At 32.8% G+C, this 51,304-nt stretch overlaps 3 protein-coding genes and 1 long non-coding RNA gene across 4 annotated transcripts; 3 read left to right on the forward strand and 1 right to left on the reverse strand.

The window, feature by feature from the left end:
* The first annotated feature begins 22,271 nt into the window (after window positions 1–22,271).
* LOC115706580 (F-box protein At5g07610-like) lies at window positions 22,272–24,102 on the forward strand. Its single transcript, XM_030634278.2, has one exon. It carries the CDS (start codon window positions 22,597–22,599, stop codon window positions 23,821–23,823), a length of 1,227 nt encoding a protein of 408 aa, XP_030490138.2. The 5' UTR covers window positions 22,272–22,596; the 3' UTR covers window positions 23,824–24,102.
* Window positions 24,103–27,537: 3,435 nt separating this feature from the next.
* On the forward strand, window positions 27,538–29,471 carry LOC115707605 (F-box protein At5g07610-like). Its single transcript, XM_061102352.1, has one exon. It carries the CDS (start codon window positions 27,563–27,565, stop codon window positions 28,733–28,735), a length of 1,173 nt encoding a protein of 390 aa, XP_060958335.1. The 5' UTR covers window positions 27,538–27,562; the 3' UTR covers window positions 28,736–29,471.
* A 95-nt stretch (window positions 29,472–29,566) lies between these two features.
* On the forward strand, window positions 29,567–33,367 carry LOC115706585 (acid phosphatase 1). Its single transcript, XM_030634284.2, has 3 exons — window positions 29,567–30,414; window positions 31,556–31,765; window positions 33,064–33,367. The coding sequence occupies exons 1-3, from the start codon at window positions 29,996–29,998 to the stop codon at window positions 33,239–33,241; spliced, it is 807 nt and encodes a 268-aa protein (XP_030490144.2). The 5' UTR covers window positions 29,567–29,995; the 3' UTR covers window positions 33,242–33,367.
* Window positions 33,368–40,648: 7,281 nt separating this feature from the next.
* On the reverse strand, window positions 40,649–41,863 carry LOC133030131 (uncharacterized). The gene is made up of 2 exons (XR_009684000.1): window positions 41,124–41,863; window positions 40,649–41,019 (listed from the first exon to the last, which is right to left on the reverse strand). It is a non-coding gene; the product is annotated as an uncharacterized LOC133030131 (long non-coding RNA).
* Window positions 41,864–51,304: the final 9,441 nt, after the last annotated feature.

Raw genomic sequence — 51,304 nt, forward strand, 5'->3', positions numbered from 1 at the left:
GTTTAGTATATTTTCCTAGTATTAAACTAGAATTAATAATTAAGTTTCCTCTTTACTTAGTCATTTATTTCTTGAATTTAATACATTTAATTAAATTGAAATTTTCAATATCTAAGTTGATTTTCATCATGATACTGTAATATTGTTATTTTCATGTTATTTAATTAAAATTGAAAATTATTTTAAGTTTGGAATCTTATTTCAAAATAACTTAAGTTTGAATAATTTTCAAAATATATTTTATTTTATTTTATTAATCATTTCCCAAAATTTTGAAATTGCATCACCTTGATGCAGAAATTTCGAATTTTATTTGAAAAATAGATTAAAGTTGAAAATTATTTATTTAATTTTGGATCAACTTAAATCAATAATTTTTTCATTTAATGATTAATTAAAATAAATGAACTAAAATATATTATAATTAGAAATTGAATTAATTAGTCCATGAAAGTCTAGATAGATATTATCTGTTTTGCTTGAAGTATTTTTCTAGTGTATTTAATTAAATGGAAAATTAATATTTAGGTTGATTTTTAATCATGATACTTAAATATTTGAAATTTTTCTTAGATATTTAATTAAATAGGAAAATTATATTTTTGTTGAAAATTAATTTTTATTAATTTTGGGCCAACATAAAATTAGAGTAATTTTCCAGGATTTATTTTTATTTTATTTTAAAGCATTTTCGAAAATGCAATATATATTTATAGAAAATTAAATTTGAAGTTGTAAATTAATTTTGAAACAACTTAAATTGAATAATTTTCTAAATATTTATGGAAATTATTACTAAGATGGAAATAATTCACGTTATTTTCATATCCATCTAAGTATAATTTATAAATATTAAATTAAAATTTATATTTGGAATTTTTCATTCTAAATTGGAAATTTTAATTAAATAAATATATATTTAAAATAAATAGATTAAAATAAATATTAGAAGAAAATACAACCCTTCATTAAATAATGAGCTTTATTATGATAAGGATATTCGATCTCCATTGTTGGTTTTACATAGCTATTGTTTTAGTGAGTAATCCTCCCTAATGGAGGAACGTTCATTAGCAAGTTAGCACCGTTTAATCTCGAAAGATAAGTAATCTTGTAAGTTTTTTATATAGTTTATGCTCACCCTGATGGTGGCGACTGTATAAGACTTGCAAGAATATGAAACAATGGTAGAAGTTCATAAGATAGAATTGCCTTGACTCTCGCCTAAACGGGACAACGCTGAATTCCAATCTTGATCGAATAAAAGGTTGCTAGAAGGTTTGACATTTTAGATGAGCTGACAACTCTATTCAATGGATGGTAGCTTTGACTCTCGCCTAAACGGGACACTGATATCATTTTGTTGAAAACCTTGGAAATTATTTAGGATTGTATGTTTTAGTATTTTCACTTGTCATTCCTACTTGCTATGTGCTTCATAATTTCTGAATTGTGTATGAATTTGTATTGAACCATGTTATTTTCTGTTATTAAATTGTAGTTTAATTTCGAATCTTCATTGTTGGTCTAACTTGGCTTGTTTTTCTAATGAGATAAATCCCTAATGGATTTTCACCATTAGACTAACATAATAGTGTTAGATCTCGAAAGATAAATATTGTATATGCAACATCTAGTTGTTCATCAATTGATGACACCTTAGACTAGTGTTTTACAATATGAAACAAGAAGATTGTATAAATAAGATTACTTTGACTCTCGCTAATCGGAGCATCGTTGGATTCTTATTTAAAACGAAATTATCCTAATTTCTCTTAGCTTATTCATTTCGAATCAGCTTAATGACATATCATTGGATGAATGGTCTATAAATCATATAAAGTCTTATTTTCTCTTAAGAAATTAGATGACGCATATGATTATATTCCCGGAATTCTATCCCAAAATGATATATATCCTCAATCTTAAATATCTCCTACTTGTATAGGCAAATCATAGAGTTAGATTAGTAGTGGTGGTCCAAGAAAGAATGACTAATTATACAGTTACACTTTCACAAGTGTTTCATAACCATTTTCTATCAATGGATTCAAACTATATGAGTTTAGTATTCTGTGACCAGAATCCACTAGCACTATTCTAAGAACTCTTTGATGTAACTAAACCTAAGTCATCAAAAGATACAACCACATTTTTTATAAATCTATGGCATTTGTATCTTGTTCATAGTGGTTTTGACAAGATCATTCTCTGCAAAGAGTTAATATGCCTATATTCACTGAAAGTAAGTTCATCTCATTCGCAGATGGATGTACATTCAGGGGTGGATATGAGTTATCGTTGTATTCTTAAAACGATCACTCTAGATTTTACCTTATGCAAAAGAAATTTGAAATGTTTGAAAAATTTCATGAATTTCTAGCAATGGTGAAGGTAAGTGGTTAAAGATCTTGCGAACTGATAGGGGTGGAGAAAAAGTTAGTAGATATGCAGTTCAAAGATCATTAATTTGATTTTGAATTATATCCAAACTTACCTCCGCAGAAATTCGAGTTGCATATTGATGATTAGTTACTAGTTGTTGCCTAAATCCTTATATGGTAATTTCAGAAGGGAAATTTCATTTTTAATGCTTAAAAAAATACATTTTAACAAAATTTAGACTCATAATTAATTTATACAATTTAATGCTATTGTTTTCAATTTCTACCTAAAATGCCCCCCTTTTCATTTTCCTTCTCTCTTTGTCTCTTTCTCTTCCTCACTCTCTTTCCCTCAAACTCAGGCAGACCACCAACCACCACCACTGAACCTCTTCTCCTCCACCACCGAACGTCCTCATCTACCCAAAACTTAATCCAACAACCCCCAAATCTCACCTACCCAAATCTTTTTCTCTTCCTCCTCCTCGACTTCTCTCAACCACCATCGCCATTCGCCACCGCCCACTTAACCTTCCCCTAATCAGAAGCTCATTAAATTCGTATTTGTTTGAGACATTAGATGGTGGTGGAGGGTATGATTTTGTGGCCAAAATGGAATTATCGATAGGTTATCGATACTTTGTCGATAGTTTATCAATGGTTTTGTCTGCGCACTGCTTTTTTTGTGTGCAAACAGAAATCATCGATAACCCATCGATAACCTATCGACAACTTATCGATAAATGTCATCGATATACTATCGATAACCTATCGATAAATGTCATCGATAAACTATCGATAACCTATCGATAAATGTAATAAAAAAATCCAATAAAAAAAATAAACACGAAGATGAAGACGGAGACAGAGGTTCGGGGCCTCTAGGTTTTTCGATGCTTGAGTGCTATGGAGGTCCGATCGGTCTTGGGCCTCTGGGTTTCGTCTGGGTTTTTGGATAGATGAAGAGGTTCGGTGGTGGAGGAAAGGAGGTTCGGTAGTGGTGGTTGGGTGGTCTTGGTGCCTGGGTCTGGTTGGTCTCGGTGGTGCGAGGAAGAAGAAGATAGAGTGAGGAAGAGAAAGAGACAGAGAGAGAGAAGGAAAATGAAAGGGAGGGTAGTTTGGGTAAAAATTGAAAATAATAGCATTTGATTGTATAAATTAATTAGGAGTCTAAACTTTGTTAGAGGGTATTTTTTTAAGCATTAAAAATGAAATTTCCCTTTCAGAATGATGTAATGATTGTATACTTAATGTAAATCATTACTAGATTCATGGATGACCTAATCGAAATCTTAAGAAAAGCTAGAATTGCTAACCTTGGTTTGCATGTTTGTTAGCTATTCTAACTGATTAGGGGTGCAGCTTCCCATAGTCATTAGATAAGAAAGTGTTTGTTTAAACAAATACCACTTTTTCTAAGAAAATGACTAAGTCTGAAAATAAAGTAGCAAATAAAGGAGATATTTCTTTCTTGATTCCAAAAGTGTTCTATCATCTTATTTTACAAGATGATCCCACTGCCTCTGTTGTCTTAATACAACTGAAGATGTCTATACCATTTAGTTTTCTTAGACATAGTTCACGGTGTTGGAAATTATTTTACCAGGATCTTAGATCTACTCACAAGTATGTTGATTAACACCCTAAATATGAACTTTCTAAAACGATGAAATAAACACATATAAAGTTAAAGAAACCTTACATTAGGTGCAGCGAAATTAAATGACTCCTTCCGTTCAAATATCTAGCCCTTGATTCCTTTCTGTAGCAGAGCATTATCAATATCTGAACCTGGATCTCTTTCTCTGAATCTTTGATGCTGAAACTCCTTTTGCTGAATGTCTTTCTTCACGATCTTCCTCACTATGATTGAGGTATCACTTGCTGTGTGTGGGAACTACTCATACACTAAGAATTTCGAAATTCAAGAGGGAAGAGAAAGAAGAAGTGGCAGCTAAAGATAGGGAGAGAGAAAGGCTCAGGTTTTTCTCTGAAGGAAAAATAGAAAATTTAAGTGTAAATTTCCTGAAGCCTTCACTATCTATTTATAGCATTCCACTAGAGTTAGGTTTGAATTATTTGGCATTAAAATAATGAAAATATCAGAGGGAAAACCCTACAAAAGTGGCTGGCCCTATACTAGTGGATTTGGGCCTCACTTTTTGCAATTTTGCAGTTTTACCTTTTCTGCATCTGATTTTCTCAAAAACGCCAATTTTCTAATTCAACCATTTGAATGCCAATTCTAACTATTTAATAAGTATAAATAATTATTAAATAATATTTTCATTTATCATATTTATTAATTGAACCATACAAAGTATCATAATTAACAAATATGCCCCTATAACTCTTTCTTTACAATTTCGCCCTTACTTAGTGAAAAATTCACAAATAGACATAGTCTAATTTGAGAATTATAATCGATTAATCAAAACCAATTATATGAGTCTTACAAGCAATATTATCTCAACTAGTGCGGGGACCATGGGTCTATATAACCGAGCTTCCAATAAGTAGATCAAGAATTTAGCACTAAAATTCACTAACTTATTAATTCTTCGTTGAATCCACGCATAGAACTTAGAATTGCACTCTCAGTATATAGAATGCTCTATATGTTCCACCATATAGACACATCATTAGTTATCCATTGTTATAATCCTAATGTGATCAATGATCCTCTATATGAATGATCTACACTGTAAAGGGATTAGATTACCGTTACACCCTACAATGTATTTTATCCTTAAAACACTTGACCCCGTATAAATGATATTTCAGCTTATGTGAAATGAGTACTCCATCATTTATGTTCGTTTGGTCAAGCTCGAAGGAGATCATCCTTTGCTTACTATTCGCCAGATAGAAGCTATAGATTCCATGTTTATGATAGCGCTCCCACTCAATTGCACTACCGTGTTCCCAAAATGTACGTATCACCCTGACCTAAAAGTAGGCTTAACTAACAAATCAAAGAACACGAATAGCCTCTCGAGATTGAGCCTAATCATATCAGGATTAAGATCATTTGATCTAGGATCAACTAGGCGATATTGACTTGAATAGATATTACGGTAAGTTTAATAAATCTAAGTCAAAGTTCAATATCGGTCCCTTCCGATGCATACTCCATGCATCCAACCTGAGCTTTACTTTAACCAATGCTCTGGAAAGAACATAGCACTTCTCCAAATGCAAGTAAACTCTGTTGTAGATTATCATATCAGTAAAACCCTATGTCTGATAAATCTAGGAAACTTTATTCACATAGTCATGTTTACTTTCCAATGTGTTGACGGCACAATAAACAGGATCAAGTATGTGAAAAGGGTTTCAGATGAATTCATACATTATGTACATATAATCATGAAATAAATCATGTGAACCATGCAACATTAAATGTTATTTCTGATCTATATTAATAAGTAAATCTGATTATATTGAAATGAGTTTTATTTAGGGCATAAAACCCAACAAACTCCCACTTGCACTAATATAAAACAAAAAGTGCGTTTCAAATAATCTCAACACCTTGATATACAAATCAAGTGTAGTAGTAGTAAACTCCTCGTAATAGGATCTGAAAGGTTGAATTAACCACAACCTTTTCTCCACCATTACTCTTCCTTAATCACAAAATCATTGATAATGTGAAATTCCTCTCTATATGTCTACTATCTTGGGATACTTGATTCTATATCTTTGGCAACTACTTTTGGTTAATCAGGAAATTAACACTAGTAGTTTAAGGCAATTTGGAATGGTGCCAAAGATGTATAGAACTTTCCTTAGACTGAATAAGTACCTTTCCTGCAACTTTAACATTCAGTCTCTCTCTGGTAGACCTAGAGACTTTAGATAGGTTTTTACACTTCTCCAAAATCACTATTCCACCCCCAGAGTAATCACCATCTTATCAGAAAGATTTTCTAGCACAAAGGCAAATTTTGAAATCTGATGTAGTGTAGTCTAAGAGTTTTAAACACACTCTTATAGACTAACATATAGTTCCTCTTCTTAATCTTAGGATTTACTTGATTATCTTCCAATGTTCTTCTCCTGGATTAATCTGATACCTACTCATTACTCCCACTCAACAGCAGGTGTCTGGTCTAAGGCATACAAAAGCATATCTAAGACCTCTCACTATTGATTTAAGAAATTCTTTCATGGCTTTATCTTTTCTGGAATAGTTGAAACTTTTCCTTAGATAAATAAAATCTATACCTAAGAAGTTGTGAAGCTTCTATAGATTTCCATTAGAAAGAAAATGCTTCAGCATCTTACTAAAGTAAGTTGCTTGCATTAGAGTAAGTAATTACCAGGTATACCACAAGCCATAGGTTTAGATAAACTCAAACCTATAATACTAGGAACAGGAAGTTTTGTTAAGTCCATAGAATAGACTTATTAACTAAAATTTCCTTTTATGTCCTTGTAATAGAAAACTTTATGTTACTCCATGTGAATGGATTAAACCATAGTTCTATTGGCTTTCTGCTTAGTTTCTTATCTTGACAATCCATTACTTGTTTAAACTCACAATGGATTTTAATCACTAGTGTCTTCCAAGTCATAAGAAGGTGAGTTCCTAGAAACCCTCCCACTACGACAAGGTACCGTGAATTATGTCGAGTAAAACTAAATGGTATTGATCTCTTCGGTTGTGACAAGACAACAGAGGCAGTGGGATCATCATATGTTATATAAGATGATAGAACACTTTTGGAATCAAGAAAAATATCTCCTTTATTTGCTACTTGTTTTTCAGACTTAGTCATTATCTTAGAAAATTAGTATTTGTTTGAACAAACACTTTCTTATCTATTGACAATGGGATGGTCCACCCCTAATCACTTAGAACAGCTAACAAACCATGGTTAACAGTTCTAGCTTTTCTTAAGATTTTGATTAGGTCATCCATGAATCTAGTAATGATTTACATTAAGTATACAATGATTACATCATTCTGAAATTGTATTACCATAGAAGGAATTAGGCAACGACTAGTAACTAATCATCAACATGCAACTCGAAATTTCTGGGGAGGTAAGTTTGGATATAATTCAAAAATCAATTTAATGATCTTTGAACTGCATATCTACTAACTATTTCTCCACCCCTATCAGTTCGCAAGATCTTTAACTACTTACCTTAATGGTTTTAACCATTGCTAAAAATTAATGAAATTTTTTTAAAAATTTCAAATTTCTTTGCATAAGGTATAATCTAGAGTGATCGTTTTAAGAATACAAAGAAAAACTCATATCCACCCCTGAATGTACATCCATCTGCGAATGAGATGAACTACTTTCAGTGGATATAGGCATATTAACTCTTTGCAGAGATTGATCTTGTCAAATCCACTATGAAGAAGATACAAATGCCATAGATTAAAAAAATGTGGTAGTGTCTCTTTGATGACTTAGGTTTATAAAAGAATTCTTAGAATAGTGCAAGTGGATCCTGGTCACAGAATACCTAACTCATATTCCATACAGTTGGAATCCATTAATAAAAGATGGATATTAAACACTTGAGAAAGTGTAACTGTATTGTATCTGGAATTAGAAATATAAGAAAATTTCTATTTGGAATCTAAAATTAAAGTCAAAGACTTAAAATTTATACCAAATATAATGAGTAATTCTATCTTGGACACCACTACTATTTAATTCTAAGTCTGATTTGCCCATACAAGTAGGAGATTTCTAAGATTGAGGATTTATATCAATTGGGAATAGAATTTCGGCATTATAATCATATGTGTCATTTAATTTCTTAAGAGAAAATATAGAATGACATGAAATGATTTATAGACCATTCATCCAATGATATGTTTTGAAGCTAATTCGAAATGAATAAGCTAAGAGGAATTAGGATAATTTCGTTTATAAATAAGAATCCAACGATGCTTCGATTAGCGAATGTCAAAGTAATCTTATTTATACAATCTTCTTCTTTCATATCGTAAAAATACTAGTCTAAGGTGTCATCAATTGATGAACAACTAGATGTTGCATATACAATATTAATCTTTCGAGATCTAACACTATTATGTATGTCTAATGGTGAAAATCCACTAGGGATTTATCTCATTAGATAAACAAGCCAAGTTAGACCAACAATGAAGATTCGAAATTAAACTAGAACTTAATAACAGAAAATAACATGGTTCAATATAAATTCATACACAATTCAGAAATTATAAGCATATAGCAAGTAGGAATGACAAGTGAAAATACTAAAACTTATAATCCTAATTAATTTCCAAGGTTTTCAACAAACTGATATCAGTGTCCCGTTTAGGCGAGAGTCAAAGCTACCATTCATTGAATAGAGTTGTCAGCTCGTCTAAAATGTTAAACATTCTAGCAACCTTTTATTCGATCAAGATTGGAATTCAGCGTTGTTCCGTTTAGGCGAGAGTCAAGGCAATTCTATCTTATGAGCTTCCACCATTGTTTCGCAATTTGCAAGTCAAGTATGGTCGCCACCATTAGGGTGATCCATACCATACAAAACACTTACAAACTACTTATCATGCGAGGTTAAACGGTGCGAAACTGCTAATGATCGTTCCTCCATTAGGGAGGATTACTCACTAAAACAAACGCGGTGTAAAACCCACAATGGAGATCGAATATCTTAATAATAAAGCTCATTATTTAAAGAGCGTTGTATTTTCTTTGATTCTCTTTATTTAATCTATTTATTTTAAATATATATTTATTAAAATTTCCAATTTAGAATGAAAAATTCTAAATATAAATTTTAATTTAGTATTTATAAATTTTACTTATATGGATATGAAAATAGTATGAATTATTTCCATCTTAGTAATAATTTCCAATAAATATTTAGAAAAATATTCAATTTAAGTTGTTACAAAATTAATTTAAATTGATTTACAACTCAAATTTAATTTTTTATAAATATATATTGCATTTCGAAAACTTAAAGTATTCAAGGACACAATTTTCGAAAATGCATGTTAAAATAAAAAATTAATCCTGGAAAAATTATTCTAATTTAATGTTGGCCCAAAATTAATTAATAAAATTAATTTACAACAAAAAATATAATTTTCCTATCTAATTAAATATATAAGAAAAATTTCAAATATTTAAGTATGATGATGAAAATCAACTTAAATATTAATTTTCTATTTAATTAAATACACTAGAAAAATACTTCAAGCAAAAATATCATCTATCTAGATTTTTCTTTGACTAATTAATTCAATTTCTAATAATATACTTTAATTCAATTTATTTTAAATTAATCAATAAATGAAAAAATCATTGATTTAAGTTGGTCCAAAATTAAAATAAATAATTTACAACTTTAATCTATTTTTCAAATAAAATTCGAAATTCCAGCATTTAAGAAATGCAATTTCGAAATTTGATTAATAAAATAAAGAAAAAAAATATATTTTGAAAATTATTTAAATTTAGTTGAAAAATTAAATTTCAACTAAAAATAATTTTCTATTTAATTAAGTGTCATGAAAAAGAAATATTTAAGTATCATGATGAAAATGAACTTAGATATTTAATTTTCAAATTAATTAAATGTATTAAATTCAAGAAATAAATAATTAAGTGTAGAGAAGGCTTAATTATTAATCTCTAGTTTAATACTAGGAAAAATATACTTAAAATAAATTGTACCAAAATTAATTATATAAATAATTAATTTCACAATGTATAATATTTTCCTATTTAATATTAGAAATAATAAGTAGTCTAGAAATAACTATCTAGAAAATATCTTATTTGACTAAGTATCTTTTCCACAAAATTTGAAAAAATATTTAATTTAAGTTGTATTAGAAAAATCTAGAACTTAAATATTTTTAAATTTAAATTTAATTAAATATCAAAAATTAAGTTGTAACCACTTAATTTAAAAATATTCCATTTTAAGTTAATATTCGAAAAGATATTAACTTAAAAAATATCTAAAGAATCTTAATAACCAATGCCTAAAATTCCTCAACTTAATTTTGAAATTTGAAATTCAAAAGATATTTAGATTTAAGTTGGTTAGTTGTAAATAACTAAATATCAACTTAAATATGAATATTTAATGAAAAATTTAAATTAAGCTCCAGAAAGAATCTAGATGGTTATAATTCTATATTTAATTAAATACAAGAAAATACATATAGTTTAGCTTAGAATAAAGAATTCTTTAAACTATAATTTTCTTAAATTAATTTCGAAATTAATTATGTTGCTAATCAATTTTATTAGGTTAAACTAGTTTAATTAACCTAGTACAGCTATTCAAATCAGGCAAATGGGTCTTCACAATTGGGGTGTATCATGTGAGGGGGTGCTGGGTTCAGTATGTCGTACCCACTACTATGGCTCCCAACTCTCACACAAGGCCCAAAAGAGAGGAATTTAACCTTAATAAGAACAACTGTTATTAATTGAATAGGCCCAAAAACTAAATGGGCCTAAATAAATTCTATCAAGAACTATGATAATTTATTTTAGTAACAACAACCTATATGCATCTATAATAAAATTGAAGAGAAGCGAACCAGAAAAGAGGAAGAAGAAGAGGTTCGAACCAGAGAAGATGAAGAAGAAGAGGTTCGAACAGAGCCAGAGAAGAGTTTCCTTGTTTGCACATGTTCTTGTTTGCACATGATTTTGAGTTTCCTTTTAACGAAAAAAAAAATAATGTCTTTGAGTTTCTTCTTTAATATAAAAATCTGAATCAAATTAATTTTTTTTTTTTTTGAGAATAAGGATTTCATTAAACAACACTACCGATTACAAGGAAATGGCAAGTCACGCTCAATTGCGTGACGAGCACAAGGGGGAGAAACCCCGATCCACATAGCACTAACTTTGTTTGTCAAAGCATAATTGGGTAATACATGAGCTACCACATTAGCTTCCCGAAATACAAACTGTAAACCACTAATAGAATGATGTTGAAGCAACCTTTGAATCTCCAGAATAAGACATTCCTCCTCTCGACAACCCATATCCTCACCATGAAGAAGACGAACCGCTTGCATACAGTCCGTTTGAACCTGAAACATTGGCAGCCGACGTTGTATACCCGCCCGCAAACCCTCCCGAATCGCCAAAAGTTTAGCCACCAACGGGGACCGTGCAAACCGCACAGCGGTGGCCGAAGCAAACCTGACCATTCCCACATCATCTCGCACCACCACACCCGAAGATGCCCCTTCATTTTGTAAAGAAAACCCAGCATCTACATTAACCACAAAGGACCCAACACCAGGCGGCTCCCATTGTTGGTGCTGCCGAGCCCCCCCACCAGTAGTCCTCCCATTAACCTACTGAAAATCTTTAATGTACTTCCCACACCACTCCACAATATCTCCCACCTTAGGAGGATAACCCCAATGAACATATTTATTCCTAACCGACCACAAGTGCCAGGAAACAACAAGGATAAACTCAAAAGTGGAAGGAGAACAAACCTTATGGAGCTATTGGAAAACTAACAACACATCACTTGATCTGAGCTTAACCACATGATCCCACAAACCACATTTCTTCCACACCTCCTTACTCCAAGAACAATCCCACAACACATGAGCCCCATCACTTGATCTGAGCTTAACACATGCACCACCTGAATGCCTCGTTTTGACAAAGCATAATTCGTTGGAAGCCATTTATGACACACCTTCCAAACAAAATGCTTGATTTTTGGCAGCACCTTCGCTTTCCATAAAGTTTGCCACCACCGTTCCCTCTCCTTATCATTGGATTGATGGGACACCTCCCGCATATCATGAGCCAACCGATACCCACTTCAAACCGTATATTCACCATTCTTCGTGTAATGCCACATCACTTTGTCTTCTACTCCCCACGAACCACTTGGAAAATTTAAAATCAAATTAGCATCCTCCTCATTAAAATGCGCCTTTATAAAGCCTTCATCCCACCTCCCATCTGCCAATTTCAAGTCCACCACATACAGCTGTTGCGAAAACTCTGGCTTATCATAAACACGGAAGGTAATCGGTCGAGGCAACCATGGATCATCCAAGACCCGAACCCCATTCCCATCCCCAATTTGCCAACGATATCCCTTCAGAAGAAGCTTTTTCCCCCACATCATACTACGCCACTTAAAAGAAGCATTATTACCACACTTAGCTTCCAACACATCTTTATCGGGATAATAACAAGCCTTCAGAACCCTACTACTAAGAAGTGCTGGGCACCGCAAACACCGCCAAACTTGTTTCGCCAAAAGAGCCTGATTAAACAAACCCAAGTCCCGAAATCCCAAACCACCTTCACTTTCGGCTTACACATATAACTCCACTTACACCAATGGACCTTCTTTTGCCGGGCTGAAGACCCCCACCAAAATCGCGCCGCCATACTATGCAAGCTCTTGATAGTACTCTTAGGCAACTGGAAACAACTCATAGTATATGTCGCCATTGCTTGAAGAATAGCTTTAATAAGAACCTCCTTACCAGCCACTGAAAACATAGAACCCTTCCAACCACGAACCTTTTGCCACACCCTATTCTTAATAACTTCAAACAGCTCCTTTTTGCTTCTCCCAACAAAAGACGGAAGTCCTAAGTACTTACCATAGTTATTAACCACTTTCACATCCAACAAAGCAGCTAACCGACTCCGAAGACTCCTATCCACCAACGCACCAAAACACATCTCAGACTTGCTAAAATTCACTACTTGACCTGACGCCGCCGTATACTTGTCCAATAAATCCTTAAACCGACCACATTCCATCAAAGAAGCATCAAAAAACACTATACTATCGTCCGCAAAGAACAAATGAGTAACCACGGTTGAAATTCCTCCGCACTCAACCCCGCAATATTCTGTAATAACTCCCACGAGAACTTCCTTTGTTGTTTATCCAGATGCCCATAAAAAACAAGTGAGAAACCACGGTTGAAACCCCTCCCCAGTTACCACCGAAGCAATATGCCCAGGTGAACTAGAGTCTACCCTTATATTGATATCATCCTTCCACATTAGAATTAATCCACCACTTAATCCCATCCGATCCACCACCCAAAAATTAGAAAACTGTAACACACTACAAACTCTTTCAGCTTGACTTCTACCCAGCTTACTCTCCATCAGAAAAATAATACTCAGGTTAAATTCCCGAACATGGGATTGCAACGCACGGAACGTCCAAGGATTCCCAATTCCCTGGACGTTCCAGCTTAGTAGATACATTAGGTTCGGCGGCCCTGCTCCGCAGGGCTCGCCGCTTCAGCATTGAAAACAAGAGAAGGTAAATCAATAGAAGAAGAAATACCAACCTCAACCATAGAACCTGTATCCAAGATCCCTTCACCCTTAGTTGAACCAAAAAAATTGCCACCCGCCACTGCCTGAAAATTGGCTTCACCCGCACCATTTTTCCCCCGATGCACCCCACGAGCCTTATTCTTAATGGAGAGCCGTCGCCGTTGATTACCACCACTACCCGAAGAGCTATGTGCCTTATCGACCTTACCTCGAGCAAAGCCATCTCCCGCTGCAACAACATCAACCTCGTGCACCACTTCCTTTCCTTTCGAAGATGAACGCAATCCCCCAAAGCCATCTAACTCGCGAGACTGTAAAGAACTCTCATATCCACCACACTTCCTCTTTTTTTGATCAAAGACTCCATCGAGAGTCTCACAATAGGCCTCACCTATATTCGAACACCCTTTCCTGGTTTTTTGATTGATATCCACTGAAGAAGAAGACCTTGGGCATGATTCACTTAAGTGAATATTATTAGAATGCCCACCATCAACCAATTGTGGCCCAACTCCTTTTACAAGTCCCACTCCCTCCCCTTCAATAGTTTTGCCCAACTTACATTCTCTCCAATTGGGCCTGTCCAGAGGCTCATTCCTTGCCACCTCATCACCCCCTTCAATCCCATTACCCCGATTAACACTACCCACGACTCCTTCAACATCGCTCAATGGAAAACTACCCATCCCCTGCTCCACCATCATCGGAGCTCCGCCATTAGCGCCACCCTCCACTGGCCTGAAAACATCAACTGGGCATTGCGTTTCAACTCCGTGGGCCGTTTCTACACTGTCCCTCCGATTTACATCGACATTGGTCTCAACAGCACCGTCCTCCACAACATTTCTGAGATCGAAAGCTCTAAAACCATTGGCCATAGAATCCTCTTCTTTAAGACAAGAACCATACTTAGGAACTAACCTTCCATCCACATCTGATTCCATGACCGTCTCCTGAGCACAATCAACTTGTTCATGGCCCCAAATGCCACACTTAAAACAGAGTAACGGTAGTTTTTCAAATTTAATTTGGACCCAAGCTTTGCTACCATTAGAAGGATGAAACTCCCCACAAAGATGCTATGTAACAATGGAAACCCGATTCTAACTCGCACATAATTATTTAGAAAAACTTGCTGAGTATTGCTCCATTTAATATCCGCCACTTCGCCCGCCATAGAACTGAATCTTTTAACATTGTTAAGAGTAAATACCTTCAACGGGAATCCTCAGATCCGAACCCAAGAGAACACTTTGTCCAATTTGGCATCCTGCCAATTACCGGACCTTGGCCATTCTTCAAGGATCAAAAACTCTCCATTAAAACCCAAGGTTGTTTATCCAACACCCATTGAGCATCCTGTTTTGATTGAAAAGAAATTCCAACCAAATTAGCATCTGTTGAGCCTTCCAGCACCTTCACTTTCCAGTTCGAGACATTCCGCCAAATTCTGTTGAACATACTTTGGAAGAGATTTCCAGATATCCCTCTCTTAGCCACAATTCTTCCCATAAGTGATCGTTCACCAAAGTCCGTCCGCTGCTTCTTCATTAACCTCCCAGTCGTCTTCTTGATCGACTACCAATTTGTTAGTCAGGTTGACCAAATCATCTACACTATTGGAGCAATCCACCCCAGCCATCAATCCAAGCAAAAAGAAAATTCCAATCTTCATCGTCAAACCAGAGTCCCAGAGACAAAGCATTCGCAGGGTCCTTTAGACCATGCCAATTTTATAATCTTGTATTCATATAGCTTTACATCAAGATATTTAATTGGTAAAATATTTTGAATCAAATTAATTTAGGTTATGTTCATTATTTTATTTTTTTACTTTTATTATTTAGATTTAATTTATTGGAATTGTTTTTTTCCTTAGCTAAATTTATTTACTTAATAGCTGACTGAATAAAAATGTTGCCATGTGTATCTTTGCAGTTACGTAATAGACTTAATTGGCATTTAATAGTGATAAGGGGTTGGGAGATTTTAAAAAATACTCATTTTATTTATAATTTTACAACCTAAAACTTTTAATTATAAAAATACGCTTCTAAAATTTTAAAATTATAAAAATACACTTTACTCAGTAAAAAGTAAAAAGGAACAATTAAAAAACAATGAGAAATCAATCTCACCACAACTATAAATCAATTATAAATAAACTATAAAACAACAAAAAATAACAAGAACAACAACATCATGACAGCTATAATACAACTATAAATAAACTATAAAACGATCAAAAAACCGTTTATTATTTTTACTGAAGAGGTTATTTTATCAATAAAAAAGTTTAAAGAGTAAAAAATAATTTTTTTCCATGTTAATGTACTTTTGTAATATTTTTTCAAATTTTTAGTCTATTATGTAAATTTTTCTAAAATATTCTTCAACACATCTTTTATTATTAATTTTTAATAGTATTTATAATTTTTTTTTAAAATAAACTCTTCACTTATTAATATTATCAAGAGTAAATTGCGGCATAAAGATTAAAGTTTAACTTCCAGTTACAAATAAATACCTAAGTTTAATTTTTAACGGTAATAACACTTAAGTTATATTTTTAGAACTTTGTAGGTACCTGACTATTAAATATTAAGTCATTATCCACCTGTCATTTTTTATTGCTATATTTAAATTAATTTTTTTTAAAAAAAAATAAAAATTTGATGACTTTGACCAATCAAGAATCGTCACGTAGCAATTTACTTAACACTTTACAGCGAGATACCTACAAAAGTTTCAGAAATTATAACTTAGATATTATTACCGCAAAAAATTAAACGTAAGTATTTATTTGCAACTATTAAACTTAAGTATCTATGCCACAAATTACTCTATTTCCAAATATTACTAAATATAATGATAAATTAATCATATATAAATAATATAGGATAATGCTTTAGTAAAGGTATTAAAAATGACTTTATGTAGAGTCATTTTTTTTAATATGTGTCATTATTTTATTTCATGTGTCCATTAAATATTATTTCCTTATTTTTTTTACTGAATAATTATTTGTTAAAAACACTATTATTCCCTTTAAACAAAAAATAAAAAATAAAAACTATCATTCACTTCTCTCTTCTTCTCCTCTCTCTTTTTCTCTAAAAGTTCTTAAAAGTTGTTTATCAAAGAACCTAAACTATAATAAAAACTAAGAGGTTGTTTGGCTTCATAACTTAAAAGTTGTTTTTTTTTTTAATTAAAAAACAGATTTTAAAAACTAATAGGGGTTGTTTGGCAAAGTTTTTTAAAAACAAATTTTTAAAAATTGAGTTTTAAAAAAATAAAAAACATAAAATATCAAAATATTATTTTTTAATTTTCAAAAACAATTTTTTGTGTCTAACATATTAAATTTTATATTTTTGCTCACATATTCGGATCATAGACCCGGAACCATACCGAACCCGGACCCGAATACTGTGCAAGAAATGGTAAATTTATCTGTAATGAGCCATGAGTACAAGGGCTTTGCGGTGGATTGTACATGTTCAGGCCATACTAGACCAAATGGGTTGAGTTTACCAGTAGATATATTTTGTATTCTCAAATTTTGCCGCTTAGGCCGGCGTGTAAAATAACTTGTTATATTTCGCGAAAAGTTTTATGGGATCCCAAAAATATGTTGACTTTTTGGATTGATTGTAAAGTTTAAATTATTACAAGTTATGTTTTTATCCCATTGTAATTAAAGTTTAAATTTTTCCGCTCTTATTGTTTAGTAATCCCGGTTTAGCAGGATTAGGTTATATTACTAGTTGTCGTAACGTGCCTAATTGATAGGGCGTTACATTAGAGGTGCGCGACAGCGAGTCCATAGTTTTTGCTCAAGGCTATCTCGTTCATTCGCAAATCGTCCCAGACACAAAGGTCAAAGAAATGGGTGAGGACGTCGAAATACCAGACTGTGAGATGGAGGATGAGGTGGAAGGCGAGGGTAGCGAGACGGATTCAGTTAACAATGCCCAACTAGATGAACCTTTTTCCTGCGAGGACCTAGTCTCACGGGTCAAAAAGTCTAACTTGTTTGCATTCGTAAAATTAAATTTGATTCATACAACTACTTCTAAGCCTTTGCCAATGCAGCGACCTCACCTTCCCTTCACCAATCCTGAAATCATCCCTACGCAGAACGTCATGGTTTCGATTCCCATTCTTCGATGCGGGGTGATGCTTCCTTTTCATTCTTTCGTAAAGGATATTCTATCTCGCTATGACATTTCCCCTTTCCAACTTACTCCAAATAGTTACCGTATAGTCCTCGGGTTCTATGCGATGTATATGGAATACACGCGAGGAGAACCAACAGTCGAGGATTTTAGCTTCTTTTACGACATAAAGAGTGTTGGCCATGATAATAGCTTCTACTGCTTAACTAAGTGGGCCAACTCTGAAATGAATGGAGTGGAAGGTACAGTTTCCAATATGGAGGATTAGAAATCAAAATGGTTCTATGCATTTAAGATGTCAGGGGTCAGAATTGACTTTAACTACCGACCTCGTATGTTGCATACTTTTACACTTAATATTTATTTTGATTACCTCATAGGCGCTAATACCATTTTCCATATTCGCAGATAGACCGACTCGATTTGTACTGGACCGAAGTCGTCTGGAAATTGCTGAAGTCTTAAGCAGCCTTCTAGTTCAAGATCACAATTGTCGTTTATTGTGTACTTCTGCAAAATTGCGCGAGCATAAGCTAATCCAGAAGACGCTAAACTCCTGCGAGAACCAATGTACAAAGAGCCTTCAGAGAAGCAGAAAAAAAGAATAGACAAGCGTCTTTCCAAGCAAACGTCGAGACCAACATCAGGTAATATAATTTGATAGATTGCTGATAATATTATCGTAATTTTTTAATTTCTTACTCTCGTCTTTCCCCTCGCAGATATGACTTTCTATAAATAGGCTCAAGTCTTCAATCGCAAGTCAAAGGCTAGTACTACGATGTCGTCAACTGCAACACCTCAAAAGAGGAAAAATGATGTTGTCCCTACCCCGGTGGTTGACTCGCTGAAGAAGCAACAGAAAGTTGCTAAAGACAAGGGAAAGAAAGTTGTGATCGACCCTGCCATGAAGGCTCGCGACATCATGGTCTTAAGGAGAAGTTCGTGAGTGACGAGTTCGTCTCCAAAGTTGAGGGGACTCATACTGAAGATCGCATTCCTCGTTCAGCTGAACTTGCCTCGCAATTCATGACAATGTTTTTGCAGGCTTTTGTTGCGGGTTTCAAAGATCTCGATCTTCTGAAAAAACAGAACTCGGCTCTTCAAGAAGGTCTGAAGAAAGAAAAATGTGATGCGACTGCCAACGACAAGGAAATCGAGGATCTCGGCAAGGTCAAAGGTCAGGCGAAAGAGAGGGCCAACAAGTCTGAAGAATAATTCAAGACCCTAGATGTGCGAGTCAAGAAGCTGGAGGGAGACAATGCTGGTCTTATCCGTGATCTTGCGGCTGAAAAAGAGAACGCGAAGAAGGCACACGACCAGGCTGTCTGTGACTATATCTACACCTCCCTGGCCAAACTACTAGAATTTAACTTTGACATTTTTAGGCCAGAGGCAGTTGAGATGGCCAATGCTTTTCGTACCATGTCGCCTACCAAGACTCAAGGGTTAGGTGGAAACCTTTTCCCCAATGATGCTAAAGATGCGACTACTGCTGAAGTCGTAGATGGTACCAGTATGGTCGAAGATGATCCCAATGCCCCTGTCGCCTAATTTTATTGAACTTTTCTTTTTTAAGCGATACATAAGTACTCGTGTTTTGTTTGATTTTGTATTAATTGTGTTATTTCATATTTTATTATAAATTTATTAAATTAATTTTTATGTAAATATTTTTTTCAAAGCAAACTTAATTTTTACTTTAATGGTTAATATTATGTGGCTATTTTATAAGATGACGTGGTATTATTTTAAATGATGTGTTATGTCATCTGGTGTCCAATGTGCAAGATAACAGTAAGGTACCTACAAAATGTCTGAAAGTGTAACAGAAGGTAATTATGCTGCAAAAATTTTAACTTAGGCATTAAATTGCAACTGGAAGATAAATTTAGGTATTTATACCGCAAATTACTCTATAAAAATTAAAATAAATAATTTTATAAAAATGATTAAAAGTTAGAATAAATTTTTACAAAAATAAACATACTAAATATTTTTTTATTATAAAATAAATATTTATTATCTGTTTTATTATGACTTATTATAATTTAAACAAAATAATAAAATATAAAAGTAAAATTATAAACAGTAATATACATAAAATTCATATGTAATTAAAATAATCTTTTAAATTTTACTCTTATTAAAAATAATGTTAAAACTATGTTTTAGTAAAAAAATTAAATAATATGAAACAGAAATTGTGATACCATAAAAATTAAAATCTTTAAAATATTTTTTGTTATAATATAAATGTTTATGATCTATTTTAGTATGCTTTATTATAAATTTATAATTATTATAAATATAAGTTGTTTTTTTTTAAAAAAATAAATAAATATGTTTTAAAATAAAATTAAATAAATAGTTTAATATAATAGAACATACTATTTTTTGTTATAATATAAATGTTTATTATCCACTTTAGTATGATTTATTATAAAGATATTTTTATTTTAACAAATATTTAATTAAAATAATAAACAATAATATATTAATAATTTATATGTGTTTAATTAATATTAAGAAAAACTTAACGTACAAATAATTTTATTAGTTATAAACAAGTTTTATATTTATAATTAATCTATTTTTTTCTTTTACCAACATATATCTTTATTATTTATAATATAGTATGCCTATTAAAAAAATAAAATAAATAATTTCATAAAATTAATTAAATAGTTAGAATAATTTTTTACAAAATTAAACATAATAATTTTTTTTATTAAAGAATAAATATTTATTATTCATTTTGTTATGATTTATTATATATAAAAAGTTTGGAAGAGGTTTCAATGCTTACATTTTTATTGTAACCATCATGGTTACATTCTTTTAAACCATTGGATTACTATTAAATGGTTGTGATTAATTTGGAAATTAAATAAAAATAAATAATAAATAACTTGTAACCTGAAAGTAACCTAATCATTTATTTCCTTATAGAACTTTAATTAAAATTAATTATATTTTAAAATTAAATTAATCATAATTATTAATTAATTTTTTGCAATTTATTACTATATAAGGATCTTTTAGCAATTTATTTTTTTATACTTAAATTATTTAAAATTTTATAGCAAAACTTTTTATAATTTAAAATTATACACATACAATTTCATAATTTAAATTTTATTATACTTGTAATCTTAATTTTAAATTATTACACTTAATTATTTAATTTTTTTATTTAAATATTTAAAAAGTAAAAAATGAAATAAGTTGAAGGATTTTTTAGAAAAAAAATGGTTGCACTTGTTATCGATTGATTAGCTTGAAGCATCATACTTAGTTCATATAATTGTAACAAAATAATTAAATATCATTTAAAAATAATTAATTATTTGAAAATTTATTATAAGAAGAGAATTTTAATTTGTGTCAAAAGAAGTTTAATTTTTGTAAAAAAAATAAATTTTATTGTAAGTGTTATAATTAAATGGCTTAATTATTAAAATAATTCAAGTAAGGATTTAAATATAAATATTAATTGCTACAAGAGGTCTTGTTGAATATTTAATTAATTATTTTAAGAAAATAGTTAATTATAATTAATTAATTCTAAAAAAGGAATGTCTACTATTTAATTAATTATTTTAAGAAAATAGTTAATTATAATTAATTAATTTTAAAAAAGGAAAGTCTACCTATTAGTAACCTGCTATTACAGGTCAAAGAAAAATATAACCATATAGTTACAATAAAAATGTAACCATTGAATAGTCACCCAAAAAGTTTATATGTAACTTAATTAAAAATAAAGAAATAAAAAATAAATTATTAATTTTTATTGTCACAATAATATCATAAAATCTTAATATAATGGATTTAGTGAAAATTAATATACTACTAAATTAAATTAGTATATACAAATTTATTATCTTATATATAGTTTGTACATAAAGATGAGAATATTATTTCTCATAGTTAAAGAAATGTACAACTTTTTGTAATTAATTTTTTTTTTTCTTTTTGCACATATATATTGTTATAAATTTTCCTTTTATCAACATAATTGTCTATATTTGGCAACTGTTCATTTGAACCCTAGAGTATAGCTTATTCAGAAGGAATTTAGCTATAAGTACTTATTGATTGATGATGAAGATTGCCTATTTCTATTTTAATTTTTTGTGCAAGGCAAGCTTTTTGACTTTTAAATTGTTTTATTGATTATTAAATTGTGGTGTTTCTTTGTTTATTAGGATTATTGATTTCCCAACTTCAAATATTGCAATCTTACATTGCAATCTTCTATATCAACATTAGCTTACATTGCAATCTTCTATATCAACATTAGCTTACATTGCAATCTTACGATTATTGATTATTAATAGTTTAGTTTTCAATGGTTGAGACTTGTTCTCTAAGTAGCCAATCACTTATTTTGACTTCCTATTTAACTAGAGTTTTCAAATTAGTTTTGAAAGAAGATATGAAAAGGCTTGTAAAAGGTTGAGAGATAGTTAAGATTGAGTTTTGAGAAACACATTGAAAGATAGCAAGTGAGAAAAAACTCAAATTGTAAAAGTGTCCCTATTATTCTTGCTCAAGTGAAATGCATATTCCATTTAATTTTTTTTTTTTTTTTTAATTTTATATTTTCTAATTTAATTGTTTGTGACTGAATTATGTTTAAGTTGTGTTGTAGATTACAACAAAGTTAACATACATAACAACTTACTACTGACCCAAGTAACAAAGAAAACTCAAATGTCATTCAAACTCAGAATTTCTTTCCCCAAAAGACCCACCACATCGTACTACTCCGCCGAACAAGTTGGCAACAACGACGACCTCCTCAACCAAATACTCCTCCGCCTTCCCATAAAGTCTCTCCTCAAATTCAAATCCGTATCCAAACACTGGCTTTCCCTCATCTCCAACCCCAACTTTTCTCACCGCCGTAGCCCTTTTCCGACCGCCGCCTCCGGCCTCTTTCTTCAAACCTCAAGATCATGTGCCAACAGCCCAGAATTCAATTTCGTTGACTTTGACCCTTCTTCCTCCTCTTTTGTGGCCCCTTTTAAGTCTCTCACCTTTGTCAACGACCTTTACGGAATCACAATCATACAGTCCTGTAATGGGTTACTCCTCTGTTCCACAGCTTTCTACTCAAGAAGAAAAAGCTTCTACATTTACAATCCCACTACGAAGCACTATACGACACTTCCTCCGCTGTCGTTTCCTCGTGGAACTTTCACCTGGTCCGTATGGGACATCGTCTTAGCTTTCGATCCTTCCAAATCTCCTAATTACAAAGTCGTTTGTTTGACTATATGTAACAACAACAACGACAACAACAATGTGGTCGTTGACGATCAATTTCAGATTCAAATTTATTCCTCTGAGACTGGCCCTTGGAGACCTTGCTCTTGCTCTGTACAAGTACAACCTTTTTCTTTATCACACCTTACAAATTTAGTAGCCATTAGTGGGGTTTTCTGCAACGGGGCTATTCACTGGCTAAATCGTTATGGAACTTCACTGTATTTCAAAGTTGATGAAGAGAAACTTTACCAAATGCCATCATTTCCTGTGCTTGATAATTCTGATGTCATCAATGGGGATTTCAAGTATGTTGGTGAGTCCGGGGACCGTTTACATGCAGTTATTTGCTTAAATGGGATAACAGATAATTATTTGGAAGTATTTGAGATGGAAAAGGATTATTCTAGATGGGTTTTGAAGTTCAAAGTTGATCTTGCTGAAATTTCAAATATAATTCCTGAGGTTATCTATGATAATACTCTTTTAGTACTCTGCTTTGTTGTTGGTGGTGAGTTTTCCGAAGATTCATTTTTGGTGCTGATGATTTTTGATATAGTTTTCCGATATGATTTAAAGACTGGAACTTTCTACAAACTGTGTGTCAACAATCATCAGCCTGTGTGGTATGTGAAAAATTATCAGTACATAGAGAGTCTAGCTTGTGTTTGATTTCAAGTTTTTAAAGTGTTGAAAATATTTATTAGTTCGGGTTTCTGATGTGATATGCCAAATGGGGGTTGTAAATTCTTTTGTAAAATTCTGAAATTAGTGCCTTTCTTATATAGTTTATGATCGTAACAAATGTATAATTATGAAGGAGACTACCACTGAAGATTGGGCGGGTTGATTAGATTTTGGGTTAAAAAAAATTATACTCAAACCCAGCCCATTCACGTGTTGCAGGTTGGCGGGTTTTGGATTCACGGGTTGGCAGGATGGCAAATTCGAGTTGGGCAGGTTGATCGGGTCAACAGATTAATCCGGTCAATTTTTTTTTTATACTCAGCACGTGTAATTAATTTTATTTTTAATTAGGTTCAATTACGTGGTGATGTTAGGTGGAATGCATGTATGTTTAATTTTTTTAATTATGTAAGGGAAATTTGATTTTCTATACTTAGAAAATCAAAAAAAATTTTCCCTAAACCAAAAATTTAAAACCTAAAAAAACTATTCCTTTCTTTTCAAAACCCCAAAAATACCCCCTCACAATATTCTCTCTCTCTGCATCATCTCTCTCTCCCTCTATCTCACCCCAACCGCCCACCCTCACCCGAACCACCCTCACCCACCCACGTCAACCCCAACGCCGATCACCACCCTCACCCCCGTCGACCACGACCCCAACCCCTCCGACCCCAACCCCAACCCGAAAGAGCAACCCCGCCCGAAACTTTTTTTTTTTCCTGCGATTTGAGAGAGGGAAGAAGACAGAGGTCCGATGGTCGGACCTTGGGGGTCCGATGGGTCCGACCATCGGACCCATCGGACCCCCAAGGTCCGACCGGTTGTTTTTAATTTTTTTTTTTTTTTTCTGCGATTTTGGAGAGAGAGGAAAAAAGAGGTCCGATGGTCGGACCTTCGGGTCCGATGGGTCCGACCATCGGACCCATCGGACCCGAAGGTCCGACCGCTTTTAATTTTTTTTTTTTTTTTTTCCCCGCGATTTGAGAGAGAGGAAGAGAGAGGTCCGATGGTCGGACCTTGGGGTCCGATGGGTCCGATTGGTCGGACCCCATCGGACCCCATGGTCCGACCATCGGACCTGGGGTGTGGGATTATTGGGACCGGCTAGATAGAGAGAGAAAGAGAGATAGTTTTAGTTTGGGGGTATTTTTGGGGTTTTGAAAAAAAAGGTATAGTTTTTTTAGGGTTTAAATTATTGGTTTAGAAATCAAATTTTTTGATTTTCTAAGTATAGAAAATCAAATTTCCCTTATGTAATGTATTTTTTTTTTTTAATTTTTGAAATAGAGTTTGAGATTTTAATTTTTAAGAATTTTTTTTAGTTATTATTAGATTTGTGTGCCATTTGAATGTGATTATACATATATTTATTTTTAATTTTTTTTTAATTAGGTTTTATATTTGAGAATGCATATATTGTAATTTACTATATTCTTAGACAAAACTCACATAAACAAATTAGAATGTGTCTATATATAAGTTGGATTCGTAAATTTGTTATAAAAGTTTTTTTATTCGCAAACTTTACGAAAAATATAGTATGTAAATCGATTTACCATAACTAAAACAGAAAACAATCAATTTCTTATTACAATCATTTAAATATAAAATAAATAATAATAAAATAAAAATATGGTTAAAATATTTTAAATTTAATTTTTTTATATAAAATATCTACATAATTTTTCTTTTTATTTTAGTTTAAAACTAAACCAATAAATTTAAAAATATCAATAATATTTTAAGTATTTTAAATTTAAATTTCTCTATATAAAAGATTTATATAACTTTTTTTTTTTAAATATATATAATAATATTATAAAATTAATAAAAAAATATTCTATTAAGTAAATAAGATATTTTCTTAAAGTTAACCTAGAAATTCAAAAATTATCGTTAAACCAAGAATTAACACATTTTATATAGAATAGATATAAACATATAACAAAATCTAACCACTACCTAATTATATATAAATATATAATAAAATCATTAAATTTAATAAAAAATATATACATGCATATAAACTTTCAATACATAAAAAAAAGTGTATATATTGTATTATGTAACTTTTTTTAGGAATAGTAAATAATATTGTATTTGAGATTCAATGTATGTAAAGTATAAATTATTATTATTAAAGTTTATGTAAGAGTGTAAAAAAAAGAAAAATGGGTTCATGAGCGGGTTCGGATCTGACCCGAAACTCGATCACTTGAAAAATCAAATCTAAAACCCGTCCAAAAGGTGTACTAGATTGAATCCGACCCGCTCAAATTGAACGAGTTTCTTTAAATTTTTCAAGTTGGACGGGTCGGGTCCAAGTGGGTTGCTGTGTTCAGGTCAAACCCGGTAAAGACGTCCAGCCCTAATGGGGACTCTCTATCCCACTCTCTTTTACACTCTCTCTTAAATTGACGACAAATGTCATATTGGAGAATCCCTAATTTTATCAAATAAATAGTCATGACATATTAATTATGTCATTATCATTAAATTACTTAACTTTTTATTTTACCTAACATATTTTTTTATTTAGACGAAATTAAATTTAAAACAACAATGTTACTGATATATTTGAAAACTGATTTAAGTAAAATTAAAAATAAAGAAATAGATAAAATATAAAGATGACGAAGATTTTTATGTGGTTTGGATGTTAATAAACTCTAGTCGACGAGTCAATATTATTTGACTAAAAAAGTCTTTAAGTATTACACAAGTATTTTGTCTAGTTTATGAATCCTAGTTTTTTGCCTTGGTTTGTAAAAAATTCACCACTCTTGTGTGAAAGTATCATGTTATATTTATAGGCTAGAATATCGTGTATAATTATATCTAGACCTGCTAGGGTTGCATGTAAACCTAACCCACTGATGGGGTAAATATAAGTAATATATTGACATTGAGTCCATTTGGTGAGACCCTGCTCTCAGGGCTTAGATTAGGTTACTCCATGTTTTTATAGTACATAATACTGAAAGATAGTGAGTTGGATTCAAGTTATCGAAGTCTGAACTTCCATCCCGAAGATCCGGAAGTCAACCTGAGCGCAGGGATAGGGTCCCCTCCTTGGTCGGCTGCTATAACTCAAGTCTACTCAACTTTGTGACGTCATCCTTCATGCCACGTGTCAAACATTGATGTTCACATCACCAGAAAAAGTTTTCGGGTTAACAACTATCATTTTATCGAGTTTCTTTTAATGTGTTAGGATTTTAAGCTAATCTATTCATGCTTACATACTGTGTTTTTGGGCTTATAGTATCGTGTCATGTCTAAGCCTATATTTTTCATGTCGAATCGTGTGTAAGCATCTTCAGGTTAAGTGACATATAAAAAAATCCTGCCCAAATTTAATATACCATGATGTTGAAAGAAACAAATCACGATGAGTTTATAAAATAAAGTGAAGCCCTAGAACACAAAACTCATGCCATTGAATGAAGCTATAAAATAAATCATGTAATTTCCACCTATTACAAACACTCATTTTCACAAACTATTTTGTAGCCAGAAATCTAAAATATCAATAGAAACTATTTTATAAAACCAATTTAATTGTAAAACATCAGAAAGAATTGCTTTTAATTGATTAAATTATGGCAATACAACTAAAATGAGGGAATATATAAAACAGCTTAATTTGAATTCAAAGTCAAAATGCAACCCAACTCTATATAAAGGGTAGAGGAATAAGCAGTTTTTCAAAACTCAAAACATGCATTCGACTAAAATCCTTAAGGCAAATGATTCAGCCACAAGAATTGAGAACAACACAGACCTCGTCACTGAAATCCTTATTCGTCTCCCAGTCAAATCATTGCTGAGATTCAAATGCGTCAGCAAAACTTGTCTCTCTCTCATTTCCAACCCAGATTTCTGCCACCGTCGTAATCTTTCACTCACAATCTCGGCTCTTCTTTTGCTTATTAATCCTCATTCTCATCACACTTCACAATACGAAATCCTTAATCTTGACAAAACTAATTCCTTTCTATGCAACAAGATTCTATATTTCCAAGGAATTAAAATTCTACAATCCTGTTGCGGTTTATTGCTGTGTTGCGGCTATTCCCCGGAGAAACGCTCAAAGAATTACTACGTTTATAATCCCATCATCACCAACCTTGAAAACAGCTTCGACCTTCTCCCAAATCAAGACGGACGCTTTTACAGTCGAATCTTCGGCATGGTTCTTGCTTATGATCCTCTAACATCGCCTCACTACAAAGTTATTGGGGTTCGACGTTCGAGACACAAATTCCATTTCGTAATTGACATTTTCTCATCCCAAACAACCTCTTGGAAGCGCTTTACCGGTAAAACACCCTTTGAGGAAGACGAATGTGTCGATTTCAATGGTGGGGTCTTCTGTAATGGTGTAATATTCTGGAAAACCGGTTCTGAAAATACCCTTTTGTGCTTTGAACTCGAAATTGAGCGAGTACGAAAGTTTGCAGGCCCTGAAAATGGAGACTTTCTTAGTGTTCGTATTGACTTTATTGGGGCCTCTCGAAGAAATTTTCATGTACTCTGCAGTTGTAAAAAGGGTATTGATTATACAGAGTACTTTGTTTACGAGATGAATCATGACTTGTCAGGATGGATTCTCAAGTATAGATTCAATTTCAATGCAGTGGCAATCAGTTGTTCGGTGACGAAAGTCCCCACCTCATCTGAATTGTTTAATGTGTTTAGAGTATTGGCCATTGTCGTAGCAGAAAAGGCCGAGGACTCATTCTTGGTTTTTCATATGGCTGGAAAACTCATTCGTTACAACCTAAACGACAAGTCGTTTCGGTCGCTTTATCATTTTGATCCCAATATTTACGGTGATTTTTTTATGTTAGGCTCGTCAGAGGTTCATGGATTCATGGAAATGCTTGCTTGAATTTATTGACTCATCGAGTTGATGCATCCGCTTAAAGGAGGTACTCATTCAATAAACACTGCCTTATTTTGTGGTGTGTGTTTATGGTGGCTGAGTTTTTTTTTTTTCCTTTTTTAGATTCAATATTTAATCTTTTGGGTGTTGTTTGATAAAGCACAATTTTGGATTCTTTATAGTGTAGTAGTGACAGTAGTGTGAGGGTTATAATTTATTTTTGAATATAACCTTTTTTTTTCTTGGTCTTATAAATGAAGGAAACTAAATCGATGTTTATTTTAAAATGTAAAAGCAACCTAATTTGCATGATTAAATTGAGGAGCAGAAAATATAAAACTTAGCAGAATTTGAGAATAGCTTATCCTTGCATTTCGCCAGATTTCGACCTAAAATTCAATGCTCTCATTCCCATATGAATATAGAAGCTCATTTAAATGATTGCATTTCTTCATTTCTTTGTATTCCAAATATAGTAATTTTATTTGCATAATATATGATTTATATAGTACAAAATTATGATAAGGACATTTGTAATTTTGGTATAGGAGAGAAATTGTAGTTCATATTTTTTATGTGATGATATATATATAACACATCCCAACCGTTTGTCTTAACTTATTACAATGAAAACAAGGTTAAAATAGTTCATTATCATATTGCGATTGAGAGAAAACTCTCTCAGTGTTCATTGTCATATTTTATCATTATTATTATTATTCATAGTATAATAATGTTTTAAGCTCTGGTGTCTTTGTCTATGACTTTGTATGAGGCTCGTGATTGGTTGAAACAACGTCAGATAATTCTGCCACGTCAGCTTTGGCAAGCCATTCCCCATTCTCATTTCTTTCTTTCTTTATTATTATTTTCTGAGATTTTAAAGTATTATTTACCAACCCACCTCACCAATTTCTGGCTTTGAATATCTTTTGTCTCTCTTTCAACGCCAAAAAGAAAATCCACTACAAAAATAAGATTCGAATCATATTATCTGAACATTTTCTCATCTCTTCTCCTTCCTTGTGTTGTTTACTTTACTCTTACGAAAACTCCTTCTCTTCTCTCAAACCCAGAACATTTCTTTCTATCCAAAACGAAGCCAAAAATATATAAAGATCAAAAATCAACCTTTTTGATTGAGACAAAAGAAAAGCCAACCCAATTGTTAATTTTTCCCTAACAAAGATTGAGATTCCATTCTTTTAATTCCCAACCCCGAAAGAAAAATTGAATTCAACTTTCTTCTCTGCCCCAAAACCCCAGATGACTTTTCCGAGACTTTTGCTGCTTTTTTCTCTGTTTTCCCTCGCTTTTTCTCACGAAAATTTCGATACCCACCTCCTACCTCGGCCGCTAATCGTCGAACACCCAGAGACCCTTTTGAAAGAACAATCGGAGACCCATTTGAAAGAAGAGAATAGATTAGAGTGTAGCAGTTGGAGATTTTCCGTGGAGGCTAATAATCTGAGTCCATGGAAAACAATCCCAGAAGAATGTGTAGAATATGTGAGAAATTACATTACTGGAAGGGGATATAGTACCGATCTCCAAAGGGTGTCTAGAGAGGCAGCTGATTATGCGAAGAGCGTTGAGTTGGCCGGCGATGGAAAAGACGTGTGGATCTTCGACATTGATGAGACTTTACTTTCCAATCTTCCTTATTACGCCGACCACGGTTATGGGTACGACTCTTTAAACTTTATTAATTTATTAAATTATTTATGTTAATTGTTTTGGGTAGGTAGACAAAGTCTTATACTCTATATTTATTCAGCTTTTGATTTTGGTTAAATAATATCTGTTAGAGCATGGGGGTGTTTGTTTTTATTTTCTGGGTAGTTTTTACTATTTTTAGGAAATGATTTCGTTTCGTAATATCTCCTGTAAACGACATTAATGTAATCCACTAGCTACGACATCAAATATTAAAAACGACACTACCCTGAAACAACGACATTATCTTGGATAGGAAGGAACAAGGAAGCTATGATAGTGTAGAAAACGACAGACAATGTGAACTTAGAAAACGACAACATAACAATATTAACGACATTAAGTTTGTATTGTCCAATACATCTGCATAATTTGTCAGAATATTTTGTGTAAGAAAAAGGGAATAAATAAATAAATATGTCAGTCACTTGGATTGGGATTCAATGTAACTTGGTATTTCTTTTTTTCAACCCAAACTTTCTGGAAATTAGTCAAATAAAACGTGGAATGCCATGTACTTTTTCAACAGTTTTATCATCAACATAAAAAGTGTAATGTGATCAGTTTTAATTAAAAATGTGATATCATTGCATAATGTTATGGTTTTCACTAATGGAATCTTCCATAAAATGACTACATGTTTAAAAACGTACTTATTTTTTCGATTGTTAGAGCATCTCCAACCATGTTAGCTATCCTATACATTCTTATGAAAGATTTGTCTTTTTTTTTTCTTTTCTTCAAAAAGAATTCATCCACTTTTTAAGTAATTATTTATAGAGAATTTTAATGATACTTTCCACAAAAAACAGAAAAAAAAAAGGAATTTGAATGATACTAGCCAAGGAGTTTAATGTGGAGAGCAAAACAATCCTAGTAAAATTCTCTTTCTTATTAGTTTAGTATTGAATTTGATGAAAGCACTCACTTTTAACATGATTTGTCCACAACAAGGTCTATCAAACTATGATCAACATGATTTATTTAGATATCAACTTGTTTATCAACATAGCTATATCAGTCATGAGCATGGTCATTTATTGTATAGAAAACCGAAATCATGGACCATTTACTGAAATGTACTCTGATTGTGATGTGGGGATGGTACAGTTTGGAAGTCTTTGATCCAGTAGAGTTTGACAAATGGGTGGACAAGGCCATGGCTCTTCCCATAGAGCCCAGTTTAAAACTCTATGAAGAAGTTCAGGGTCGCGGTTTTAAAGTTTTCTTGTTAACTGGCCGAAGTGAAAGCCGGAGAGAGGTTACTGTTGAAAATTTGATCAACGCAGGGTTTAGAGATTGGGATCAGCTTGTGCTAAGGTGAAAATCTTTTGTCTTTTTCAAGCTGATTATAATTTAACTTGATTTTGGTAATGTATGCATAAAAAAAAAAACAAGACAAGTTTGCCAAAATGATAATGTGAAGAAGCAAAATTAGTAAAATTACATCTTTACTTGAACAGATTCACCCTTATGATTGTGCTAATAAACCATGAAAGTTATTTGCCAATGAACCTTTTTCTAGAGAGCTTAGTTCTATATTGCTGTTTTGATGGTTGAGGTCAGTTGTAAAGTCTGAAATTGAGTTTTATCAAGGACACTATAATATGTTTTTAAAGTGTTTGAGAATGGGTGATCTAGACCTTATATTTCCCAGATAAGGATTTATGTAGAACAGAGAAAAACTGGCCTTTTAACTCTATTTGTTCCTGTTGCTTTTAGTGAAAGAACCAATTATAACCAATAGTATTGTACAGCCAGCCTTTTCCTCCATCTTTTCTCATTCTACTTACACCAAACTACTCTCTACTTTCTTATATTTTGTCAATGATATTGATACCTCACCATTATCTTCAGCTTAAACTGTTAAGATTTTAAATACTTAGAAATGATTGGTATTGGATGGATTTGTATTTCAAAAGGATTAACAAAAAAAAAATAAATAAAGAAAAGGAAGAGATGATGTTATTTTATAAGTTTTCTTTTTTATTTCATGCCAGTAGCAAGGATAAGGAAGGACCCACCTTAACCAATCCGACCATATACTAAAGTTTTATTTTTTTCTTTTTAATGTTGAACAAAACTTTGCACAGTTATAAAAATATTCTACTTTATTGCAAATTTGAGCTATGGTAGCTTATTATAGAGCAAAAGAAGGTTCGGTACAATAATTACCTCAGAAATATTATGTCGCATATACTCATTACTGGCCTTTGTTTATTGGGAATGCCAAATAATTGCACTATCCATGCATGGTGTGTTCTAATTCTATGACTAGTAAAAGGACAGATAGTAAAAGTGGATAAACTTATTTCATATAATTAATGTATGTATATTATATATGTGATTGACATAATGAAATTTTCTTCTTTTCACTTAGTTTCCTTTTGGCTTTTTTTTTTTCCTCTGCTTCATTCATTTTATCTACTTTCTAGTCTAATAATGAAGGAACTTGAAGCTTGTATTTAAAGTTTTTGATGCACCATACGTTCGTGTCTGGCTTTTGATAAAGTTTTTGACTTTAAAATGTCTCTTTAATTATCAGCTTTCAATACTTTTTATCTGAATCCTATGTTTTTTTTTTTTTTTTTTTTTTTTTTTTTTTTAAAACTTTGCAGAGCCCCTGATGAACATGGAAAACTGGCAATTATATTTAAATCAGAGAAGAGGAGTGAGATGGTGAAAGAGGGATATAGGATTCTTGGGAATTCTGGAGACCAATGGAGTGATCTATTAGGTACCACAATGTCCACTCGTTCATTCAAGCTACCAAATCCATTGTACTATATCCCATAAAATACATACCTTCTACTGTTCTATATTAACCTCTTATTTTACTAGTAATTCTGCTGATTGAACTTCTGACTAATTTGAACTGCACTCAAAATTCCATAAATAAATAAAAACAATTGAAGAGTACAATACATGTCTTAATACTAGATTTCAGATATTTTATTATACAAATACAGAGAAGTAAAAAGTAAAATGCATGTATGTATATATGCTTTGTGAGTCACTAGCCATAACCATAGATAGCCATAGCCAAAGCAGATTCTTGGGTTTGTCATTCTATTATTAAATAGGACCACACCACACCACCACACTTGGTTTATTGCCATTCCCATTTGGCTCTAGAATTCTCAGAACTGCACTCTTGTCTTTTGAGTTGGTATTTTCTACATTGGTCACTATCATGTGGTTTCAGTGGTAAAGAAAAAGTTGTGACTTGTAGCTTTCATTTGAGCTTAGGCATGCATTGAAGGGTGGGTTAGTGAATTCAGTTCACAGTTGATATTTAGCTGATATTTGACATTAATTGCTTATTAGTATTAAGAGTATTAACTATAAAACTTAAAGTGGTACCTAAATATTTTCCTTGATCCACAGAAACTATCTGATAGGGATCTTTATTTTTGTCTATATACCCTTTTAGTTTTTCGTTATTTGGCAATTTTGTCACTGAGATAAAAAAAATGGCAATCAAATCTTTAAATTTTAAAAATATTAGCAGTAAGTTATGAATAATTTTAATTTATTTTTAAACATTACACACCTGCAAATATTTAATACAGTATAGAAAAAAGATAGCTACTAAACAAAAATTATTGAACTGAAGGATTAGATTGCTAAAAGCAATTTGTAGGGACTAAATTATAAAGAGAAGAAATGAATTTATTTTTGTAATTAAAATTTGTTGTGGTTATAAGAACAGTAGTTGGACGTTCTTGAATGTTGGCTTGTGCTGGCTGTTGTTATTCTACTATGATGTAGGCCATTGAAATTGAAACCTAGAATTTTTTATACCCAAAATATTCCCTTGTCTTTTTAAAGTTGTTATTATAGCAAGAAGTTGAAGAAAAAAAGAAGGTTCACATGACGATTACTACACAGGGATTTTGTATTTTGTTCCTCAAAACAATAGTCCAACAATGTTGTTTTGATTACAAGATTTTTAGTGTATTAATATATGAAGAAATCAGTTACAAGTTGATGCAGATTTACTACTGGATATTAGGTGTGGTTTAGTTATAATCAAATAGAGTATGCTTAATGCATTTTATTAGATAATATTACCGAAAGTGATTAGCCAACAGAGGTTGTTAGGTTATGAAATATGATTATGATCATCGAACTAATCATTTGTATTTAAAATAGGGTAATTCACTTTGGTTAGTTTTTTTTAGAAAAAGAAATTAATGGTATATTAATATAATAAAAAGAACATTATTAGTGTAGTAGAAGAACATGTATATGTTCTTTAGTAAAAGGACAACTTATAAAAGACAAAAATTACATCATATATTTATTGGTTAAGATCAATGCTAACAATAACTAGGATTTGCTTAAGGCAGAAGATATCATTAGTTTGATAGGAAAATGTCATGAAAATTTAGAAAAAAAATAAATAAATAACAAGTAGACAAGAAGGAATATATGTAATCCTTTAATTTAGATCACATGAACAAAACTAACTCGTATATATTTATAATTAAGTAACATGGATCTCACAAGCATGATCTGGTATTATAAAATTCCTAAAATTGAAACTTTGATTCATGATTTGTTAAATCTATTTGTTGGATAAATTCCCATACTATTGTCCCATAAATAAAGTTACAAGGAAAAATAAAATAGACCTCTTTATAAAGCCTCAACAGACCATTATAACTCATAGAGTTGTCGGTTCTGTTTTCCTAGGCTTAGGTCTTTTATTTCTTTACAATAAAAGGAAGCAAATAAATATCTCAAGACTCTAACAAACTCTCAGCTATTCAAGGCAAAATATCTCAACAGAATATAGTCTTTTCTCAGATCAGAAACAAACACAGCCAGCAACAACATCAACATTATAAATAGACATACAACCTTCATTTTTACAGCAACATCACATTTCGGCCAGCAGAGAAATAAGGGAGCAGCTGTGATTTTTCTCTTGAAACACACCTCAGAAACAAGAGAGAAAAATAGAGAGAGTTAGTGAGAAATATTGTATGAACAATACCAGAAAAATAAAAGAAAGAAAAGAGAGAAAAGAGCAAAGAGATTACCAGCTGACTTTGTAGCTTGGAATCTCCAAAATCCTTGTAACCCGAAACTGATTTGGATAGTGAAGAATCAAGCGTCTTTGAGGGAAGCTTGACGGAGATGTACTCTTGATTTCAAGAGGAACTCCGAAATCAATCTCTTTGTCTTTTGCATTTTATTTTTCTGCACTTTGTTTTTCGGGTCTACTCTCATCAACAAACAAAGATTATTTTATCTTTGTTATTACCATTTTTGGTTGTCTATTTTTCTGTGTAGGGTTTTGTAAGAAAGCTCTTGAAGAGCTTGAAGGAGAAGAGGAAGGAACACTAAGGTTTCGGCTGGGATTTTTTGGTGTAGCAAAGAGGAGTTTTCATGGCTGTAGTAATGTTGCAGCAAGGAGAAAGAGAGGAAGAAGGTGTTTCGGCTGGGCTGTAGAAGAAGGAGAAGAAAAAGCTTTGCTAGGGTTTGTTCTTGCTGCTCAAAGAAAATAGAAGAAGGAGAAGAGAAGAAGGAGGCCGGCTGCTGTGTTTGAAGAGAAGAGAGAAGTGTTTTGTGTGCTAGGGTTTTCTAGAAAAAAGAAAAGAAAGCATTTATATGAAAATAAATGCAATAGGGTTTGAAAGGATAAAATCAGATTCAAAAATGGCATATTCGGTTTCTTGGGAAAGCATATTCCTTTGAGATCCTCATCACTGTAAAAAGACGAAACTGCCCTTGTTTTTTGAACGTTGGTGTTGGTGTAGGGGCTGTTGGGAACGCCAGCTATCTCCTACAGTGGTATCAGAGCTCGGGGAAGCAAGAAGATTCAACAACACCTGGAAACAACGTCAAGAAACAAGCAAGATCATCAAAACATTGAAGAAGCAAAATCTGAAATTATCAAGAAGTTGATAAAAAAGGAAAACTCTAACCTAAACTTTGTCTTGTTACATTCTTACTTTTATTATCTTGTTATAACAATTAAACATGAGTAATATTAGAGTAGATGTTGACAAGTTTGATGGATCGGGGGACTATAGGATTTGGAGGAAGAAGATTAGAGCTCTTCTTGCTCATAACAAATTACTTAGGGTTCTTAGTGAACCTATAGAATGGCCAGAAAATACTTCTAAATCTACACAAGAAGAACTTCTTGAAAGCACTCTTGGTTTAATCATTTTTAATTTGTCTGATGCTATTATCAGGTTAGTTGATAAAGAAGATACACCAGCAAAAATATGGAAAAAGCTTGAAGATCAGTTTCAAAAGAAATCTTTAATCAACAAGATCTTTCTTAAAGAAAGGATCTTTGGTTTCAAGATGAGCACTAGCAAGACTCTTGATGAAAACCTAGATGAATTTCTAAGGTTACATATTGAATTGGCTAATTCTGGTGAAAATGAGGCTTTAAGTGATGAGAACCAAGCCATCATCATCTTAAACTCATTACCCGAATCCTACAAAGAAGTGAAGAATGCCATTAAATATGGTAGGACAGAAATTACTTTAGAAGAAGTAATTTCAGCCTTGAAGTCAAAAGACTTGGAGATCAAGAATGAGAAGCATGGAGGTTCTAATGGAGAAGTAAACTTCAGTAGAGGGAGACCCAATCAAAGAAAACATGGACACTACAAAAGTAAAAGTCACAGCAGAGATCACCACAAAGGAAAGAGTCACAACAAGGGAAGATCAAACTCAAAAGAACCAACTGATCCTACGGGATGCTACAACTGTGGCAAGCCAGGGCATTTCAAGAGAGATTGTTATTTTCTAAACAAAGGCAAACCAAATAAATATAAAGGACAGGGAGAAAATTCTAACTCTAAACCTAATTTTCATAAAAATAACCAAGCTAATTATGGTGATGGTTATGAAAGTGTTGATAGTGGTGAAGTATACATTGTTGCATCATCTTTTAAAGATGATTGGATTTTAGATTCAGGTTGTACTTTTCATATGACTAATGACAAGAGTTATATGTTTGATTATAGGGAATCTAAAGGAGGAAAAGTAATCCTTGGAAACAATCAGACTTGTGAGATTAAAGGCTCGAGATCTATCAGATTTAAAATGTATGATGGGATAGTAAGAACCCTAACAGCAGTGAGGTATGTGCCTAATCTTTCTAGAAATTTAATTTCTATTAGTGTGCTTGATGATTTGGGTGTTGTGAGTAAGGTAGAGGCAGGTCATATGAAGCTTAGTAGAGGAGCATTAACAATCATGAAAGGAATCAAAAATGGTGGACTCTACTACCTACAAGGCTCTCCTATTTCAAGCTGTAACATTACAACTCACAACGACAAAGAAGAAGAGATAGCTACTCTATGGCACAGAAGATTAGGGCATATAAGTGAGCGAGGCTTGCAACTCATGAGTGAGCAACAAGCTTGTTGGGTAAGGATAAAGTGAGTAAACTAGACTTTTGTGAACATTGCATACTTGGAAAGCATCACGGATTAAAGTTCACGGCAGTACTCACAACTCTAAAAGAATACTTGAGTATGTACATTCTGATTTATGGGGTCCAGAAAAAATCAGCACTCATGGTGGTTGTTCTTATTTTTTATCTATAGTAGATGATTATTCTAGGAAAGTATGGATATATCTACTTAAGAATAAAAATGATGCTTTTACAAAATTCAAACATTGGAAATTATTGGTTGAGAACTTAACTAATGAAAAGCTGAAAACTTTAAGAACTGATAATGGTTTGGAATTTTGTAACAATGAATTTGACCTCTATTGTAAAGAAAATGGTTTGCAGCGACATAGAACAGTGAGGATTACACCTCAGCAAAACGGGGTGGTGAAAGAATGAACCGCACCATACTAAACAAAGTAAGGTGTATGCTACTTCGGTCGGGGATTATCTCAAGGGTTTTGGGGAGAAGGCGCCTTGACGACGGTTCACCTAATAAATAGAAGCCCATCAAGAGCAATTGAAGGTAAAACTCCCGAGGAGAAATGGTCAGGTAAACCTCCAAACCTTTCTCATTTGAAAGTTTTTGGATGTGCAGCTTATGCACATCAAAGCATAGGAAAACTTGAACCTAGGGCTTTAAAGTGTGTTTTCTTAGGGTACCCCGAAGGGGTAAAAGGGTATAGACTTTGGGTAAAGGAAAAAGGGGGATTTAAAACTATGAATAGTAGAGATGTTATATTCCAAGAAAATATTTTTCCTTGTTTACCTAATGAAAAGTCTAGTGCAGGAATGGAAGATACTAACCCTGCAGGTACAAACCTAGAAGTTAAAACTGGTTCTAATCAGGTGGAACAAAATGAAGACACACCGGGAATGGTTCAGGTGGAACCTAACCAAAGCCGAGCCCATTAACAATGGTCAAGGGGGAGGAACTGATGCTCAACAAGAGATCAGGGATGAAGGCACCGAAGAGGACCTTACAAACTATCAGTTGACAAGGGACAGATCTAAGAGGACTCCGAAGCCTAATCAGAAATTCAGCTACAACATTTGGAGTGAAGAATTGGCTTATGCTCTTCTAACAGATTTGGAAATGGATGATATGGAACCCAAGACTTATAGTGAGGCAGTAAATGGAAAGAATTCTAAGGAGTGGAATAAGGCCATGGATGATGAGATGGGATCTCTCAAGAAGAATAAGACTTGGGTTGTGGTACCAAAACCCGAGGGTAAAAGTATTGTGTCTTGTAAGTGGTTGTTCAAGCACAAGGAAGGAAGATCTAAAGGTGAGCCTATAAGGTTCAAGGCTAGGCTAGTGGCTAAAGGTTTCACACAAAAGGAAGGTATTGACTTCAATGAGATTTTCTCTCCGGTGGTGAAGTATAAAACGATTAGAGTGGTCCTAAGCTTAGCTACTCAGTTTGACATGGAGATAGATCAGATGGATGTTACCACTGCCTTTCTCCATGGGGAATTGGAAGAAGAAATATACATGACCCAACCGAAGGGTATGTAGAGAAGGGAAAACCTAACCATGTTTGTAAACTGGTTAAGTCCTTGTATGGACTCAAGCAATCCCCTAGGCAGTGGAATAAAAGGTTTGACACCTTTATGATGAAACAAGGTTTCTCAAGGAGTTACTATGATGCATGTTTCTATCATAAAGGAACTGACATCAACACGGTCATCTACTTGTTACTTTATGTAGATGACATGCTTATCATAAGCAAGGAAAGATCTCAAGTGGATGAGATGAAGAAGCAACTCAAGGCTGAGTTTGAGATGAAAGACTTGGGGATAGCATCTAAGATACTGGGTATCACTATAAAAAGGGACAGAAAGTTGGGCAAGTTATTCTTGACACAAGAGGACTACATTCAAAAGATTATAGAGAAGTTTTCAATGAAAGATTCAAAGAAAACTTCTCAGCCAATAACTAGCCAGTACACTTTGACAAAGGAACAATGTCCTAAGACTGAAGCAGAGAAGGAAGCAATGAGTAAAGTGCCTTACTCAAGTGCTGTTGGGACTATTATGTACTTAATGGTTTGTACAAGGCCAGATCTGGCCTTTGCCATAAGTACCTTGAGCAAATACATGGCAAACCCAGGAAAGATTCATTGGCTTGCAATGAAATGGGTTTTCAGGTACCTAGTAGGGACACCTAAGGTTGGACTCATCTACAAGCAACAGAAGTTCAGCACCAACATAGAAGGATACAGCAATGCCGACTATGCGGGGACGAAGACAATGAAAGTCTACTTCATCTTACATGTTCCTACTTGGAGGAAACTGTGTGAGTTGGAAAGCCCAACTCCAACTTTGTGGTTGCACTTTCAACAACAGAATCGGAGTACATATCAACCACGAAGCTATTAAAGAAGCCATATGGATGAAAGGACTTTTGACGGAGATTAAGTTACTTAAAGAGGTTCCTAGAGTGTACTCAGACAGTCAAAGCTGTGTACACTTATGTAGGAACCCTGTGTTCCATGACCGAACTAAACATATAGAGATTAAATACCACTTTATAAGGGACAAGGTGACTCAAGGTGAGATACAAGTGGAAAAAGTTCCTACTGAGGAGAACCCAGCAGATATGGGAACTAAAGTGGTCACTCTCAACAAGTTCAAACATTGTATGAACCTGTTGGGAGTTGATACAGGATGGTAAATGGACACATATTCAAGCAATGACCCTCAAAGACAACAACAAGTAAATAAAGCAAAGGCAGAAACTTTTTTGGACTGCTAGTATGGAAATTTAGGTGGAATTTGTTGGATAAATTCCCATACTATTGTCCCATAAATAAAGTTACAAGGAAAAATAAAATAGACCTCTTTATAAAGCCTCAACAGACCATTATAACTCATAGAGTTGTCGGTTCTGTTTTCCTAGGCTTAGGTCTTTTATTTCTTTACAATAAAAGGAAGCAAATAAATATCTCAAGACTCTAACAAACTCTCAGCTATTCAAGGCAAAATATCTCAACAGAATATAGTCTTTTCTCAGATCAGAAACAAACACAGCCAGCAACAACATCAACATTATAAATAGACATACAACCTTCATTTTTACAGCAACATCACATTTCGGCCAGCAGAGAAATAAGGGAGCAGCTGTGATTTTTCTCTTGAAACACACCTCAGAAACAAGAGAGAAAAATAGAGAGAGTTAGTGAGAAATATTGTATGAACAATACCAGAAAAATAAAAGAAAGAAAAGAGAGAAAAGAGCAAAGAGATTACCAGCTGACTTTGTAGCTTGGAATCTCCAAAATCCTTGTAACCCGAAACTGATTTGGATAGTGAAGAATCAAGCGTCTTTGAGGGAAGCTTGACGGAGATGTACTCTTGATTTCAAGGGGAACTCCGAAATCAATCTCTTTGTCTTTTGCATTTTATTTTTCTGCACTTTTTTGGGTCTACTCTCATCAACAAACAAAGATTATTTTATCTTTGTTATTACCATTTTTGGTTGTCTATTTTTCTGTGTAGGGTTTTGTAAGAAAGCTCTTGAAGAGCTTGAAGGAGAAGAGGAAGGAACACTAAGGTTTCGGCTGGGATTTTTTGGTGTAGCAAAGAGGAGTTTTCATGGCTGTAGTAATGTTGCAGCAAGGAGAAAGAGAGGAAGAAGGTGTTTCGGCTGGGCTGTAGAAGAAGGAGAAGAAAAAGCTTTGCTAGGGTTTGTTCTTGCTGCTCAAAGAAAATAGAAGAAGGAGAAGAGAAGAAGGAGGCCGGCTGCTGTGTTTGAAGAGAAGAGAGAAGTGTTTTGTGTGCTAGGGTTTTCTAGAAAAAAGAAAAGAAAGCATTTATATGAAAATAAATGCAATAGGGTTTGAAAGGATAAAATCAGATTCAAAAATGGCATATTCGGTTTCTTGGGAAAGCATATTCCTTTGAGATCCGCATCACTGTAAAAAGACGAAACTGCCCTTGTTTTTTGAACGTTGGTGTTGGTGTAGGGGCTGTTGGGAACGCCAGCTATCTCCTACACTATTAATCAGAATAGTGAAATTTGTTAATAAAGTAAAGGCTAATTAGAATTTTTACCCTTGGATTTTGACATGTAACAAATCATGCCCTTGAATTATTGAAATTGTTGGATTTAATGATTTTTTTTCCGATTTTAGTAAAAATGTGTAATATGGATGAAAGTTCAGAGGGCATAATTTAGTACATGTCAAAGTTTAAGGGACATGATTTAGTAGATATCAAAGTTTTTGAAACATGATTTACTACATAAACAATCACTGAAATAGTAAAATTGAATGAAATTAGACAAAACTCCTTAAATCTAACAATCTCAATAATTCAAGGGTATTTTTTAATGACCTTAATAGTTAGAGGTATGATTTAGTATATGTCAAAGTTCAGAGGCTAAAAATTCTAATTAGGCTAAAGTAAACATGTAAAATTAAGAGCCATGTCGTAAAATTCATCGAGTGCTGTATAAATAGGGCCAAAATTCTAAAAGCATATTGATGGTATAGGTCTAATTTTCAAATTCAGTAATAATAATAGGGCTATTTGAGAAACTACAATAATATATGTAATGGAGGGCCATAATGTCAGATACTTTACAATTGGACAGGCCATCATATTATATTCATTGGGCCCCATGACTGACCCACTCATAATCACCGCCGTTGATTACTATTTTCTCAACAACCGATTTATTATTATTTTTCTTCAATTTTTAAATCTTATGTTGGTCTTATTTCTTTTTCTCTTCACATATTAAAATCAGAAAATCAATTTTCATAGTTTCTTTTATTATCTAATCTTTGTACTAACAACACGTTTGAAGGTTTATGAAGTAACATCATTTGAGCCAAAACTTATGGCAAGTGAAAATAAGTATTATATATCTATAATTTTGTGCTTGACCTTTGGAGTAACTCACTGCACAATTGACTCGTTTATTAAAACATATATATATAGATATTTTCTTTCTTTCTGCATGGTATTAATTTAATTGCATATATTTCATTTTTACAAATGAATGCAACTTGTAAAATGTAGGTCCATACCTATTTGTTTTTAAGGAAGAAAAAATAAAAGAAAAAAATTTAATTAATAAAAAAGGACTTTTATAGAATTTTATTATCATCCTGGCTTATTTGTAATTCATAGTTTTGGAACTCTTCCAAGGTTTTTCTTGTCAATTAAGTCATAATTTTGGGAGAGAAAAAATAATAATAAAATAAGTCACACTAATTGTATTATTTAATTTCTCCCAATCATTGAGGGTAGTAGCAAAAAAAGAAAGGATAAGGTGAAAGTTAAGAGTTTAAACCTCAGATAAAAAGTAAAGTTCAAGATAAAGCAAATTAGTATAGTAGAGTATAGGTTCATGATATTTTAATTTAAAATAAAAGTATATAAGATAAGTATCAAATTTAACAAACTATTTGAGGTGTGTTAGACACTAAATGATGAATATCTCTAAATTATGTTGGATTAAAAATCCTAAGTGGGCACATATGTATAATGTATATGCTATTATAAAGTGTGATACAAAATTAAGTGACCAATTATGTTATGGGTATCAAAAGGGTATTAAAGTGTCATGGAATTAATGTGTAGATACCATAAGCTAATTTATAATTTGTTGAGGGGCCAAATTATAAATACCCAAGAGTTATTCTAAGATGATTCTATAAATAGGTAATGGTCCCCAAGAAACACGAGGGTTTCTGTATTCTCTCCTTCCCCATCAGAGAAAATACTTTAGAAAATAGTGTATTCTTGGAAGATCAAAACCTTCTCTGCAATCTCCAACAATGGCTTCAGGTTAGTGCTTCCGCTCATATTTTATCATCATCTTCTTCTTTAATTTAGCAAAGGCTTTATAGATTTATGATTTAGGGTTTTCTATATTAAAGCACTTTATGAATATGTTTAGATCTGTGATTTATATATTTCTTAAGTGTTTTATAAACCCTAACAAGTGGTACCAGAGCCACCTTTGTTGAATTAATTGAAGATCTCATGATATTGTTTATGAAATTTGGGGATTTTGAAAATTAGGGTTTTGATTTTTCTTTGAATACATAATATTGCGCTGCAATGTTTTAGTTTCAATTATATATATATGTTAAAATTATGTGTTGATGTAGTCTGTATATACTTGGCATATATATATAAATGATTTTGGGTTTATCACTTTGGTTTTAATTTCATTGGCTTCAGTTGTCGATTATTGTGTGGATTCATATATATATATATGCTTGATTATCCTAATCGGATTAAAGCCCAGCCGAATGCTTTATATGGTTTTTTGGTTATAAAATTTTTTTTTTACTCGTGGCTTCAGATAAATGAATATATATATCATTCGCATATCAATATCTTAATTGTATAAAAGCCCAACCCAATGTGAAGACATATACCTTTTGTCTGTTCAGTCTTTATTTGTTATGCTTTATCTGTTCAATATACGACTTCAGGCTTCAGTTTATATTATATATATAATGATGATTGTGTTTTTGTACAAATATGAATATTGCTTATTATTAATTGGGCTGGCTTTAGATTTAATTATAGTTGCTGTATATTATTATTTACCTCATAAAATAATATGTTTATATTTATATATTGGTATTATTATATACTTTGGTTCAAACAATAAAATTCATTTTTTGGTGTTGGTTATGACTAATATTTTAAGTAAATTAATTGAAACAATATGTCACCAAAGTGATCTCTTTTGTGTAGATTAATTTATTTAAATGTTAGGATGGTTGTGTGTTTGTAATTGATGCTTATATTAACTAGCCCAAAGGTAAGTGAATATTTTGCTAGATATCAAACATACCTGTGGCGATAAATGTGTGACAATTATAAGGTATTTTGTGTGAGCAATACGTTAGTCCAAAGATTAATCTATTGTTTGACACAGTTTTATTGTCAATATTTGATTGCTACACCAAGAGTACCGCTTACAGTTAATATTACTGTCCAAAGACTTGATATTAATGTGTGTTTGGTATCTTGAGATGGGATTAACCAATTTTTGAATTTATTGTTTAATTATGCATATTAATGTGAGCTTGTTTTATTTGTTCTATATTCAGCTAGTTCATCTTCTGCTGCCTCAATATCTGCTAACATTAATTCTATTCCTATGCTTAATGGGACCAATTTCAAGGATTGGAAAAGGAACCTACTTATAGTTCTGGGATGTATGGATTTGGACCATGCACTAAGGAATGAACAACCTGCACCTCTCGCTAAGGAAAGTTCCCATGATGATAAAAGGGAATTTGAGAGGTGGGATCGTTCAAATCGCATGAGTCTAATGATTATGAAACACAGCATTCCAGAAGCCTTTTGGGGCACCGAATCCGAAGGGGTTACTATGGCTAAGAATTTCCTTGAACAAATTGAGGAACGTTTTGCTAAAAACGATAAGGTTGAAATGACAACACTTCTTGGTTCTTTAATGAACATGAAGTATAAGGGTCAAGGAAATGTAAGGGAGTACATTATGGAAATGCATCATATTGTCTCAAGATTAAGGACACTTAAGATTGAGCTTTCAGATGATGTACTTGTACTCATGGTTTTGTTAACGCTTCCTCCACAGTTTAACCAATTTAAAATTAGTTACAACTGTCAAAAAGAGAAATGGACTCTCAACGAGCTTATTTCTCATTGTGTGCAAGAGGAAGAAAGGTTGAAAAAAGACAAAACCGAAAGTGCTCATTTGGCCACTACCCCTAAGGATAAGGGCAAGAAAAGGAAATTTGAGAATGAAGCTGCTAAGGGTCCAGTTCAAAAGAAACAACAACAAGATTCTAAAGGTTGTTTCTTTTGTGACCAACCTGGACATGTGAAGAAAGATTGTGCCAAATATCACGCATGGCGTGTAAAGAAAGGTAATAATCTTGCTTTGGTCTGTTCTGAGGTTAATTTAGTTTCAGTACCTAGAAACACTTGGTGGATAGATTCTGGTGCTACTACTCACATAAGTGTTTCTATGCAGGGTTGCCTGAGCTACCGAAAGCCAAGTGATGGTGAAAGATACATCTTTGTGGGCGATGGTCAATCGGTGGAAGTGGAAGCAATTGGGCATTTCAGATTGTTATTAGGAACTGGTTCTTATTTGGATTTGAAAGACACTTTTGTTGTGCCGTCTTTTAGACGGAATTTAGTTTCTGTTTCTTTGTTGGACAAATTTGGATATTGTTGTTCATTTGGAAACAATCAGTTTACTTTGTCTTTAAATTCAAATATTATTGGAACTGGTTATTTGAATACTTATGACAATCTTTATTTGTTAGAAACAATTGCATCCTATAATGAAACCTTGCATGTGGAATCACGAGGTACTAAACGCAAATTAAATAAAGAAAATTCAGCGTCATTATGGCATAAACGCTTAGGTCATATCTCAAGAGGTAGAATTGAGCGTCTTGTGTCTGATGACATTTTAGAGTCTCTTGACTTCACAGATTTCAATGTCTGCGTAGATTGTATCAAGGGAAAACAGACCAAAACTAAGAGATTAGGTGCCAATAGAGCTTCAGAAGTCTTAGAATTGATTCACACAGATATTTGTGGGCCATTCCCTACGGCATCTTGGAATGGTCAACAATATTTTATATCATTCATAGACGATTACTCACGTTATGGGTACCTATATCTCATTCATGAAAAATCTCAGTCTGTGGACGTGTTCAAAGCTTACAAAGCTGAAGTTGAGAATCAACTCAACAAAAGGATTAAGAACGTCAAATCTGATCGTGGTGGTGAGTACTACGGTAGATATGATGGCTCAGGTGAACAACGTCCAGGACCATTTGCTAAATTCCTAGAGGAATGTGGTATTGTCCCACAGTACACCATGCCAGGATCACCTAGCATGAATGGTGTTGCTGAGAGACGAAATAGGACTCTTAAGGATATGGTAAGGAGCATGATCGCTCATTCTACCTTACCGAGTCCCTACAGGGAGAAGCATTAAAGACAGCAGCTTACATTCTGAATAGAGTACCAAGTAAAGCAGTTGCAAAAACACCTTATGAGCTTTGGACAGGTCGAAAGCCTAGTCTAAAGCATTTCCACATTTGGGGATGTCCGAGTGAGGCAAGGCCTTATAGGCCACATGAAAATAAATTGGACTCCAAAACAGTTAGCAGCTACTTTATTGGTTATTCTGAGCGATCTAGGGGTTATAAGTTTTATGATCCCACTGTCAGAAATATATTTGAGACGGGAACTGCAACATTTTTTGAGGATGTTGAATTTGGGGGGAGAAATAAGGTTAGAGACATTGTTTTTGAGGAGGAATTGAATTCAAACTCAGTTCCTACTATCATTTTAGACAATGTTCGAGGCTTCCACACTGTCATTGATCAAGAAATGAATCCGGAACCTCAACAAGATAATGTTGAACAACTCCCAAATCAAAATGAGGCTATTGTTCCAAAAGAACAAATTCAACACCCTCAAGAACAAGAGCCATTAAGGAGGTCCACAAGAGAGAGAAGAAATGCTATTTCAGATGACTATTTTGTATTTCTTCAAGAACATGAGGATGAAATTGGAATGATGGAAGATGATCCAATCAACTTGCATCAGGCCATGAAAAGTTCTAACTCTCAAAAGTGGATTAATGCCATGGATGAAGAGAATAAGTCTATGCAAGACAATAAAGTTTGGGAAGTTGTCCCATTACCAGAAGGTGTAAAACCAATTGGTTGTAAGTGGATACTTAAAACCAAGAAGGATGAATATGGTAATGTGGTGAGATTTAAGGCACGTCTTGTAGCAAAAGGCTATACTCAGAAACAAGGCATTGATTATACAGAGACTTTCTCTCCGGTTTCATCGAAAGACTCTTTTAGGATAATATTGGCACTTGTTGCTCATTTTGACCTTGAGTTACATCAGATGGATGTTAAAACAGCGTTTCTCAATGGCGACATTGATGAGACAATTTATATGGAGCAACCAGAAAACTTTGTGGTTGGTGACCCAAAGAATATGGTTTGCAAATTAAAGAAATCCATCTATGGACTCAAGCAAGCTTCTCGTCAGTGGTATCACAAGTTTCATCAAGTAATTATCTCATTTGGTTTTGAGATGAATATTATTGATGATTGTGTATATCACAAGTTCAGTGGGAGTAAATACATATTTCTGGTTCTATATGTCGATGACATATTGCTTGCTACTAATGATATAGGCTTATTGCACGAAACCAAGAGATTTTTATCTAAGCAATTTGAGATGAAAGATCTTGGTGACGCCTCTTTTGTATTAGGAATTCAAATACGTCGAGATCGTTCTCGGGGTATTCTTGGATTATCACAAAAGAGCTATATCGATAAAGTACTCAAAAGATTTGGCATGCAAGATTGTAGACCAGGTGATACCCCTGTTGCTAAAGGAGACAAATTCAGTCTTAGACAATGCCCTAAAAGCAACCTTGAAATTCAGGAAATGAAAAAGATTCCCTATGCATCAGTTGTAGGGAGTCTAATGTATCTTCAGGTATGTACGCGTCCAGATATTGCGTACATTGTTGGGATGTTAGGCAGATATTTAAGCAACCCTGGTATGGACCATTGGATAGCAGCCAAGAGGGTTATGAGGTATCTTCAGAGAACAAAAGATTACATGCTCACATACAGAAATCGGATCATTTGGAGGTCGTAGGGTATTCGATTCGATTTCGCTGGATGCCAAGATAGCAGAAGGTCTACATCAGGCTACATTTTCTTGTTAGCTGGAGGAGCTATATCCTGGAAAAGTGTCAAACAGACACTTGTAGCTTCTTCCACCATGGCAGCAGAATTCGTAGCGTGTTATGAGGCATCAAATCAGGGAATATGGCTGAGAAACTTTGTCACTAGGCTGCGTGTTTTGGAGAATGTTGAAAGACCACTTAAGATATTTTGTGACAATAAATCAGCAGTGCTGTATTCCAACAACAATAGGAGCTCATCCAAGTCAAAGCATATTGACATAAAGTTCCTAGTTGTGAAAGAAAGAGTGCAGAGTGGACAGATTTCCATAGAGCATATTGGGACAAACTCCATGATAGCGGATCCGCTCACAAAAGGATTACCACCCAAGGTCTTTCATGAGCACACTGCTCATATGGGTGTAGTATTGCTTGAGGATATCATGATTTAGTGGGAGTTTGTATTCTCTTTGCTTTATGTTTGTTTAAGACATTTATGTATTTGGTTATTTTCTGATCAGAAATAAAGTTTTCAGTTTATTCACTCTGTTTTGTTATGTTTAAGTTTGACCTCACTTTGGTTTAAGGAGGACCAGTTGGAAATAGGCATGTTCGGTTCACATTGCGTGTAATTTCCATGCTACACATCCATGATTGATCTATGTCATTTGGCTATATTTGTATATGTGACCATTGATGGGTTTAGTCATGATTGATATGACGAAAATCGCTTTGATCCTATATGGGTATAGTTGATGGACGAGATTGTTGTGAATACCTTTACATAATAGCAAATTTTGAGCTCATAAGGTTATACATTTATCAGGTAACATATGTTGCCCAAGTGGGAGATTGTTGGATTAAAAATCCTAAGTGGGCACATATGTATAATGTATATGCTATTATAAAGTGTGATACAAAATTAAGTGACCAATTATGTTATGGGTATCAAAAGGGTATTAAAGTGTCATGGAATTAATGTGTAGATACCATAAGCTAATTTATAATTTGTTGAGGGGCCAAATTATAAATACCCAAGAGTTATTCTAAGATGATTCTATAAATAGGTAATGGTCCCCAAGAAACACGAGGGTTTCTGTATTCTCTCCTTCCCCATCAGAGAAAATACTTTAGAAAATAGTGTATTCTTGGAAGATCAAAACCTTCTCTGCAATCTCCAACAATGGCTTCAGGTTAGTGCTTCCGCTCATATTTTATCATCATCTTCTTCTTTAATTTAGCAAAGGCTTTATAGATTTATGATTTAGGGTTTTCTATATTAAAGCACTTTATGAATATGTTTAGATCTGTGATTTATATATTTCTTAAGTGTTTTATAAACCCTAACAAGTGGTACCAGAGCCACCTTTGTTGAATTAATTGAAGATCTCATGATATTGTTTATGAAATTTGGGGATTTTGAAAATTAGGGTTTTGATTTTTCTTTGAATACATAATATTGCGCTGCAATGTTTTAGTTTCAATTATATATATATGTTAAAATTATGTGTTGATGTAGTCTGTATATACTTGGCATATATATATAAATGATTTTGGGTTTATCACTTTGGTTTTAATTTCATTGGCTTCAGTTGTCGATTATTGTGTGGATTCATATATATATATATGCTTGATTATCCTAATCGGATTAAAGCCCAGCCGAATGCTTTATATGGTTTTTTGGTTATAAAATTTTTTTTTTACTCGTGGCTTCAGATAAATGAATATATATATCATTCGCATATCAATATCTTAATTGTATAAAAGCCCAACCCAATGTGAAGACATATACCTTTTGTCTGTTCAGTCTTTATTTGTTATGCTTTATCTGTTCAATATACGACTTCAGGCTTCAGTTTATATTATATATATAATGATGATTGTGTTTTTGTACAAATATGAATATTGCTTATTATTAATTGGGCTGGCTTTAGATTTAATTATAGTTGCTGTATATTATTATTTACCTCATAAAATAATATGTTTATATTTATATATTGGTATTATTATATACTTTGGTTCAAACAATAAAATTCATTTTTTGGTGTTGGTTATGACTAATATTTTAAGTAAATTAATTGAAACAATATGTCACCAAAGTGATCTCTTTTGTGTAGATTAATTTATTTAAATGTTAGGATGGTTGTGTGTTTGTAATTGATGCTTATATTAACTAGCCCAAAGGTAAGTGAATATTTTGCTAGATATCAAACATACCTGTGGCGATAAATGTGTGACAATTATAAGGTATTTTGTGTGAGCAATACGTTAGTCCAAAGATTAATCTATTGTTTGACACAGTTTTATTGTCAATATTTGATTGCTACACCAAGAGTACCGCTTACAGTTAATATTACTGTCCAAAGACTTGATATTAATGTGTGTTTGGTATCTTGAGATGGGATTAACCAATTTTTTTTTTCAGAACAAGTTAAGCCAAAGTTCATCTTTCCAAAATTTCAGCCTTTCTACTAGAAAATAAAAAATACCCACAACCATTCATTTGAAAAAATTAGATGGATAGATATATCTTTTAAAATTGTGTCATTTCGTTATCATTGTTTTATATTAATATAATATGAACAAAAATTTTAAAAAAAATTTATTGCATAGTGTGCAAGTTTGAATTTAAGTATATTTATGTATAGTAAAAACAGAAATATTTTTAGTGTATAATATTATTATTGGTGTAATTTAGTATTAAAAAATAATATTAAAACACACTTATTTATTT

This window comes from Cannabis sativa, chromosome 1 (genome assembly GCF_029168945.1).
Source record: "Cannabis sativa cultivar Pink pepper isolate KNU-18-1 chromosome 1, ASM2916894v1, whole genome shotgun sequence".
Lineage (NCBI taxonomy): Eukaryota > Viridiplantae > Streptophyta > Magnoliopsida > Rosales > Cannabaceae > Cannabis > Cannabis sativa.

Coding starts and splice junctions, on each gene's coding strand:
- LOC115706580 (XM_030634278.2), top strand. CDS start 22,597: ATGTCATTCAAACTCAGAATTTCTTTCCCCAAAAGACCCACCACATCG.
- LOC115707605 (XM_061102352.1), top strand. CDS start 27,563: ATGCATTCGACTAAAATCCTTAAGGCAAATGATTCAGCCACAAGAATT.
- LOC115706585 (XM_030634284.2), top strand. CDS start 29,996: ATGACTTTTCCGAGACTTTTGCTGCTTTTTTCTCTGTTTTCCCTCGCT. Junction 30,415..31,555: donor TACGCCGACCACGGTTATGG/GTACGACTCTTT, acceptor GGGATGGTACAG/TTTGGAAGTCTTTGATCCAG. Junction 31,766..33,063: donor TGGGATCAGCTTGTGCTAAG/GTGAAAATCTTT, acceptor AAAACTTTGCAG/AGCCCCTGATGAACATGGAA.